This window comes from Lontra canadensis, unplaced genomic scaffold, assembly GCF_010015895.1.
Source record: "Lontra canadensis isolate GAN:19392208 unplaced genomic scaffold, GSC_riverotter_1.0 scaffold19, whole genome shotgun sequence".
In the NCBI taxonomy this organism is placed as follows: Eukaryota; Metazoa; Chordata; class Mammalia; order Carnivora; family Mustelidae; genus Lontra; species Lontra canadensis.
The window spans coordinates 1,522,653-1,594,741 of record NW_022631013.1 but is presented as its reverse complement, the minus strand read 5'-3'; the positions used below and the strand labels follow the sequence as shown (position 1 = coordinate 1,594,741).

At 39.0% G+C, this 72,089-nt stretch overlaps 1 long non-coding RNA gene across 1 annotated transcript; it reads left to right on the top strand.

The window, feature by feature from the left end:
• The first annotated feature begins 13,958 nt into the window (after nt 1-13,958).
• On the top strand, nt 13,959-59,054 carry LOC116869280. The gene is made up of 6 exons (XR_004383018.1): nt 13,959-14,126; nt 24,471-24,559; nt 27,368-27,570; nt 35,820-36,075; nt 46,190-46,321; nt 59,027-59,054. It is a non-coding gene; the product is annotated as an uncharacterized LOC116869280 (long non-coding RNA).
• The last annotated feature ends 13,035 nt before the right edge of the window (nt 59,055-72,089 follow it).

Sequence of the window (72,089 nt, the reverse complement as noted above, 5' to 3'; positions counted from 1 at the left end):
ATCCCACAGGATATCATCAGAGGGGTCAGATCCATCCTTGGACCAGCCTAATAACCCCCTTTGACAGCACCATCTTTGTGAAAGATAGTCTGTCTCTATCACGTATATCTTGAAGGACTGGAGAAGACACTAATCTGCTCAGATTTGACATCTTTGGACTTATCAGACCCTCCTTGAACCTGTTTACATTTTCAGTGTTACCAGCATTTATGAAATAGTTCCACTTGCCTTCTTTTATTTTTCCTTATAACTATCGGCTTTCATGTCAAACTTGGCTGGTATCACTTTAACAGTTCTTTTGAGACTCCGAGTTAAATAGATGAAACACGGGCAAACCAGACTTTCCTAAGAATATCCTTTTGCCCAGTATCTGGGTTAATTGTGGGACTTATGCTGTAACAGACGTCCACTGCTGCCTCCAAGTTCACTCAACATGTACTTGATCCTATAAAAATATTGTCATTTTAGCTCTTTCACAGAGAAAAAGCAGCATAGAAGTTCAAACAAAATACATTTTAAAGTAGATGGAAGCAGACTGAGGGGTTAGTTCTGTCGTTTGAATACTTAATGGATGTAGGTAGGCTCAGAGCCAGCTGGGTCCATCTCTGCCACCAATGAATTCTGCTGAGTGGACCAAGGTCTCTGGTGAATCAGCGTCAGGATGGGCACTGGTATTGGCATTTACCTCTGGGGTCCATGATCTGTGGCTAACAAACCCCTCTCCTGATCAACACACTCTCGACATGTTAAAACATTCCATTGAGTTGTATAGTCATAGTCAAGTCATGTTTTACTTGATATTTAGGGCCAGTGTTCCACTGTTGGATCACTTTTACAGCTCTACCAGTTTTTAAAATGTCGAAAAGCTTTCTTCCTAGTGGGTCGTCACTGCTCTGAGTCTTTTTTGTGACAGACTTGAGCTGCATCCTGTGTTGGCCGCTTCCAGCACCATGACTGTGGGCACTTGAATCTCCTTGGGTCTTAGTGCATTCGTTTCAAAATGGGGATAATTCCTAGGGCATTTGTGAGAAGCAAATGAGGTAAACATAGATGCAAAATACATTATGCCAGATTGATAGCTAAAACCAAAACCACGAAATAAGCAGATTACTCTTTAAATTTCATATCCTAGGCAGTGTGAAGATGTGGCTGAGCAGGTGCTCCCAGCCAGTGGCATTTTTATATTGTGATATTTTTCTGTTAGTTTCGGTGATGGCCTTTTTTTTTTTTTTTAAATGCATTACCATACTGACTGAGGGCCTTCATGTGTTATGAAGGTCATGTCCCAGGAGAAAGGAAATGAGATCCAGTGATTTCCTTTACCACTTCGAGGAAGAAATGGCCACGGAGAATGGACTTTTTATTCCTATTCTGTGGCCTGGGACACCACTTCCTTGAAAATTGTCCTAGGCTTCCTCAGTTTCCCAAATGCGGCTGAATCCTTGCCAGTTCCACGGAGACACCCAGTAAGGCAGGTGTGAGTTGACCAAGTTTCCCTCTGTGCAAGCTCTCCCCCCAGTCACGAAGCCCTTCCCCATTCCCACAGGCTGTCTTCTGTGGCTGTCTCTGGAACTCAGCAGGGGGAAGCGATGCCCTTTTAATAGTGAAGGTTGCATCATGTGGTCTTCTGAGTGCCTCTTGAACAATAAAGCTCATTTCCTCTACTTTCATGTGTAGAATATATGATTCTTATCTTTAAAGTCCAGGTGACAGGTAAGAGTAGCCTCAAAGGCCGGTACAGGTTGCTTGGTAGAGGCTGCCCATTTATTGTGCTCTCTTTGGATTCTAAGGCTACAATTAAATCCGTGATAGATTAACAGTATCTGTAATGGGTACAGGAAGGGATAAGCACAGTGTACCTATAATGCAGTTTCCTACCGTATTTTATAGTCTCTTTGATTCTTGTTCAGATGGAAACTTTTTTTTTTAAGGTACAAAATGGCAGACTGAATGAATTGGAGGAGTTTTTCTTAAGAAAGTGATAGAATACAAACTAAAGAGATTGCCATTCCTAAATGGAATATTTTATGATTCCAGATTAGAGGGTATATTGTCGTATGTGCAAGAGGAGTTTTCTGGTGCTTATGTCGACAAGCAATGGAAAGAAAAATATGTGTTTAAATGTACATAATCAGTATGCCCTAGTTTTTCTCTATCCGCTTAAGTAGGGTATATATATGTGTAAAATTTTCAGTTTTTTTTTTTTAAACTTTCCTTGGGGGTGTTTACATGGTGTTCTCTCCCACAATGGGATGCATTAATTTCTTCCTTTCCTTGCGTAAGCTGATGTGCTGGGAAGCCACTTAATGGTATCTTGCTGCTATAGGCACTCATGGGAGAAGTTGGATGTTGGTAGCAAGGATGTCATTTCCTGATGCTCCAAAAGTGTAAGTCTTCCAGGACCGGTGGAAATGCTCTTCAGCAGGGAGATGGCCCCCACCTTCTGTCTGTGTCATATTTTGTATCCTGGGCATTAAGGCAACACCGAACTTAATGAACCCACAACTTCTGCTTCTGCATGTCGACCCTATCATACGGGAGACTGATCACCCAGGGGACTGGGTGAGGTCTAGATGCCAGGCTAGGCTTCTGTCTTTTGGGTGTGCCCACCGTATTTCTTGCAAAACTATTTGTGCAAATTTCCAGTTGATGGGTCTGTCTCCAAGGGACATTAGCACAGAGTTCTTTGATGTTTTAGATTATAAATATTTTGTGATTTCAGGTTTTCTTTACAATTCCTCACAGCCATTTCACTTTCAAGTAAAATGTGGTTTTTACATAGCATACTGGAGTATCTGGACTAGCTGGGGTGTGGAGGAAAGGTTTGACATTTAGATCAGTCTTCTTTCAGATTTCATTATATTCCCTTTTGTTAATTTGTACCATTTGTTAATTTTTTATTCATTCATGTATTCAACATTTATTGAGCTGCTCTGATGTCCCAGAGAATAATATTGAGTCCTGAACTGATAAATATGAATACTACAATCTTTGCCTTCAGAAGGCTTTCACAATTTTGCAGAGAGTGGGAGATAAACGTGAACCTGAAATTCTGTCGATGAGTGAAAAAAATGAAACATGAAAGCATTTATGTCTAGAGAATAGCCCTAGGGAGGAAAAGATTAATCTCAGGCAGATGAGGGGGAATAAATGACTTTAACTTTGCCACCCAGCCCTGGACACCAGTCTCTCTGGGCTGGTGTTGACTTCACCCAGCTCACAGAGGCATCATTAGCAAGCACTGGACTGCCAGTGTGGTTTAAAAGCTAAAACAAATTTAACAACAGCCTGAGCTGGAGGAAATCTTAACTGAAAACTGCAAAGGAATAGCTGCCTTGGCATAAGCTGTGGAATCTTGAAAGGGAGCAGGTTTTGAGGCCAAGATTTATGTTCAACAGCTAATGCTTTAGAGACAGAGTTATATGTAGAAAAGCTGACTCTGTGATTGTCCCTTATGGATGCAAATAAGAGGCACATCTGTAATCCATGCTTTTTTAAATTTATTTTGTTTCGATCCTGACCTATTCTAAAAGGTGAGCATCAGGCTAGTCCAGAGTACCAAAGGTCTGTCTGCTCACCCCGTTGCAGGATGAAATATGGGAAGAGAGGAACAAGGACCATGAAAGTCGGTATGGAGTAATTTGTTAAATAACTGAGTGAGCATGCCAGTCAGAAGCTGCTGGATGAGCGTGCAGCATCAATTAGAGACAAAGGAAATCGCTCACTTTTCTCTGCATCGAGTGGGCCCTTGGAGGCTCAGAAGTAGCTGGTCTAGAAAAAGCAGAGAAAGCAGAAGAAGGAGTGGGGGTAGATGAGACAACTCAGCCTCCTGGAAGTCTGAGGGGCGGTAAAGAAAGAGACCCCTCAGTCACGCTGGGAAAGCACACAAGACCTGAGCTGAGGGTGGAAAGAAAGGCCCTCGGTCCCCAGGGAACTTGACAGAGCGAATCTGACAGCCAGACTGAGTGACCAGCCTCACCATCTGCTCCTACACGTCTTCCCCCAACAATGGGGACTTCTGCAGACCTTCTGCCCCCACCCCTCCCCCACCTGCAGCATGCATTTAAATGAGGCCCTGCAACTGGGGGTGGGGGAGTCACTCCCATTGTGATCTCTTACACCAAGGGAGCCAGCCTAGAGCCCAGAATGGGAGGCCTGAGGGGAGAGGTTAAAATCTCAGCTGCCCGGAGAGATGATTACGGAGCTGCTCCCAAATTAAGCTGCTTCACTGCTGGTACTTGGGCATGTGTTGGGATAATTGTGCTTGAATACTTAATGCTTGATTGACTTGGCTGTTTTGTGTTTGACCATATTTTGAAATGCGATCTCACTGTTGGGGTAGGCAATTAGCATCGAGCCCACGGGGTTGGAAAGAGTGAAACTGAGTTGCTTCTATGGTGATTTCTGCTTCTTTCCTGGATTCAGCACAGAAAGCTGAGTGTTCTGCTGGGGCTCATTTGCCTATATTTGGATCATCTGGAATTTTTGATCTTAAAGAGGAAGTCTCTTAATCCTTAACTTCAATGTGGCTGCCAACTTTGATCTTGCGCCTTTAGTTACAGCCCAGTTTTGCTTCCATTCCAAGTGACCTTTGTTCCAGTTCAGCAGTGGGAGAATAGAATAGGAGAGGAGAGGTCAGGGCTCAGGAAAGGGGGATTCTTGCCGGCTATTAGAAAGGCGAAGACAGAATGTGAGTGATAAGTTATGACACAGGATCCAGAATTTCTAGATGGCAGTCAGCTGAGTGGCTTTGGTGCCCTGTCTTGTTCAATTCAGTGGGTATATCTTAATCATCTTTGTATCCCCAGTGTACAGCACAAAGCCTGGCTTTTAGTAAGCATTCGGTATTTATATTTGTGAAACAGGTATGTTAAAGCTAGCACAGTTTTTAGGAAAACAGAAAAGGGCAATTAGCCAGTTTTAAAAAATCTGTTACCATTTTCAAATAGCAATCTTGAGCACCACTCGGGCTGTGTCTCATATTATTGGGATAAAGTGTTCCAGTTAAGAATTCTAAAAGGAAAAAAAAAAAAGAATTCTAAAAGGCAGACAGTGTATCTCACAGACTCAAGATCACTTTGGGGATATTTGAAACTACTGACTTCCTATTGTAAAGGAAGGCCAGGTTTCTATACATTTAATCCAATTAAAAGCAGCATCAGCAGATAATGATTTTTTTTTAAAAAAAGAAGAAGAAAGTTAACTATGGAATAGTCAGATAACTTGATGTGTCTCACTAATTCCACTAACTTAATTCCACTAATCCACTAACCTTTAGAGGAAGGTGTCCATTCCGTAAATGAATGCATCACAACCCATTTGTTGAGTTTTATGAGAAAAATAAGAACCAAGGACTAATTAAATGTATTACAAAACCTAAGTATCGGGTCTTTATAGGACAGCTCCCTGAGTATAGAAATTCATCGGCTAGGTCTAAGGTCAAATGTTGATATATGCATGTGGTCCCAATCTCTGTATAGCCTTGGACCTCTGAGGACTAGGTATTAGTAAAATGAAAGGAGTCACTGACTTTGGCTCAAGGGTGTGAAGTTCAAAATATCTGGGATATGCAAACTCAATTTATTTGTAAATCAACCATGAGCATCCCTCAATCAAGGCAGGACTCCTATGTTGGTCTTATTGTTGTTACTATTTTCAATTAAAAATGAAGAATGATTCTTGGGTTTGCATTTGCTCCATGTTCTTAACCCATGAAAGACTTTTTCCTGTCCTGAATGTTTAATCAACTCTTTCAGAATTAGTTATTGACACTTTTGTTTTTGTTTCCTCGTCTGTAAAATGGGGATTTTAATAATACCAACTTCGTGGAATTGTTGTGAAGACTAAATAATGTATGGGAAATGCTTACATTGTGTCTGTGGCCTAGTGTTTACATATATTTGCAATAATAATATTTGCAATTATTTAATTGGAGCACCTTCTTGTTTGTCAAGGATACAGTCTCATTCATATTTCTTTTCTGTTTAAGTATGTGTGAGTCTGCTTAAGAAGACTGTAGACTTCTCCAAAAGATAGTGCAGACAAATTTATTATAGTAAATACTTTTGTAAGGTCACATAATGAAGTATAATAATTCTCAGTCACTGCCCTAAATTTGAAATTCTAATTATACAATTATCATAAATTCCTAGCAGCTGGGGAGTCTGGGTTAAGTATTAACAAGGCTAAGTATTTTAGTGCCTCACGTAAGGCAGAATAGAGTAGTGAATAAGCAAGTGGGTTTGAATCTTGTCTCTTTCAGTTATTAACCTCTTTGAGCCTTGAGATTCTTGTCTTTTAATGGAGTAATAACACCTACTGCATGAAACTGGTGAAAAGATTGAATAAGATAATATGTGTAAAGGACTTAGCAGAGCATTTGGCCTATATAGAAAGGACCCGATAAGTGAATAAGTGATGACGATGGTGTTGATGATGATGATGATGATGATAGCAGCTGTGATCATTACCTTAGGACATAGAAACTGGAAGGTGGACCTTTTTTTACTCCTAATGGGGAAACAACATTCAAGAGAAGCTTACTCGGGACAATCTGGCATCTTAGTGGATATGCTATGGTTTATTGCCAGGAAGCCAGAGGGCATGGATTGGAATTCTCAAAATGAATGCCAGGCTTCCAGTCCCTCCTGGAAGGCTCTGCGGAGCTAAGGATGGCTTTGTGGCTATAGTAGCAAAAGGTGATCTCCTATGCCTATACTCTGCCCCCAGTAATCACAGCTATAATCAGAATAAAGGCACCATTTATTGCCTTCCTTCTACATGCAAGGACTTTATTAACATTATTTTTAATCACTGTAGAAAATGCAATCTGCAAGCTAAGTAAATTATCCCAATTTATAATTGTAAAAAAAGTCATCTAGCCAGTGGATAGCAGAACCAAGGATTCCAGGGGGGTCTTCTGACTGCTAAGCCTGAGATTTCACCATTGTTTTCTGGCACACATTACCACCTTAGCGCCATCTCAAACTTTACCCTTAACAAAGGTCTCTAAAAACAGATATAAAGAAACATTTTTGAGAATATATTTTTTTTTCTCAACTTGAGTTGTGTTTCTCTTCCTCCCCTACAGAGTACAAAATTATCAGAATCCACACATATACACACTTGTGAAACTATGGTGCGAGTCACTACTCTGAGTGGTGTTACATGTAGTTTGGCTGCAAAAAAATTAAACTGCATCAGGAAATGGTTCCTAAGACCAGTATTTTTATTTTTTATTTTTATTTTTTATTTTTTTATAAAAGCAGATGCCAGCAAAAGAGTGAATCCAAAAAAAAAAAAAAAAAGTCTCCCAACCACAGATAGTAAATATGTATAATATTAGTTTAGGGTTCTAAAGAGGTTGCTCAGGGTTGGTCACACAACAGGTCAGTAATGGAATCAAATTGAAATTCACCCTTTGGATATTCTTTCCAGACCTTTTTCTTGACTCCTCAACAGCTTCTCAGGTTTGGGGTAATAGCACAAAGAACAACAGAGCAACTTTTTAAGAAAAACGGATTGTGGGGGAAAGTGGTTAACACACTCCAGGAATGTTTAACTGAAGAGGGTGTCTAATTTTTGAGCCCTTTTAGAGGTTGCCCATATCCCCAGATCTGTGTTTCATGTGCGTAAACAGTGTATTTAGCCCCAGGCCACCACTCAACCCTGAGCATCTGCTACACTGGGCATGTTGCAAGGACCAATGCAGGGGCAGGTGGAGGTGTAGCGAGATGTCCCTGGTGGCCACCCTCTTTTTCTCTCTTGGTCCTCTCATTCCTTTTGATAAACCTACTAACCCTCTGGCAGACTCTTAAATCGTGTTGGTATATTTTGTTACTGAACAGTTTTTACTGACGTGAGAACTATATTTTACAAAAGTCTATAAAAACTTACCTGCTAAGAGTAATCACCTATATTTATAAGCTCATTCCACTGTATAAAGTATCCACAAATGCATTATTTTATTTTTCTTGTTCACTGTGCCAGGTGGACCAAATATGGGGGTTATCCACATTTTACTTACCATTATAAAAACAGGGCTGGAAAAGTGTTTTAAAAGACTTGCCCAGAGTCACATTAGCTACTCCTCAGTGGAGTCACATCAAACTTAGATCTTCTGAGACCCAACAGGGCATTCATCACTGAGATGTATTTCCTCAGAGAGTATTTTCACTTCTAGAGAAGAAGCCTGAGAAGATTGAAAAGTGCTTCATGTAAAGACTCTCTGGTCATGGAATTTCAGACTTCATGGCAGAAATTAGGCAGAGACAGACTGGGGGGCGGGGGGTGTCACCTCTTGCTTCATACCAAGGAAGCCTAAAACTTTAATGAAGGAAGGTCATCGGAAGCATTCCCTCCCTAAAGTCTTATCCCACAATAAACATCTGAGAAATGTCTGTCTTTGGAAAGAACAAAATACATTTTTGTTGGTGTCAAGGTTAAACAAAAATCAATGTCAAGCCAAAAATACTCAGTATTTCTTCCACTTACCACGTTCTAGAGCCTCTTTATTAGAGGATTTAAAGTTCTGAGATAGATGTTCACCACCTGAATACATACAATAAAATTTATGGGAAATTTCATAAGCAACTAACATGAAACACTGACATTAACTACTGGTCGTATGTTGTGCATCTGTTGGTTCACAAACTCAAGAATTTCCTGGGTGAAATCTGTAACTGGCCCTGGTCCACAAAGGGCATGGAGATACTAAAGAAAAAGGCAGCCACTCCAGATTGGTAGGTGGCAGTTTTAATAAGCAAGGGAACTTACACGGAAGTCTTGTCTTCAGCAGCCACAGATCAGTAGATCTTTACATCTGCCCTCCATAATCTTACAAGTTTATATAGAGACCTTAACTGTGGTCAGTCCTTAGGGTCTCAACAATACCTTACTCTCCCTAAGGCTGTGTCCTTGGAACAGCTCCTAGTGGGGGAGTGGTGGGTGGATCGCACATTCCAAGGACAGGGGATGAGGGGTGAGGAACCTCCAGTTGTCAGGGTCCAGCTCCGAGGTCAACCAGCAGTAATGTCCTTTCAGTGACCTCTTCCAACAACATCATGTTGGCTGTGGATCCCTTAGAAGATTTGGTTGCATAACATTTCTTAGATTCTTTGGAAAATGAGGGCCAGCACTATAAATACTCTCAAGTAGTTGTGATACCGTGGACATTACGGAGTAAACAACTTGTGTACCTTGAGGAGGGAAAGGTGACATAACCATAATTGCCAGTTATATAAAGTTAATAATGTAAGAGATAACGTCGTTAATAATTGTTTTCGTTTTTCATTTGGCTCAAGAGACTTTGTAATTGCTTGTAGAAGCATTTTTATGAAGCCTGCTTTAAAATTCTTGTCAGGTAATTCTAATACAGATTACTCTCAGTGTTGGTGGCTGACGATTGTCTTTACTCATTTAAGTTGTGATTTTCCTGGTTCTTGGTATGTTGCATGGTTTTTTAATGTACCCTGGCCATTTTGTATATTATTTTATGAGACTTTGGATCCTATTTAATCTCTTTTTCTGGTAGGTAGTCTCCCTGTTGAGATGTAGCTTGAGGGCTGGATGGGTGTATATGTCTAGCTTCCTGATGGGCTCTGCCAGTACCAGAAGTAGAAGGATGACTCACACTGCTTCCTTACAGGAGTGTAGGGTGGGAGTTCAGCTCCCCATTTAGTCCTACTGACACCTTCCTGGAGAAAGCAGGGCATCAGTGTGTGCTATCTCTTTTGCCTCTCTGTGATATGGTAACATTGTATACTGTTGTCACCGGGAGGTAGAGGGGTTGTGGTGGGCAGCGGGCTGACTCACCTGCTTTTGCTGCAGAGTGGGGCAGACACTGGGCATCCTTGACTTCAATGGAAGGGAAGGGGGGATAAGTGGTGAGTGCTAACTAACCACTGTGCTAACTAACCTCCCCCCACCCCATACTTCCTCTCACCGCCGGATGGATGCCCGGTGGGCATAGAGGTTCAGCTCTCCACCAGGTCCACAGACACAGGGGTGGTGCGGTATTAGATTCACTACCCAGTAGGGATGGGAGCCTTTGCAGGTCACTGGACCTCACTGGGGAATCTGTGCGCGCCCAGTTACCGATGTGGTGGGGAGAGTAGGGTGGAGGTGGAAGATCAGCTCCCTATTCAGCCCTCCTAAAACCACGGGGGTGGGAGAAACGCAGTTTTTCTTTTCCAGTTTCCTAGAGGGAGGCAGTATTGCCAAAGAGGTTTTCTGCTGATAGGCTACTGTTTTCCTAGTCTTTTGGCTAGGGAAAAATAGGCTTTTCTTAGAGTTTTTTGGGGGTGTGTGTGTGGGGGGGTAGTTTTTGTTTTGTTTTGTTTTTGGTCTGTGCGTGTTGATGGTTGGTGGTTTCTAGTTAGGCTTCTGTGGCACCATGTCTGGGACATATGGGGGAGGGGTGGTGCCATGTGGTTCCTCAAGGCCTGAGATTCCCAGGCAGGCTGTCTTCCTCCCGCCTTTCAAGTCTTTCAGCTTGTTTGTGCTGTTAGGTTCATGAATTCTTACCTGCGGAAGAGAGGACCTCTGCCTGTGTAAAAGGGAGAACTGGGGCTACTCCATCTTAGAACTAGAGGTCCTGGAACTATTTTTAAAGAACTCTATGACATTCAGTTTGGTCACAATATTTGCATGACCTTGCCATAGGAGTCCTGTGTGTATGTGGGGTGGGGGCAGCGCTCACAAATGCAAATTTGAATGACTGAAATTTTCCTTCTTCCAATACTCATTATATTTTGCCTTCCTTTCTCTCACACACACACACACACACACACACACACACACACACACACATTTTGCATTGTTGTTATCAATCTATCGTGCAAGTTTACCTGCACTTTTGCCCCAACTCCAAGGTCATTCTAAATCTTGCCCTGTGATTCCATGCCTTCAGTTGGATGTGAAAGTCAAGGGTATTAACTCGTGTCACCAAGTAATCCCAAGTATCTACCCATTATTTTACATCTGTTTGATCGTGTTGTCTGGTATTGTAATTTGTCTTAGTGGCTTTGCAGGGAGCTTTAGCTCAACTCTTGACTATTCATCTTTGTATCTGTAGCACCTGGTCTCAGTAGCTGAGACTTCACAGGTTCTCAGTGACTAGTTGTTGAATACAGTGCCCATGTAAGCACATCATCCATTCACCCCTGTCCCTCTATGGAAACCTTTCTTTGCACATCCTAATTTGCAGCTTCTTAATGTATTTGAGAGTGAAAAGTATGGCCTGTGTGATGTTAAATTGTCCCACTGTGTAACCTTGGGTAGTTCAATACTTTAGTTATCTCTTGCTGTGTAATAATTGCAGTGTAATAAGCTTAGTAGCTTAAAACAACAACGATTTTGCAATTTGAGTAGGGCTTGATGGAGACAGCTCATCTCTGTTCCATGTGCCATTGGCTGGAGTGTTTTGACTTACTCGGGAGAATATACTTCCAAGATGGTGCAGTCACATAACTAGCAAGTGAATGCTGACTGTTTGCAGGGAACTCAACCGAAACTGCTAACCAGAGGTCTTGATTGTTCCCCATGTGGTTACTTCAGCTTCCTTATAACATGGTGGCTGGATTTCAAAAGGTAGACGCTGCCAGTCCTAATTAGTCCGTGGTTTGAACGGTTCATAATATTTCTTTCTTTGCATTTGATTGGACAAATCAGTCTTAGACCCAGCATAGAGTCAAGGGGGAGGGAATAGAAACTCTACTACTCTATAGGAGGTGTAGCTTTCATGTAGAGGGAGGAGCTGAATTATTTGGGGCCATCTTTGGAGAATATCTTTAATTCTCAGCCTTCATCTTTATGTGTAGAATGTCAAATGGGCATAAGAAAACATACATCAGAGAGTTGCTATGAAAATTATAAGAGAAAATGTATGTGTCAAGTTTAGAATGATTACCAGCACATAGTAAGTAGTGAATACGTTTTAGTTACTTGAGCTGATTTTTCTTGATAGGAGAATGGAGAATTGCAACAAAACAGTAAGGTAGCGAAGAGCATACCTTTCCTCCATGGTAATTATGACCTCTTCTCATAAGGTCCAGTTAGACGATTTTAATGTTTCCTTGACAACTTCAATTAATGCATTCTCTTTCATCTGCTGCTTCCTTTTAAACAACTTATAGAGATTAAAAAAGAGAGAGACCTCAAATCAGTAGCCATCAAGTGAAAGGAATAACCCACAGTTTTGTTGTCTAATGACTTTTGGTGTCTTTGTTGGAACCCTTTTTATTTTTACACTCACCTGTGGGTATTTTTGTTCTTGATATCATTTTTCATTTCCTCTACATGGCACTTTGAAAAAGTAGTCCTCTTGAGATGTAATGAAGGATACTGGAATGACAAGCCCTGGGAAGCTACTCTTGGTCCTCTCTTTGGAAGCACTCATGTACAGAGTTAATCCTTCAGAAAAGTTATACATCATCAGAGGTCATAAGCTGGATAAAATCCTAAGTATAACCAGATCACTTCCAAGTCAAGTCATCTCTGCATTTTAACAATTCCAGCAAAGTAAATTCTTGTTACTACAGGTAGGGATTAATGCGATGTGCTAATATAATTACATAAATTCATTATTTTAGCAGTTGAAATGTTCTCCAGGTCAAAGTGCCTGGTGCCTTTTGTAACTATCTTGATTTTATATAAAAAGAGCTATCAAGTTTGTGCTAGGTTCTTTTTTTTTTTTTTAAAAGATTTTATTTATTTATCTGACAGACAGATCACAAGTAGGCAGAGAGGCAGGCAGAGAGAGGAAGGGAAGCAGGCCCCCTGCCGAGCAGACAGCCCAATGTGGGGCTCTATCAGAGGACCCTGGGATGACGACCTGAGCTGAAGGCAGAGGCTTTAACCCACTGAGCCACCCGGGTGCCCCTGTGCTAGGTTCTAATAGCACTGCTAATCTCATTCTTTTGATTCTGTATGTGTCCATACCTGTAATTTTTCCAAGTGATTAAGATCACAAGTTATTCCTTCTACAGTTGACATATGTGATTATTCATCTCTTTAGTTCTTTTAACAGCCACAGTTTATTAATGATCATTTACTATGCAGTAATAAACTCTATCATTTAGTCCTTCCGGAATTTTCTGATCCTTGATTACAGTGTAACATATTGCCTGATTAATTGCTCATCATTGGTATTTTCAGCTTCTGTGTACACTAGTTAAGGTTATTTCTTCCCTTTTTGGCTTTACTATTCCCTGAAGACTTTCATTGTCAACAGCTTATTAGTTGTCTTCAACTTCTCTCACTTCCTTCTTGTATTCCCTAATAGCACAGAACGTACACTGACTCCTTGCAAATGGTTACCATTTACTCTTGTTCCAGTCTAGCATAGTGGTTCTTAGATTTTCATGTGCCTTAGGAGCACCTGGAGGGCTTGTTAAAACACAGATTGCTGTATTCCTTTCCCAGAGTAGGTCTGGTATGGCCAGAGATTTTGTTTTTCTAACAAGTTAACAAGTTCCCAGGGCTGCCCATGCTGCCTGTCCAGGACCAAGCTTTGAGAACCACTAGCATAGCAGGTTAGCCTGGTGGTTATGAGCCTAGGTTCTAGGTTCAGCTGATATGGGTTCAGACCATAGCTCTGCCACTTAACTTTCCCAACCATGTGACCTTGGGAAAGCAAAGGTTTTATAGCTTAAACTTTAGTTTCTACATTAGTAAAATCAGAAGAGGGCCAAATTCTAGACTCCTTGTAAGGATGAGATGAATTAATCCATATAAAGCACTTAGTATAGCACAAAGATGTCAATGCTCAATAAATGTAAGTATTGGTATTTTTTTTAAGTGTGAGGAATTAATGTTCAAGCTTAATTATCAAAGTTAAGAAAATCTGCCTCTTTTCACAAACTGGCCATTTTTCTTTGGCTCTTGATTTTCTATACTGCTGAGTTAGAAATGCTTTTTTTTATTTTCTTTTTTTTTTTTTTTTTTTTTTTTAAGATTGGCCATGTGGACAAAAAGATGCAGTAGAGAGATCATGAGATTTGGAATCAGGAAAACGCCTGGGTTCTAGTCTAGACTCTGCTATTCCTGGCTTTGTGACTCACAGCAATTTGCTTCATCTCTCCGATCCAAGTTTCCTGTAAATATCTTCTAAAGTAGTGACATAAATGGTAAGGATTGTTATATGGTTCAAATGAGCTAGAGTATTTGGTAGAATTTTTTTTTTATTTTAATGTTCCATACAAGTAGTTGTTATTGTTATTTTTGTTGAGCATAAGCGTCTAGAGCAGTGTTTTATTCACTTATTCATTACTGTTGTGAGAAATCATGCTTCTGTGGAGGGACAATTATGGGGAAAAAAACTTTTCCATTAGCATTATTTTGAGGTGGTAGAACCTCTAACCAGTAATTGCTGAACACTTGCTTAGATGTGTGGATGTGTTATTTTCTTTCCTCCCCCTCCCCCCAAGATTTATTTATTTATTTATTTAGCAGAGAGAGAGAGAGAGACACGCAGTGAGAGAGGGAACACAGCTGGGGGGTGGTGGAAGAGGGAAAAGCGGGTTTTCTGCTAAGCAGGGAGCCTGATGTGGGGGCTTGATCCCAGGAGCCAGGGATCACGACTTGAGCTGAAGGCAGACGTTTAACAACTGAGCCACCCAGGCTCCCCTGGATGTGTTATTTTCTATTCATGATCTAATTAGATGTCCTTCTTACTGACTGAAATGCTGGCTCATCTTCCAGACTTTTTACCTGGAGGGAATTAACATCCAAATGACCATATTTTAAAATGATGCTGAGGGAAAGAGAAACAATTATGTTATATCTGATAATGATTGGAAAAAAAGCACACTTAAGAAAACTTTGTTCTCATAGTATGAGTTGCCGAGTTTTTATAGTAGATTTTATACAAAAATCAGGGACTTCTTTTTAGTTGATATTACAGGATTCTTTCAGAAGAGGAAAGAAGTTCCATTTAATCAAAAGTCTTAAATGTATGAAGATACCAAAATGAACCACTCATGTTTTATGCTTTTGATGCATTTTTCTCTTGAAAGAAGCAGAATGACATACAAAAAGTCACTACCTATGTCCCAAAGAAGGCTGAGTCGGAGAGCTGAGGGAGAGAGATTGTTTCTGGCTGGGGGATCAGCACCCTCCTGTTCTCAGGCCACATGCTGAGCCACAGTAAGCTGGTGGTGTGTCTGAGTATCATAAGGAGCCTGAAAAGGACTCTGAACCCAATTTATTGACCTTCACAAAGGATTATATTTAAACCATCTCATACAGATGAGACTCTATCCTCCATTGGGGGAAGAAATCCTTCCTTTGAAGGAGATTCCATAACCTTCCTTATTAACTCATTTCAGTATTTACCATCCTTTGCTTCCTGCAGAGAAACCTATTTCAGCTGCCACAGGAACATCAGGATTTATCCATTCTGGATTTGCTGAACAAAGACATCTTTATGTAGCCAACCATCATCATATCTCCGGGGCCCCCATGTCACTGCTTCATCAGTAGATTACACAATTAAATAGTTCTGGGAGTCAGGATATCATCATGAGCAAGACCACTGAGAGTCAGGCAGTTCTGGATTAGAGTCTTGGCTCCTTCCCTCTCTTGTTCCTATAACCTTGGGAAAAGTTACATAAAACCTGTGAGCCTCAGTTTTCTTACCCATGCAATGAGGGTTATAAACATATAACATACCTACCTCTTAGGGGTGTTGTGAAGGGGGAAATGAATGTTTTAAGTCAAGCTACATGAAATCATTAATATATGACCATTTAGACCAACAAAATAGCAATTTTACATGGTTCATACTAATAAATGACTTAGCAAAAGGACCTGAATTCTAACAAAGATTTAACATTAATAACAATTTTTAGAAACAAGAGAAAAAACTTTAATATATTATCATTAACATAATACATTTAATGTTAATATAGTATATAGGTAACATGTTATAATAACATCATCATCATCATCATTATTATTATTATATTATCATCATTATTGTGATGGTGTGCAGTATCCAGTCTAGGTGCTGGAGGATATTCCTGCAAACAAGCCATTACGCAATGGTGAGAACACTGATTTTTGGAGCTGTGTGTGATGCCATAAACATGTGGAAGGTAGAATGTCCAGGCCAGTCTGCAGAGGTCAGGGAATGTGCCTGAAAGGCAGTAGTGTTTGAACTGGGTTTTCTAGGGTCAGTTGGAGACTTCTGGATAGACAAACTGATGGAGGAATATCAAGCAGAGGAAGGAGAATGAGCCTAACCCACAGAGGTAGGAAGGGATATGGGACCTTTGGTGGCCTGCAGTGATTCTGTGCAGCAAGAACATAAACTTGGACTTGGGTATGGAAGGAATTGAGAGTAGAGAGGAGAAAGGAATGGCTTGAAAGAAAGGTAGTTTTTTTGTTTGTTTGTTTTTGTTTTTTAAAGATTTTTATTTGAGAGAGAGAGGGAAAACAGAGGGAGAATGAGAAGGAGAGGTAGAAGAAGCAGGCTCCCTGCTGAGCAGGGAGGCGCCTGTGGGACTTGATTCCAGGACCCTGGGATCATGACCTCAGGCAAAGGCAGACACTTAACTGACTGAGCCACCCAGGCACCATAAGAAAGGTAGGTTTTACTGGGGAAGTGCCATGACTGGCTTTTTGGGTTTGGAAGGTTCTTCTGGAGGTTTTGTAGAGCATGACGGGCCTGGAGCAAGTGTGGACACAGAGGGATGTGGAGCGAAGCTACTGAGAACCAATGTCAGCTGAACGCAGGGCAATAGCAGCGTACTTGAGAGCAGTTGATGGAAATGACAGATTTATGGTTTCAAAGTCCTAGTGATGGCTGGGCTCAGACAAGAGGTTGATGTACGTGGACTCATGGGTATGTGGCTTGGGCCCTGGTGGATGGTCCACTGTTCCCTGAGGTACAGGAGATTGGAGGAATGGGAAGAGGAAGCTGGGGCATGCAGACAGGGTGAGAGAGCCGAGGAAATAATGAGTTGGGTTTGGGCAACCTTGCTGTGGTCTAAGTGTTTGTGTCTCCCCAAAATTCATATGCTGAAGCCCTAATCCCCATGTGATGGTACTTAGAAGTGGGGGCTTTGGGCAGGGAATCGAGTGTAGATGAGGCCACGAATATAGAGCCCTCGTGATGTGATTGTACCCCTCCAAGGAAGAGGATACCAGATCTGCCCCTCTGCCTGTGAGGACCCCGCAAGGAGACATTGCATGCAAGAGGACCTCACGTCTCTAGAACCATAAGAAACGTGTGTGTTTAGAGCTAGACGTGGCAACATTTATAGAGGGGCAAACACAGCTTCTGCCCTCCTTTTGTTATGGAGAGAAATAAGGGGTCTGCTTTTCTGACCACCAAGATAAGAATGTATGGGAATCATCTCTGCTTTTCCAGGTGAGAATAGTTCTGGCCGTTGTCAAGTGGTTGAAAGTGTTTTGTAATGACTTTGTACAGCTTCGATTTTAGAATATTCCCTGCCTTTGGGAGAATCTCCTGAGTCAGGCTTATTAAGAGCCTAAGGGGCTTGAGCAGATCTGGGAGAATTAGCCATGGAAGACTTGCCCATTCCTAGAATTCACATTGATCAGTAATATTGGTTCTGAAAATAGCTGAGAGCTAAAAATATCTTTCAGAGAGAGAAAAATTTATAGGCCCATCAAGAAGGGAAAACGTGAGAAAAGGAAAATGCCACGTTTTTCTTGAGCTTTCTAATGGCATCAGCTAATATAAATCACGGATGGGTGTGGGAATAGGAAAAAGCAAAAGGCAAGGCTGCTTAAGTCTTTTCAAAGAACAATCTCCCTGAGTCATAGTGACTGATTACTATGTGTAATGAAAGATAGGAATGTCAGTGATGATGGAGTTCCCAAGCCTGCTTAAGTGGGGGAAATGTTGGTGTTATTGATGAAGGAGAGGAATTTAGCATGCTGAGCCCAGTGTGGATGGAAGGAAAAGGACAAGCTCAGTTTGGCAAATGTTCATTTGAGGGAAGAAAACGGAACAGCCAAGCAGGAACGTTCAGCAGGAATCAAAGACAACACAGCAGGGGCTGGAGTGAGAGAACAAGGTGGAAGGTAGAGATTGGGGTGTCATTTGTATGGACATTATCCAAGGAGCAGACAGACCATTTGTAGCATAAGAAAGAACTCCACACCCAGGTTGAAATTTCAGAAATGCTCAGCATTCAGAGTTAGGGGACAGGAAGAAGAAGCAAAGGCAGTGGTGAAGGCAGAGATCAAGCAAGGAGGTAGAATGACTTATCTTGGAAGTGGGTAGAGACCATGTCAAGGTTTCAAGACAGGTGATCAATTATTCTTGAGCTTCTTTTTAAGAAATATGTTGGTAAAGGAGGAGTAATAACATGGTAGCTAGAGCTGACACCAAAATCATACTGAGATTTTCTTTCAAGGTGAAGGAGAAACACACAGGTTGGGTTGAAGTCTATGGGGAGGGAAAGTTTGAAGATGCCAGGGAGAGGAAATAAATATAACAACCGTATCTCTCAGATGGGATCTAGCTTTAGAGAAAAAAGGAGATACAGATTCCTTTGAGCTGAAAAGGACAGAGGGTTAGTAAAAATGAAGGTTAAAGTATTTTTTTTTTAAATGACAGTGTTAGCGGGGGCACCTGGGAGGCTCAGTAGTTGAAGTGCCTTAACGCTTGATTTAAGCTCAGGTCGTGATCTCAGGGTCATGGGATCGAGTCCCACATTGGGCTCCATACTGTGGGGAGTCTGCTTGAGAGTCTCTCTCTCCTTCTGCCCCTCCCCCTCAAATAAATAAATAAATCCTTAAAAAATAAATAAATGGAGATGTTAGGTTAAAAAAGGAAATCTTTGGAGTTGCTCACTAAAAATGAAATGGGGAGTTATTTATCAAGTAAGAATGCAGATCTCAGAAGAATCAAGAGATTTTGAAGTAGCTGTTGGTAGACATGTGAAGTTATCATCCCCAAAATGAGGAAAGAACTTAGAGCTCAGTGGTGAATGCTGAATTTGAGTAGCAATCACAAAATATTTGTTCACTTCCTTCCATGTGCCAGGCACATGTACTTGAAGCCAGAATTCAGGTTTACCTCTCTCATTAGCAATTCTCTGGGACCAAGGCTCAGGGATACAGAGCGTCAAGGGAGAGGATTTTTTAGAGCGGAGGAGAGGACCACACTGAAGAACACGCCAAGCAGGCAACCAGAGTATTATGCCATTCAGAAAGCACTGTTCCCGATTCTGATAGTTGTTCTTATTTCATGCTGACTGAACTTACCACCTTCAACATTCCTCAGAAATTACATCTGGGTATTCATAAACTCGAGTCAGGAAGAAGGAATAGTTCTCAGAAAGGGGGAAGAGAATTCTTGGAAAAATAAATACATGGATAATTTTTATGTTTTTTTAGAGATTTTATTTATTCATTCATGAAAGACAGAGTGAGAGAGAGGCAGAGACAGGGAGAAGCAGGCTCTCCTCTGAGCAGGGAGCCCGATGGGGAACTCCATCTCAGGAGCCCAGGATCACGACCTGAGCTGAAGGCAGAGCCACTCGGGCGCCCTAAGTGAATAAATTTTAATAGGTAGCTTTGATCTCCTCAGCAGTTTTATTATGATTTACTAGGTATGGGTTTCTTTGCATTTATCCAAAACATTCATGAATCGCAGAATGGTTAAGTAAGTTGTACATGGTGGTTACACAGTGGGATACTATACAGCAAGGAAAATGAACCCATTGTAGTTATACACAATGTAGTATAATTTGTATACATTGTGTGTATACACAACAGCATGGATGAAGCTCACAAACAATGTTGAGGGAAGGGCACCTGCATGGCTTAGTCAGTTGGGCCACTGCCTTCGGCTCAGGTCATGGTCCCAGAGTCCCGGGATCGAGTTCCGCATTGGGCTCCCAGCTCTGTGGAGAGTCTGCTTCTCCCTCTGACCTTCTCCCCTCTCATGCTCTCTCTCACTTTCTCTCTCTCTCAAATAAATAAATAAAATCTTAAAAAAAAAAAAAAAAAAGGAATGTTGAGGGAAAGAAGACTTACACAGAAGAATTTATACAAATTTTCTTTTTCATTTATTAGAAAGTTAAGCTGTGTTGTTAGAAGTCAGGGAAGCTTCACTTTTGACTTAGGCGAGAGAGTACCGGGGGCTGGTAATGTTCTGTATTTTATCGAGGTGGTTTCCCTTGGGTGTGTGTCCTTGTGCTAATTCATTAAGCCGTATACTTCTAAGTTGTGTGCTTTCTTTGGTGTTTTACACTTAAATAAAAAGCTTTTCCTACAAAAATGCTTGTTACCGATGGGAAAGAAAAAGAAACCCATTTGAGTTTAGTTTGAAGAAAGCAAGTTGAACATCTATTGAATATCACCGGTATGACAGTCCATCCCTTATGTTACAGACTAAGAAACCAATATCTAGATCTATTAAATACCTGATTCTGGGTCTCAGAATTAGTAAAAGAGTTAGAATTGAAGGCTGTTCTTGAATTCCAAATCAAAACCCAGAGCTTTCCACCAGTCCATCATAGTATAAACATAATATGCATAAACTCTTCTAGCTCTGGGACCAAAGACTGCTTTCATCCATTCATTCATGTGACATCTCTTATGAGCCAGCCTTTGTGCTAGGCTTGGGGGTCTGGTGGCTTTTGCCCTGCAGCCCAGTGAGGACTGTAATGCAAGATATAAACAGACGCTGAGGAACACATGTAGGGAGCTACGAGATCCTAGGTGGATCCAGGTGCCATCCTAGGGGTGTATCTGTATGCATACTAGATACTCCGAGAGGCATATGTTTGGTGGTGAGGTGGGTGAACTGGTGTAATACTTTGGAATTACAATTTTGGAACTGAAACCTTGGGCCTACCACTTAACTGCTAGGCAGTACGACCAAGCTAGATGACTTTAGGTTGGTCACATAATCTCTCTGTGCTTCAGTTCTCTCAGCTGTCTAATGGGGTTCAGTTACGGGAGTTGGTATATATAAATGCTTAGGAAGGTGCTGGGCACAGACAACGTGTACCAAGGAGGAAAGGGAGCTCAGTGGGGAAAGTCTGCCCTAGCGGATAGGAGTGTTTTATTATTGACATTGTTTGGAATTGCCAACATATGGTAGTCAGAAAAAGCAGACTCGTTTTTTGGCTTTATCATTGTTTTTAAAATCTTTATCAACCGTGCAACTCCTTATTGCTTGGATCCGAAGCAGCTCCTCCCACTATCCCACCCTCTACCGTATATTATGGAAGGCCACAGAGGAATTCCCCAGAACGGGGTGGGGTGGAGGCCAACTTGGGGAGGAGGCCTTCCTGACAGAGGAACCCCGCTTGCAAAGGCAAGCAAGTAAAGAGATGGTGTTCATTAGGACTATCAGTTAATACTCAAGCCAGGAAGAGGACAGGGCTTTCCTGGGGAGAGTAGTCCCATCATTGGAAAGGAAAGAAAATCATTGTGAATCTTTGACAGGTGTCATTGAAGGCCACTCACAATTTCACATGAGATCCTTCTGCCTTCAGTTCAACATTTCCTCACTCCTTGGCATTGTACATGGTTGCCTTTCGAGAGTCAAGGATGGCTTGAAGATATTCGCCTTTGAGAGTGTAATTCTGCCAACAAGCTATTTCTGTGCAGTGCTTCTTCTCATACCAATGTGAGAGCCTACTTTGATGATAAGAATAATCAACTGCTTTGTCTTCTAGAGGGTTCTTAATGCCAACAGTCCACACTTCTCTCAGAGTGCAATTAAATAAAGGGAGGGACAAAGCCCAGTTAAATAATTCATAAAAGCACAACCACAGAAAGAAACTGAGCTTGGTTTTTTCGTCAGTCAGTTACTGGGCCACTACCAAGGTAAGGGACTCCCTAACGCTGAGACTGTCACACCGTCATAGGAGTCCACATCAGAAATATAAGACATCTTACTGAAGAGTCCCAGGAGGACTGGCTTCATCTGCTTGGGCTGCTATCACAAAATACCAAGGACTGTAATAAATAAGGAATCACTTCATACGTGCTAAAATGGCTGTGATCAGTTAGAGAAGAAATAAATACTAGGGAGAATGTGGAGACAAGGCCTTGTGCACTGTTGGCGAGGATGTAAATTGGTGTGGCCACTATGGAAAACAGTAGAGACATTTCTCAAGAAATTAAAATGAGACCTACCGCGTGATCCGGCAATTCCACTTCTGGGTATACATCCAACGGAAATGAAAACAGGATTTAGAAGAGATACCTGCACTCCAGGTTGTCTGCAGCATTATTCATTATAGCCAAAATAGGGAAACAGCCCAATATATGAAAATATTATGTAACCATGAGAAAGAAGTACCTTCTGCCATTTGTGAGAATGTGGATGGACCTTGAAGGCAGTATGCTAAATGAAATAAATTGGAGAGGTAAAGACAAATACTGTGTGATATCACTTCTATGTGGAAGCTTAAAAAAAGCTAAACTTAAAGAAACAGACACTAGAATTGTATAAACCAGGGACTGGGGTGGGGGAAAAGGGGAGATGTTGGTCAAAAAAGTACAAACTTCCAGTTATATGATGAATAAGTTCTGGAATCTAAGGTACAGTGTAGTGATTATAGGTGATAATACTCTATTATTTACTTGAAAGTTGCTAAAATAGTAGATCTTAAATATTCTCACGACAAAAAAGAAATGATAATTAGGTGACATGATGCAGGTGTTAGTGAACGCTATGGTGGTAATTATTTTGCAATATAGAAGCATATCAAATCAACACATCATACACCACAAACTTACACAATGCTGGATGTCAATTATATCTCAGTAAAGGTGGAAAAAGATGTAGGATTTTGATAAAATTGGTTATTATTTTGACATATTGATACGAGAAGTTGCAAAGAGCACTGTTATTCCAAATAACTGGTACAGAGCTCCCGAATCAGCCGGAGCTTTTCATAACATCTAGTACATCTGGAAAGGAAGCACACTTCCATTTGCATAATGTCATCTCTTTCTTTCTGAAAAGCACCCCTGTTCTCCAGGGATATTATTGGAGGTGGGATATTATTGCATATCCTATATTGGAGGTGGGCTATTACTGCAGTGGGGGCTACTATTTGAGGATATCATGAAATCTTGGCAAGCGTGAGAAGAGCTTTTTGTCTTTAAGAGGTTGTGTCAAAATACCTTTTCTGGTCTGGGCTTTGACCATTGTCTTGCCATCTTCTGTGGTCCTGGCAGGCACTGTGATGCGTCCCCACCTTCCTGAGGCTTTATGAGTCCAACAGCTCTCAGTCCTTATCTGTGTTACCTCCGTCCCCAGGGAGGCCACAACAGTGTTTTGTTTTTGTGGTAGAGATTCTTAGAACACTTAATCTTTGGAACAACCCCAACACCATGGGTATTACTAAGACCGGTTTTCACACTGAAGGAACAGACTCAAACGTTAACACAACTTGGCCTGGGTCTTGCTGCCAGGAAATGATGGACTTGGGATTTAAACCTCCATCAATCAGCTACCAAAGCTTATACATGCTGTTAGGTGGCAGCATTCAGCAGTATCCCTACTTGAACTATTGAGTTCTCTGTTTCTAATCTGTTATTGATTAGCTTAAATTGTTGGAAACCTATTTCAGATACTGAACTAAAATCTGTTTCTTTTTATTTCTGTATAAAATTGCCCTATAAGAGCTATCCAGAATGTCCACTTTTTTTTTTCCTCCTGACAGTCACTTTCAAATTCTTGAACGAAGCTCTCAAATATAGTTAGGGACGGATTCATAAAGAGGTGGAGCCTGAAGAAGAGCCATAGCATTTGAATTGATGGAAATGAAAGAAACAGACATTATAGGTAATCAAATGAGATAACAATAGAATGATTTGTTGAGGGCTTATTGTGTCCAGTATTATGCTAGTCGCTGGCTATATGTTATCCCAAGTCATCCTCAGGCTGATTGTGTAGAAGGTGGATGCTATAGTGATTTTATAGATGCCTGCTTCTCCCTCTCCCTGCTTCTCCCCTCCTGCTTGTTCTCTCTCTCTCTCTCTCTCTTTCTTTAAACATAAATAAAATCTTTAAAAAAAAGAGAGAGAGAGATGTGTGGTAATCCACTTCACCCAGTGACAGAGATTTGGAACTGGACATATGTGATTCCAAAAGATATGTTTTCCTCACTAGCCTCGGCCTGGGTCTTGGCTATGTACATTAAATTACAAAAACAGTGTAATCTGTTTATAAGTCTGAGTTCAGTGGAGTACAAGCCTGGGAAGGCATTCTTTTTTTTCAGTCACCACCTTAAATACGCTCTGCCAATTTGCTCCATTCTGGTCCTCTGTTAACATTTTAAGAGGATTCCATTGCATTCCATTTTAGGCCTTTTTAGTCAGGACAAAGCCCAGTTCATGTAAGTCTCAGATTCCGATCTCATTTCTTTCCTTTTGTCCAGCTGAGACCCAACATCCTAAGCCAGGTAACCTGCAGTGAAGAAGTGCTTGGTGAACTCATTTATTCTTTTCCCCTGCCTCTTTCACAGGCATTTCAGGCAGGAAGCAGAGAAATGGTGGCCAAGTGACCATTAACTGATGATGTTGGAATCATCTTTGACAGCTGCTGCTTCTCTAGGTAAATCTGATCAGCTACCGATGCTGTCAGTAAGGCCAGCATCCACCAATGGGCTGGATTTCGGGAAAGGAAGGACAAAGGGGAAGCAAAATTAAGGTTTGGATGACAGGAAAGATGACATTTATGGAGATGGTCAAGCTGGAAGAAAGTGAGGATAGGCATAATCCAAAGGGCGTGGTTCTACATGATGACTTAAATTGGAAAGAGAGTTTTCTCTCCCTTTATGGAACTGGTGTGTTCCATCTGTTCTAAAATGAACCCAACTGCTCGTGTTAACTGCTATTAGAAAATCAAGGATGTATCCCCACAATGAAAAGAAGAGAATTCTCAATAGACTTAATTAAAAACTTTTGGTGAAGATGGATTTGAAATGGTGGCCAGCTTCCTAGCCCCTGTGGGATTGTTGTCCCACTTAGTGGTTTGCTTCTCCTTGCTGTGATTTTTCGACTCCTTGGTCTCCCTTTGGCTGTCCAAATCCTACTCCCTTTGGGATAGAATGTAGTGTGCTGTCTATTATTGGAGAAATGACTGCACAATCCTAAAGCACCCCAAATTTTCTGGCTGGTTGTAGAAGATGTCACATTTGCATTCAGGTTTTTTTACATGTTTGCTGCCTACCATTTCTTACCTTTGGAACATCTCTAAAAATAACAACCTACTGAGAGCACCCATGAGGGTAACTGTGACCTGTATCCCTTTATCTTTCCATGAACAAAACTCCTCCAAGAAAGTGGTCTGTCGACATGGCATCTTCTATTTCATCTGACTTTTAGTTGTCCTGAAGATTTGACATTCTCTGTGTCTGTATAACATTTATTGGTCTATTATGAGAGAGCTTTCTTTTGAACCAGTTATAAGAAAACCCAATTTGGCAAATGGTAAGTTATGTCCCTACCTCTGCCCTGTGAGTGATTTGATGTCAGGCACCACAGGAAGTTGCAGAGGTTTGGAATGTGAGCATGAACAGAAGACACCAGGAGATTGAAGAACTTAGGAACACCTTGGGAAAGAGAAGAGGCATAAGGAGGGAGGAAAGGGCTACTGGCAAAGATGAAATTACTTTAGAAATATTTCTGCACTGGTTTCTATGCGGGAAACCTATAATACCAATCCCATTGAAAAGACTGGGTCAATAGAGTTACCTCCTGAACTCTCAATTTATAGCACCAACATTTTCTCTAACTTTGTTACAGCTGAAGGCAGGAGTCATGTTGATACAAAACACTATTACAGCTCTTCTTGAAAAGAAGAAAAAGATTTTCACAAATGCTTCCCTTCTCATTTATTGTCACTACCATTTTCCCCCAGACTACTCTCATTCTCGGCCCACATAGGAAATCAGAAGATAATCTATAATTAAATGATGATGGCTCAGAGCTTAAAGCACTTAAAAAGAGAAGGGGGGAGCACTGCATCACATCTTGACAAGGCTGGGAATGAGGGCTAGAAGATTGCCGAGGAAGCCCACAAGAGCTGTTGACCAGTGGGCCTTTGTACTTTGTGTGACCAGAGAGGACCTGTGAGACATTCTCCTTCCTCATGCCCTGGGATGGTGTTTGAGGTCAGAAAAGCTACGGGAGAGTTGAGAAAGAATGCAAAGTGGGTATACACAGAGCGCTAGTGAGTTAGGAAAACCAAGCTGAACACTTGATTTACTAGTTACCATGTTGTAATATAAACCTACTCAGCATTTCTTTCTGTTCCTAAAATGACATCCTCATAGAATATGAAAACCAAATTATATATATGCACACACATTTATCTTTTACATATATATACCTATATATTTGTGTGATACAGATATATATATATATATATTACATACACACAACCTGTGTATTGCACGCTCCACATGCACATAATTCGTAATCAGTACAGGGGTTAACATGAAACACTTCTTATAGTAATGATATTAACTATTTTTATTATAGGATATAAAGCCAGCTCTTCGGCTTACTTTAGCTTTAGTCCCACTTGCCCATATGTGATGATATGCAAATCACAAAAAGGGCCCTCCCGTTTAGCATCTTCCATTTTTTATCAAGGTTCTCTGACTGCTAGAATGTTAGAAGTTAAAAAAAAAAAAAGCATAGGTGTCAGAATCTGACAAATCAGAATTCAGATGTATGCTCTGCCACTCACGAGCCATAAAAACTGGGACAAGTTACCTTTCTGGGTCTCAGAGTCCACATCTGGATAATCGCATTATTTATTATTTCAACAACATGGCTGGGAAATTTAATGAGGTGAAAAGTATGTAACAGTGCTGAGCAGATTGCCTGGCATGTAAGATACACTAAATCAGGGGCTGGCAAACTTATGCCCAAGACCAGATAGTAAATATTTTAGGCTTTGCAGGCCTAACTACTCAAGTTAGTCATCATAGCATGAGAGCAGCCAGAGAGAATATGTAGAAGAATGAGTATGGCCGTGTTCCAATAAAACTTTATTTAAAAAAGACATGTGGGTCACTTGGGCCCTGTGATGCGTAGTTTGCAAATCCAAGCTCTGTTTCTTCCTCTTTTCCCAATTTGAGATACAGGTTTTTCATGTGTGTAATGTTGGAAATAGCACCCACCAAAACCTTAGTTTATTTATCGAGCATCTGTTGTGTACAAAGGACCGAGTAAAGTGTGATGAAGAACAGAGTGAATAAAATTTGCTTTTACCCTTCAAGGGCTTAAAGAGTAACAGAAAGTGTTTAACTTATCTAGGTTTGCTCCTCCTTCTTAGCCAGGAAATGGTTTAAGCGTATTTATCTCATGGAGTTATTCTGAGAATGAAATAAAACATCATCTTTAAGTGTAGATGCAGTAGCAGCCATCGTGGAAAATGGTCATGGGACTGAACCTTTCTGCTACGAAGAACTAGAAAGCTGGACAAAGTGTATGAATAAACTGTTTTCTCATGTTGGGCCACAGAGAGCACAGGGCTGTGATACTTGAGATCAGGAAGACACCATGTTTCACTACAGCTTTCTGCCTGAGACCACCATTCAAACTTCAGCACAAGTAAGTGAAGCCCTATTGAAAACACGTTGAGCCTAATTTTCTTTTTTTCTCAAGTATGTTTCTTTTTCAGGTAGTGGTTTCACTGGTCGGAGGCAGGAGAGAATGGAGTTTGGATGCTGAGGTTGCAGGAAGTTTACAGGTCAGGTTACTGAGGAACAGACAGAGACACACATAAGATGGCTTCAGAAAGCTGCATCAGGGTCCCTTGGAGGGTTTGGGTGACTAGAAAGCTGTGTCACAGGACTCATAGATCAAGATTCAGGAAGATTAGGCCAAAAATAGCTATTGGATAACGAACTGAACAAAATTGAGGAGGTTGCTTAGGAGAGGAAGATGGAGTTACAACCGTGCAACATGGAGGGGCCTCATGAACACCCTGGACATTCGATTGAGATCTCAGAAAATGTATATCTTAAGAGTAAGGTTACCCTAGCTCTAGAAGAAGGGCTACTCTAGAATCATCATTAAAAAGCTTAAAACCAAGCCTTGATAAGATAAAGCTGATCTCTCAATAAATTAAGTGCCTGCCAGAGCAAAACAAAATTAATTAGTCTTAAAATTGAGACTTATATAACAGCATTGAATCCACAATTGAGTATATATAATATGTTTGAAGACATGTGAGGGAGTAGGAAAATGTGGCACTTAACCAGGAGAAAAGTGAGTCAATAGCAACAAACTCAGAAATAACACAGAGCTTGAAATTAGCAGACTTGTTGCTCTTTTTCTTGGCCATACCCACCTCCCAGGCTCCCATCCCCGACCCCTAGCAACCACTAATCTTTTCCCTATGATTTTGTCATTGCAAGAATATAATAAGTGAAAGTATGCAATCGTCAGTCTTTGGGGATTGGCTTTTCTCACTCAATTCACCTAATTCCCTGGAGAATCATTCAAGCTGTTCCATGTATTGACCGTTTGTTCCTTTTATTACTGAGTAGTATTCCATGATGTGGATGTGTCATTGTTTATTTCACTGTTCATCTGCTGAAGGACCTCTGGATTATCTCTCCATTTTGGCTATTACAAATAAGTCTTCTGTGAACATTTGTGTACAGGGTTTTTTGTATGGACATAAGTTTTCATTTCTCTGGGAAAAATGCCCAACAGTACAACTGCTGGGTTCTATGGGAGTTTCATGTTTAGTTTTATAAGAAACAGTCAAATTCTTTTCCAGAGTAGCTTTATCATTTTATAATCTCACTAACATTGTATGAGTGATCCAGTTTTTCTGCATCTTTGCCAGCATTAGATGTTGTCACTATTTTTTTATTTCAGCCATTGTAATAAATTATGTGAGATGCATTTTAAACATGAGGGTGTAGATGGGTTAAAAGAGGGGGAAAAAAAATCATTGACCATAGTAAAGATGCAGTAATTGTGTCAAGGATAGGTAACGTAGAGTTCAAGGAAAAGAGTATTACGAGAGATAAAGAGGAAGATTTAATAAGGATATAAATAATGAATTATCATTCATTAAGAAGACAAAACAGTCTTAAATGTGAGTGCATCTATAACAGAGCCTCAAAACATATAAATCAAAAAGTGATAGGACTGAAGGCAAAAATAGACATATCCATTATCAGAGTTGGACATTTTAACACTTCTGCTCTCAGTAATTGATTTGACAAATAGACTGAAAGCTATAAAGATAGAGATTTAAACACTGCTATCAGCCAACTTGACCTAATAGATAATTATAGCACACTATTCAACAATTGTAGGACACATTCTTTTCAAGGGTACATGGAATATTTATCAAAGGAGACTATTTGCTGGGCAATCAAAGTGTGTTTATAAATTTAACATTATTGACATCTTATAGAGTGTATTTTCTGCCCATAAAGAATTAAGTTAGACATCAGTAACAAAATACACAGTTCTTAAATATTTGGAATAAGAAACACTTATAAATAATATATTGACCAAATAAAAAGAATTACAAAGGTAATTAAGAAATACTTCACTAAATGGTAATAAAAACAAAGTATCAAAGTTTGTGAGGTGCAAGTAAAACGTTCAGATGGAAAGTTATGATGGCAGATCTTATATTAAAGGGAAAAGTAGTTTGTGTTTGTTTTGGGTTTTGTTTTCTAAGATTTTATTTATTAGAGAGAGAAGAGCACAAGTAGGGGAAGCAGCAGAGGGAGAAGGAAAAGCAGACTCCCTGCTGAGCAGTGATCCTGGGGATCATGACCCAAGCCGAAGGCAGATGCTTAACTGACTGGCCATCCAGGTGCCCGAGAAAAATGCTTTTAAATCAACCATGTGTATTTGCACCTTAGATAGAAAAAGGCAAAGGAAACTATACCCAAAGTGCACAGAAGAAAGAAAATAATAGAAATTAATGAAACAGAAGATGAGCAGATAATAGAAAAATCAGTGAAACAAAAAATTGATTAAAAGACTAAAATTGAGAATTTATTTTTCTCAACTGGGGTTCTGCAAGAGAATTAGACTTAAAGAATATTATTGGACCGTTTTCTCTTTTCTTCTAAGTAAGTTGCATAGCCAATTCTATTTTAGATAAACAGAAAAAAAGTATTTCTTTTTATATAACAGTTGCTTTAGAGCATTAGGGCTTAATTCTTTTGTGGAATCCTAATTGAGAACAGTTGCCCCTGGCTAGTAATAAAAATTGTATTCATTTTTTTTGTTCATTTGTTTTAGAATGTTTATGTTCTTGTTTATTTTCTTATTTTAAAGAGAGAGAGCTGGGGGAGGGGCAAAGGGAGAGAAGGGACAAAATTTCAAGTGAATTCCCCACTGAGTGTAGAACCTGAAACCAGGCTCGATCCTTTGACCCTGAGATCATGACCTGAGCTGAAATCAAGAGTTGGATGCTTATCTGGCTAAACCACTCCTGCACTGATAAAAATTTTAAAAGAAAATAGAAATTGGAAATTACCAATATCAGAAATGTAGAAGGGGCCATCACTACAGATGCTATGGACATTAAAAATTAGTAAGGAAATATTGTATGCCATTAAATGAGAAAATAATAACAGTTCAACTGTGTTGAATTTAAGTAAGTAAATATATAATTTAAAACCTTCCTGTATTCCAGATGCAAGTTATTTAACTGGAAAACTTTAACTTGCATTTAAGAAAGAAATATTTCCAGTTTTACAAAAACTTGTTCAGAAAAAGGAATTAGAAATGCCACTCAACTTTATGAGGTACACATAGCTTTAATGTCATAGTCCAGTATCATTCATTAACATATGTGTGTGTGTGTGTGTGTGTACGTGTGTGTGTGTATGCAGAAATTTTGACAAAATATTAGAAATCAAATCTGGATATATATAGTCGGATAGCATATATGACAAAGTGGGATTTATCTCACAAATGAATGCAAGGTTGTTTCAACATTTTTAAATCAGTGACTTAAATCAATTTAATAAAATTAATGAAATCAAAGCAATATATCACATTAACAGATTAAAGAAGAACTATTGTGTGATTCTCTAAAATGCAGAAAAAAGCAAAATTCAACACCCATTTGTGATAAAAACTTTCAGCAATGTCGGAATAGTAGAGGGTCTCTCAGTCTAAAATATTTAATGGTGAAGGACTAATTGCTTTCCCTTTGATTCTGGAGCAAGACAAAAAAGGTTACTCCTATTACTTCTGTTAAACCTTGTGCTCAAAGTAATGGCTAGTGTAATAAAGCAAAAATTAAAAAACATATAAAAGGAAAAATGGCAATATAAATGTATACATAAAAAATTTGGGGGGATTTATCAAAAAAGATCCTAGAACCAACATTTGACTTTAGCAAGGCTACAGAATAGAGGGTTGATATAGAGAAATTAATTGCATTATATGTAATAGCAATACATAATTTGAAGATTGAATTTAAAAACCTACTGCTTGCAACAGCATCAAAATATTCAGTTACTAGATGTAAGTATGTGCAAGAACTTCTGACTGAAAACTAAAAAAGTTACTGAGCAAAACTGAAGATCTACATAAGGGAATAAATAAACTATATTCATGGATTGGAAGATTAAGTAAGTTAATGTAAATTTAATGTAAGATGTAAAATTCCCTAAATTCTTCCTAGAGATTTTCAGTGTAATCTCAAAATCCCAATGCTTTTTTTCTTCTAAAAATTGGCAAGCTGATTCTAAGATTATTTGGAAATACAAAGGACCTAGAAAAGGAAAGAAAGGAAAGGAGGGAGGGTGGAGGGGGAAAGAAGGATCTTAAAGAGGAGAAACAAGTGAAAAGGTATATACTACCTGATTTCAGAACCCATCATGAAGTTAAACTAATGAAGAAAGTGTGATGGTGGCTAACAATAGATCTTTAATGTTTATATATATTTTTATTTCTTTTTTTTTTTTGAGATTTTATTTATTTATTTGACAGGGACATACAGCAAGAGAGGGAACACAAGCAGGGGGAGTCGGAGAGGGACAAACAGGCTTCCCACAGAGCAGGGAGCCCGATGTGGGACTCGATCCCAGGGTCCGGGGATCATGACCTGAGCCAAAGGCAGAGGCTCAATGACTGAGCCACTCAGGCACCCCCTAGATCTTTCAGGTTTATGAAACAGAATAGAGAGTTTAGAAATAGACAAAACTTATAAAATCAGTATGATTTTTGACATGAGGAAAATATATAAATGGCCAATAAACACTTGAAAAATTACACATTATTAGTCATCGGGAATGCAAATTTGTATGAAAATATCATTATACTTCTGAAATGGCTTAAATTTAAAAAGGCTGACAACACTAAATGTTGGCTAGGATGTTACGCAATTAGAATTCTCTTCCATTGCTGGCAGGAGTACGAAATGGTACAACCGATTTGGAAACTGACCGTTTCTTGTAAATTGAAACGTGCCTTGACCTTATAACCAAAGAATTCCACTTCTAAGTATTTAATCAAGACAAATGAAAACATATGTCCACAAAAGACTTTTATACACATATTCATTGCTGCTCTATTAATGCCCCAAACTGAAGGAATCCAAATGGGCACCAATAAGACAATGAAAAAATTATATCCTAGCCATCAAAGGAAACTGTCCTTAACAGTTTAAAGGAGGTATTTGAAGCTTAGTGGGATGGATGCCTGCTTAGTTAGCTTTCTCTTGCTTGGGTTGAGGGGGTTTGGGCTTAGATGCACTATTGTGAGTATTCAGGAATGATGGTAAGAAAGGAAGGACATCCTAGAGTGCTGTGCGTCAGGTCCTTTGGGAGTCAGTCATCACATTCCTTGAGTTATTTTCTGTAATAGAGTTGTTTTCTTCTTTACTGGTGGGTGAATTTCTTGAGGGTAATAATGGCCTTATTCATCTTCTTATCTTTCCTCCCTGAAGTTTATCATAAAGTGAGGTAGCATTCGATGAAAAGATGCAGAAAGAGGGAGCAAATTTGCCTCTGGAGGTTTTATTATCACTTCTTCTGCTGAGATACAAAGTTTTGTTATTAAAAACAACAACAACAACAACAGTTACAAAGTGAATTTTTAAAGAACTTTCCTCTCAAGAGAAGGGGACATAAAACAAGCCCAATATAAAAATGGAAAAAAACCTTGACTAAAAGTGACATTTAAAAACCAGATTGAAAAGCTAAGAGAGAAAAAGGAGAGGGAAATCAGATACCCAAGCTTTCTGAACTTAGAAAGGAAAAAAGCAGAAGAGATAGATCAAAAAATCAAAACTCCATTAAGGGAAACAAATGGGAAGTAAAGGGAATAGAGTGTCCCTGCAAGATACAGAAGCATTTTGATTGAGCTGTTGAAACAGAGGAAGGTTGCAAGAAAACAGGGAGAGGTCGTAAAAAAATAGAGAGAGGTTACCCGAAAACGGCCCACGGTACTGGGCAGCGAAGCTGGGATTGACATTTGCTTTGTTCTCACCGTCCGCTTAATAATCTGCTGTCTAGATTATGCACCTCTTGATACTTACCCATAAACTGTGATAAGCAGCTTAGAATAATGCCTGCCTATGAAGGATCCATGCTACAACTCAGACACCTTGCATTTTTCTAGCCACTGTCATGTCCCGTCAGACTCTTTAACACTGACCTTGAGACCACATGGCTTCACTGTTGAGTGTGTTCCCTTCAAAACATGGTGTAGGGGCACCTGGGTGGCTCAGTGGGTTAAAGCCTCTGCCTTCTGCTCAGGTCATGATCCCAGGGTTCTGGGATGGAGCCCCGAATCAGGCTCTCTGCTCAGCGGGGAGTCGGCTTCCCTTCCTCTCTCTCTGCCTGCCTCTTTGCCTACTTGTGATCTCTGTCTGTCAAATAAATAAATAAAATCTTTAAAAAAAAACAAACAAACATGGTGTAAATTCTGGTGTGTTCCACATCTGAGGGGATCAGTGTGAAGTGTATTCTTTTGAGTATACAAGAATGAACAGGAAGAAGGAAAGTAAAGTAATTACTACTTTGATAGCAGAATGTATGGCCATCTTCCTTGAATATTATCTGGCATTTGAAGACCTCAAACTTTTTACTGTGGTCTGAGGGGCAAGCTGCCTCTCTTCCAGTGTCACCTTCTACAAAATCAAAATCGATTTAGATTTTATTTTTAAATATAATATTCAAAGAGAGTTGATAGTTTTGAATGAAGGATGGTACATTAACAAAATGCTTTCAGAATGAGGTTGTCCTGAATCATATATGAAACATGCAAATATTTCAACAAAGCAAAAATCACCTGAACCTGGACAAATCATTGAGGGTTTGGTTGATCTGTATACAAAACTTTGGGTGAAGAAAATCTGGAAGAAAAGAAGCAATTATTTTATGCTTTGGGAATTTGGTCATTAGTTTCTTATTTGCTGCTGTAAAAAATATATATATATATATCACAGATGTAGTGGCTTCAAAACCCACCAGCATATTATCTTATAGTTCTGTAGGTCAGAAGTCTAGCATGAGTCTCACAGGGCTAAAATCAAAGCGTCTGTAGGGCACTGCTCCTTTCTGAAGGCTGGAGGGAAGAATTCACTCCCTTACCTTTTAAGCATCTCCAGACTGCTCACACTCCTTAGGTCTTGGCCCCTTCTGCCTCCTTCTTCCAAGTGGGCAATGGTAGGTGGAGCCCTTCTCGCCTCCCATCTCTTTGACTTCCCCTTCTGTCTCCTTTGACTGCTTGTAAGAACCCTTGTGATTACATTGGGCCCACCTGGATCATCTATTTTCAAGTCAGTTGATGAGCAATCTTCATTCCAGCTGCGACCTTAATTTCCCTTGTGATGTAACATAACATACTGGGAATTAGGGTGGGGACATCTCTGGAGGATTATTATTCTGCTTGCCACTGCTGGTTTGTGATTTCTGCCTCTGACACAGCATGCTATATGATGGCAGTACCTCCTGAACTTGGACAGTCCCCGCTACATTTGCTCTAAAAATATACACGTTACAGCCCATGTACAGAATCGACCCTGGAGCCTTATAGGAAAACATTTGAAGCTATTAAAATAGGCAAAGTGTTTGTGAGCCTTGTTTTTAAACTTTTTGGGTCTTTTACACACCAAAACTAAGTTACGAAAACTTGATAATCCTGCTAAGAGACTTCCAATAAATTATTTAGTAATTATGTTTACAGTTAGTGCAAGTAAGGGTCCGGGTGCTATGTCCTGTCATCAAAGAATCTTAAGACCTTATAAAACAGTGAACCAGTCATCCATCTACCCATTCTTCCACGCTGCTAAATTCTATTGCATGTTCAGTATGGGCAAGCCCTATGCTGGGCCACAGGTGATTACGGTGGTCCCTGTACCCAGAAGCTATTACAGATGCAGATTTCATTTCTACCTGAGCTCCAGCATATCGCCAAGTGTTTCCTCCCTTCTCACTTCTCACTTCTAAAAATCATTTGCTGCTGAAATTAATAGCTCTGCATTGCCTTTGCACAACCCAATCAAGGTAGCCGGAAATCTGTTCACATATGAATTTTAGGAAGGAGACATTCTGTTTCAGCATATATGGATTTAATTTGCCACAACAGTGATTGGATATATTCTTTGAGCCCTTATGGCCACTTGAAGATACTGACTATTGCCAACAGTTCTCTGCAAGACGCCTTTGATCCATCAACTCCTAAGAAGAAAAAACAGAAAACCTATTGTTAACATGATGAACCAGCCTTGTAATAAAAGAAATTCAAGCAGCATTTTACCAAATGGTGCCCTCCATAAAAAGGGAATTTTTTTTTCTTTCTGTCACAGGCAGCAAGAAAGCATTTGTTTGAATGACCATTTCCTTCTCTTGCTTTTGTAGGGCAGCCAAAGCCATTTTAGGATGGTGAGAGACATGCCGCCAGCACATTGGAAATGCGTCTCTGGTGGACAGGAAACAGTATGAGTCACACTCGAAGTTCTCTGTTGTTCGGAAGGGGTGAAACCGCTTTGACTTCAGGAGGACTGAAGGTGTTAGGAGCTGCTTGGCATTTTGACTGTGTTTCTGAGACGAATATGTATGTACGACTGCCTGGGGAGAAACCACACACAACAGAGCCTGAAGCTACTAACACCAGGTGATATATTGCCCTTACCATTAGTCATATGGTATGCAGTGTAAACAGAGTGAAGCAATTTGCTACTTTCCTGGGTTCCATTATGTATATGTGTTTATTTAATCAGGACTAAATGATATTACGTGAAGTTCCCCTTGCCCTCCTGAGGAATCCAGATTCAACACTTTCAGCGCTGTTCAGTGCTGGAGAGCAAAGAAAGTGTAACCATAGTGATGGAATGGAAATGATTTTCTTTGTTCAGAGGCTTCAATATCCAACAGACATTACAGTTTTCAAGGTCAAAAATATATTAGGATGAGATAAAAATTAAAGAAAAATGTGCTGGCTTAGCTACAAAAGCTAATTTAGTTTATGCATTATAAATTATGTTAAAATGACTAAAATGAGATTTCTCAGCAAGAACTAAATGTGTGGTTTCACAAAACTAATTTCCAAAGATGAACATGATTACAGAATTTAGCTTTAAAAGCTTTTCAGGCCATCAGAAAAAACAGCAAAGCTATCAATTATCAGACTTTAGTGGTGCCTCTGTCAGAAATATAATGGTATTTTTAGCATTCTGCTCAGCGTTTACTAAATTAAGAATGTCTACAAACAAATCAATTAATTGGGACATTATTTAATTAAGTAAAACATGTGATCTGCCAAAGAACCTTAACCAGACGATTATAACAAACATCCCAGTAGCCTTCTCTTATTGAGGGAGATAGCAGGCCAGCAGTAAAAAGATGGAAACTACAGGAAATGAAATGTTGATCAAACAAGCAAACATAGCCTCATGCTTTTCTGATTCATACTGCATACTTATGTAATTTTAAAAAGTGCTTGTTTTGAAAATCTGTGATTTCCTCTGAGAAGGTCACTGCTATCTGTCACTCATTCCATTGCTATTAGGTGGATGTGTGCAATATGTGAGGTGGATATATTTTTTTTGGTAGCAATGCATATATAAACATAAAATAATCTATATTCTCGTACATGGCACACTTAGTGTCTGGGTGCCAGGAAGTTACTGGGTTCCTGTTTTTTGCTTTCCGTAAACAGTTCAGATCCAGTGAAAGGTTATTTTGGACCCCACTATCAGCCAGACACTTTCCCACCAACCATCCCATTCTACCTTTCAGCAGTTCTGTGAGTTAGGTATCAAGACCTCAGTTTTAAAGATTTTATTTATTTATTTGACAGACAGAGATCACAAGTAGGCAGAAAGGCAGGCAGAGAGAGAGGAGGAAGCAGGCTCCCTGCCGAGCAGAGAGCCCGATGCCGGGGCTCCATCCCAGGACCCTGGGATCATGACCTGAGCCTTTAAGGCAGAGGCTTTAACCCACTGAGCCACCCAGGCGCCCCTCAAGACCTCAGTTTTAAAAGGGAGTCTGAGGTTCCAGGAGGTGAAGTACTTTCCCAGTACTCAAACACCTGGTAATTTCAGAGCTAGGATTTAGATCCATGATACTGATACTGAGTCCTGAACACTTCCCATTATTCCAGTATGGACTAACCCGGATTGAAATGCGGTTGCACAAGCAGATGCCACCATGTTGGCCAGCAGAGTCCTTAAAATAATACTGTCTCCAAAGAGAGTAAGCAGTGATTTGGTTGGGGAAGGAGTAGGTGAGCCGTGGGTTACTGTTTGGGCAAATCAGAGTATCTAATTGCCTAATTCCATGAGGCAACATGGGAAAGGTAAGACTGCCCGTTCACCTACAAACAACCCAGAGTACTGTTCTATCGTTACTTGAAGTAATTGCAAGTATGGACCAAGAGGAAGTTAAATGAAGTAAGTTGGAGAGCAGCGACGTGATACCAGGAGCAGATGTGCAAATAGCGATGTTGTGACCTGTTAGAAATTTTAAGGTCGAATTCCTCCCTTTTTGTTGGTGAACATTATCTTCTGGCACATATCAGAATAATGAGCTTGCATATTGGGGAATATTCTCATGAACTCTATCAAACACTTTAAAATAATTTTCAGAACTCATTTGATCTGAGCCAGTATTATTGGTCCTACCCAGGTGATTGTCCCCATTCAGGCCACTTGGTCTTCTGGTGCCCTTTGTTCTTTCTTTGTTCCCTTTTCTCCTCTCAGATCCGGGTGTGTCCCTGTTATGATTATGCATCTGAGCTTTCTTCTCCTGCTGGGTTTATCTTTCTGAAAATTTCTCGCACAAGACACATGAATGTAAGTCTGCAGATGAGGGACACCTGATAATCTGCGAGTGATCAGGAAACCAGGAGAACATGAAAGTGCTTTCAAATTCTTGTCTCCCCTAAATATTAATTTTTAAGTCAAAGCTTTGTTACCTGTTAGTCTCCGCATTTTTATTACTAAGTAATAGATTAAACTTTTAATGAAATGCCATGTGAGAAATTGACAACTTTCCACTCAGTGCCAAGAATAAAAGAACTTACTATGTCTGTCATCAAACTGGAGAGAAAGCACCTTATTGCTTAGCCCATCCCTGATGACTGAGGTGGGTATTGGCTGTCCTGGCTGGAGCTGTAGGAAGGAGCCCAGACGGACTTCACTCTCTGCTCAGGAGAGACAGTGTGTGACCAAAATGCTTTGCTCTAATTAGGGTAATTTTGTATGCGATGGGGAGAAACAACCCCTTAAATATCAGTGTGGGATTCAATAGCAAAATATGTCTAGACATTTGAAGCCTTCCATACTGAAAGAAGTTATTGAAAAATGATTCATTTTTACATCCTCCACCTGCTGCCTGATTCTTCATAATATTGATTTGTGAGAGAAAGAACTTTCCCAAATGATAGTACTGAGATGGGTTGCTAATAAGATACATAATTTTAAGCACTCAGCCATATTGAGCATCAACTATGTGTTAGATGCTGTTCAGAAAAATCAGAGTAACTGTCTTCATTGTCTCAATTCCATTTTCATAACATTTTCTTTTGTCCTTCATACATCAGAGTTAAGGATCACTTAAACATGGATGATGTTTGATTTTTTTTTTTTTTTCGGAGCAGGAAATTATAACCTTGAAAATGTGCTTTTCATGTAAGGATAGATATTTATTATTATAAAATTAAAGTTGTTTTTCTGTTATCTCACTAATCTGGATACTTTAGAGACAGTGTTTTAGATATTCTTCTGCATCCATTGGTTGTTTTTTTGTCATTGTTGTTTTTTACCTGGATTACAAGAATAAGGTCTAATAGTGTTTAAAAAAAATACTTTGTTTTTCTCATCCATCAAGGAGTCAGAATGTAGTTGGCTACTCTTGTTCATGCAGCTTGATGTCAAGGGCAGCATCTCTGTGATTTTCTTTACCTTTTCCTGATCATCACAAAATGGTTGCTGCTGCTCCAGACATCAAGCCTATATTCATGTAGAAAGTAGAAGGGCAGGTGTAGTGCTAGAGATGTATGCTTCTTTTATCCTACAGCAAAACTTTCCAGATACTCTAGCAAACTTCATCTTACACAAATTATTTGGCTAAAACTCAGGCATCTGGCCATTCCTGGCTTCAAAGAATCTGAGACAGTGAGTAGTTTGGTCTTTGGGAATGGGTCTCAGTTTACCTATCCAATAGTGCCTTACATCTCTTGCAAACCAATTTATATTTTAACGAGTAGGATTGATGCTGTGACCGAGGGAAATAAGCTGTAACTTGGAGGCTTTATTGTATCAGAAAAGAAAATGGACTTAAAATCATATCATCTGGTTTTAAATCTCAACTCTGTTGTTCCCATGTTATGATCCTAAGCAAGCTACTTATTTCTACAAGCATCAGTTTCCTCGTCTATAAAAGGAAAAAAGAATTCCTCTCTGGAGGTATGCTGAGGATGAAATGAATAAGATGTCTTGGAGTATCAAGTACAGATTTGAACAGACAGAAATTCACAAATTCACGTATTCATTATTTCTTTCATTCATATAATCAGTTGGCCAAAATAAATTGTATTTCAGAAAAGCAATCAAGAAGAGGTCACCACTGGTTGGGTTTGTGTCCTTGAGGCCAAAGATGCAGTAGTTGCTCATTTCAGGGTCTTGTTCCTGAGGTGGTGTGTGTGTGTGTGGGTTTACTTCTGCCTCTAGATGGTGATGAGGCAGGGAAGGAGGGAAGAAGAAAATGAAATTTTATTGACCATCGCCTACATGTCTCTCTTAACCTCACATTGTTTTTTACCTGATGAAGCAGATACTCCTTTTCTCCAATGTTAAACCAAGCTATTAAGCTACAAGCAGAATGGCTTTGACCTCTCATCTTTCTAAGTTGCACGTATTACACCATTTTTCCATGTTATTCAGCCTTTTATTTCCCTGGGAACCCATCATCAGTTTCTGGAGGCTGGGCGGAAACACAAAGACAGTTTTGTTAAATACTGCTCAGGGTCGCACACCAAATCTTTCCTTGCTTTCAACCTCCAACTGATATTCCACAAATAGGTTGGTACCCAATTATTTCTCTCCTGAGAGTGTATTTCTTTCCTATCTTGACTTCTTCCATCCAGTTCCTATCAGAGATAAGGATAGCCATTTCTCAAGACTAATTTGGAATCTGAACTTCAGGAACTATTGTCCTCTTCTTCAAGTGCTGCCACCTCTCTAAAGTTCACTGTGCCATCTTTGCTGGTCTCTCCAGATGTAGCCAACATGGCATATCTAGATTTGCTGTGGGTTTATTCCTCAGACCTGTGATCTGGAAACCTTGCCACATACAGGTTATAGAATACTGTCATGGACAGTCATTTCTAAATATGAACATGTGAACATAAATATGGCTTCTGGACAAGGAAATCTCTTTTGTCCTCTGCTCTTCCCTCTGTCCATCTCTTTCTTCCTCCATCCTTGATTGTCTCTGCTTTTCTCCTCCCTCTCTGCCTCTGCCTCTCCTGCGTATCTGAATAATCTGCAGGAGAGGGGCACTCTGAGAGATGAATGGTAATCTGTATGTATCACACTGATGTATTACAGACTGCAAAATGATTCCCTCCTGAAGAATGGTACATGCAATCAAACCCGTCATTAAGTTGTTGCCAGACACACTCTGATCAGCTTCTGTAAAAGATCAAAATAGGCATGATGATTAAAGCTAAATACAATTCCTGGCTTTCCTCTAGAGGGAGCTGGTGGTCAGGCTCGAGAAAACCAACTGTGAGATTGGTCAAAAACTAGTGAGAAAGCTCTAAATGTCGGCAGCATCACAAGGCTCGGTGGAGCTGAGCAATTCATCCTAAACCCGTGGAATTAAAAAAATACCAGAAACTCCCGGGAAAATACCAGACACACAACTGCTATGCACCTCATCTAGATGCTATGTGCTCATGCTACAGTGCCGACATCTTGATTTTGGTCTTGGAAATATTTAAAAATTTTATGAATTTTCAAGCACCCATTTATTTATCTACCTACCTCCCATTAAAATTTGCTGAGCTTATATTATGTACCAAATGTTGTTTCAGGTATTGGGAATGCAGAATTAAATGGGTATTGTCCCTAACCTCAAGGAACTCACAATCTAATGGAGAAAATACACGTAGAAGCCAGATAGTCACACTTAGTGCAGAAGTACTAATTTGAAGATATATATATGACATGATAGTAGGGAAGAAAGCATACATGATAGTAGGGAAGATTAGCATGAGGAATTGACCAGCCTACCTAGAGCCATCTCAGAAAACCAGCGGACAGGTTGACAAGGCAAGAAAGAGGGCCACTGTGAAACTCTTGGTTCAGGAGCTCCACAGCACCAACCATATAACCTCTTTGCCTGATAGGCAAGGCTCACTATTCCATAGTTGGCTGTCAATTCCAACTGATGGTTCCCAGAACATTTCTTGTTGTTTTATATGTTCGTGTCATTGCATACACTGTTTCTCCCACTTGATATCCTTCCTTCTTTCATTTGCCCTCCTATCCACCTGATATCTAGAATGTACCACCCTAGGATTTGGGATTGACTTCATTCTTCATTGGGCATCAGCTCAGTTGTTACCTATTCAGGGATATCTTTCCTTCGCACTTGGTGTAAAGTGGCAACTCCATCCGCATTCACCATCACATCGTTCTTTTTTTTTATTTTCATCATGGCACTTTTCTTATATTTTCGGAATCTGAATTTCTAGTTCATTTATTTCTTTCCTATATGTGTATACCTTGATTAACAAGTAAATGCCATGACACAGGGACTTGGACAGTCTCAGTCACTGCTGTATTTTATGGTCTAGAATCAAGTCTGGTGTGTAACAGGTGCTTACTAAATATTTGTTGAATTGATGAAATAAATAATGAGCAGACCAGTTTTTTCCACTAGGGTACATGCCTCTTGGGAGAAGGGCTCATCAATTTTTTCCTGCGTGTTCTACATACTTGGCATACTCTCTCACACATAGTAGATGCTCAATAAATATTTGTTGCCTGGATGAATGGGGGCCAAGGGAGTTCTTTCCATCATCAGTCAATTCAGTCATTTCCTCCCAATACAATTAAATTAAAGATTATTCGACACTACTTGGCACACAATTTATGATTCCTGCTAGAAAATCAAATCAATACATAGAGAATCATTTTGGGCAAATCTATTTTGAGGAGACTTTTTATTGTTAGTAACTTTATCAAACAGTTTCACCTTTGTATCAGAGAGAGGTCATTTAGTATCAGATTTCCTAGTGGAGGAAGCTTCACTGTTCCGACCTCCTTTCTCCAAAGGCTCAAGGGGAGAATGGGTGGTGAGGAAGTCATTTTCTCTCTAAAACAACACCAAGGTCTGAAACCTTCACTTGAATGGAAAGTAGTAAACAAATTTTGTTCTCTGGCACTATTATCTCCTCAGAAGGAAATTTTCTGACCACCCTGTTTAAAGTGGGTACCCCCTGCCACTGGCTCAGCTCCTTGTTTTTCCCCCATAATAGTATTGCTAATGTTTCATTATGACTTACCTTCTTCTCCACATACCTCCAAAGCCTGCTGTTTTGTAATCTTTGTGATGGCAGATATATATCTTCTTTCCACTCCTGCAATGCCAGCCCCTAGCACAATGTTGGGTACACAGAAGTCAATAAACATTGGTTGAAGAAGTAAGTAATGCTCGGTATAAGGCACACCCATTAGTAACATTTACCCTCAGGCCACAGTACACATATAAATGTGATAGTTTGTGATTTATGCATAATCTCCTGTGCACAGATGTAACTCCACATCTTTTTTCACTGATTTAGCAATTTGGTGTCTTGAGTCATCATAATAGCAAATCATTTGGATATAAGGTACAGTTTATGAAGGAATGTAGGGATAGCATGGTTCTTTAAGACTGAATATCTCTTTGGGAAGGTGTAAGTAACAGGCTCTGAAAATTATGTATGTTGATAACTTGTGGCTTACTGTTTGGGATTTCTTGGTCACCCAAACTCGTTGTGCATTCTTCTCTCTCTTTCTCAGCATACGGTTCATGGCTCAGTAGTGTAGGCATCCTCTGAAAACTTGTTAGAAATGCAGATTCAATCCTGCTGAATTAGAATCTATATTTTAATGTGATCTTAGGTGATGTGTGGAGTACGTTCAAGTCTGAGAAGCATTCCTTGATGATTAGATTAACTTCCTGCTTTCTCCCTGTTATTGCCACTAAATTAGCTTTCCCCTCTCCAACCACTCTCTTCTGCCTCAGTGCTCATGAATAACTGAGTTTCTTAGTGTCTTAAAGGTCTTAGTTCTCTGGACAGCAGTAAGTCCTCTGTGATGCCTGTGAGGCTTCCAGGTACACAAGAACTCACCTGAATGTGCACCAGACCTTTTATGAGCCCTTACATTAGAGCTTTGGTCCCGTAAAGTATAATTAAAGAGAAAAATGGTAATACCAATAATAACACATGTGTTAATATTTCCATGATTTTTTTTTCCTCTTTTCAGAGCGCTTAATTTGTGATAATCGTTGTGTTCCCTAAAAACTCAGGGAAGGGGGTAGAATTGGTGTTATATACCTTTTTTTGCAGGTGCAGAACTTAGGCTCATTGTGATGAGTCTAGCTCCCAGACAGCATACCTGGCACATCTTTTGACTCCCATTCTCCTCACGCTGCACAAACCAAATCAAGTAAAAAATGAACAGGGGGCATGTGATGATGCCCTCATGACAAAACATAGTAGCTGTTTAAAGATTTATCAAGTCATTGGGAGGGGCCGATTCTAAGCTTTAAGGCCCCAAGAATATATCTTCATGCCTTGAGGGCTTTTCATGCTAAAATATTTTATGAAACAGAAGAAAATCAACTGAGAAAAATAAAATATCTCAAATGAGAGATACCATCAGAAAGCCCCTGAAAGCAGTGTCACCAACATCATGACAGGTTTGCTTGGGTTAAAGTCATCAGTCACTGTGTTCTGCTGTTGTCTTTGAAAATGTTCAAGGAGAGCCAACTTTGCGTTTGCATCTCTTCAGTTTATGGACTCGAATGAGTTTTAGTTCAGATGGGATTGGTTTGGAATTAGGTGTTTTATGCCAGCTTTGGAATAAATCCTCAGGTATAGTTCTAAGGTGGCTGTAGTCTTCAGTGATGAGGCCAACTATTGAGTGGAAACCAAGACATTTTAAATTCCTACTCAGAATAAGCACAAGATGAATTGTTCTTATTTTTAAAAATCTTCCCTTTCTCAAGGAGAGATCGATTGGGCACCTTTGGCATCTTATGTTTTCTTCAGAACTTTGGCTACTTTTTTGTGTCGGGATGTAATGAAGCTCTTCCCATGTATGGGAAGGGGCACATGACTGACTGCTCGGGGTGATGCAGAGATTCTCTTGGCTGTGAAAAAACAGGAGCCGAATGACAAACTGGGCCCTGGCTTAGCTGGCAGATATTCCTTACTGAGCTTTCTCTGCTCTGGATACCCTGATGCGACTACCTACAGTCTTCCTATTCCCAGGCCAGATCTTACTGCCTGCGTCGCCAAAAATCTTGCACGCTGTTCATTTCCAAGTGCTTTGGCCCCTTTTTGGGTCCCTTCCTTTGGCTCTCTCGGCAGTGTCCCTAATTTGTTCTTTAGAGTTCCAGAACTAATGAAGCATTTCTTTCCTTTCAGTTCTTTTTTAAACACTCATTTCATTTCCTTATCCATCTCCCCTTCCTTTTGCTTTCCCTCTTCTAACTCCTCCTCCTTCTTCTTTGTGACAGTCCTCTACTTCTTTTTGTTTCTCTGATCCATTTTTCATTTGAGATGAAGACCAGTCTTTTCCAGTGAAATCACAGAAGTACCAGGATATTATTTGAGACTCTGAAGCAATCACTGGAGAGCGTTATACTAGAGAGCAGCGTAGTTATATCGGTGACATCTAGAGGTTGGATACCATCTGTCTGAAACCTGGACCAGCCCACCTGTGAACCAGGTGCCTAGCACATGATCATAGAGTCCCATTGCCTCTGTTCTGTTCATGACAAGAATCCTGTACCTTCTGATCTTGTTGCTACACTGATTCAGCATTTTTACTTAGCTGCAATTGTGCAATTACCTACGCTTTATAACTTTCCCCCACTGTTTTTGATTTCACCATGATAATAGATTTCATTTCTGTGATTTTTGATAATTTGGGATTTACCGTTTAGTTCCCTTAGTTCCGTCTGTGGATAACATAGTTAGTCCTGACTCTGTGACCCAATCCTGGAGCTGCTTGATGGGGTTTTCATTCCTCCTACCTCAGCCTTCAGAAAGTTCTCATTTGACAGACCCAGGCCTTAAACTTCTGTTTCATAATTAAATACAGCCAGTAATCCATGTTCAAGAAATCCTGACTGATGGAATGAAGGACAGAGCTACCCCAGACATAATGAATCTGATTTTCTTATAAATTCTCCACCTCTTTATCTCTGTTAAATATGTATTAAAATTGATATAAATGAAGAAGGCAATAGGGAAGATATAGCTTGTTTTCTCCAATAGGTGTATTCCTAAAAGCATGTATAAATAGAAATCCTATGCAAGAATTCCTATTGATATAGCTTAGGAGATATTTAAAGAAATATCAGGATAAAACTTTTACAAAGTGTTTTAAAAAATAGTTTTTGTAGTCTATATCAGTCAGGATAGGCTGATTTATGCTGCAGTAACAAATAACTCCCTAGTCATAACAAACATATTTATTCCTTATACTTTTTGTCTAAAATAGGTCAGTCAGGAAGCTCTGGAAGTTTGATGGAAACTCATGCAATATGAGAAAGACTTGACCAGCTATGGCTAGCTTTGAAAGTGGAAGGCGGCCAGGAGCCAAGGAATGTGGGCAGCCTTAGAAGCTGAGAAGGTAAGAAAATGGATTATCCCCTTGGGCCTCTAGAAGGGAACACAGTCCTGCCAACACTTTGATTCTAGCCTAGAAAGAGCCTTTTAAGACTATAAGAACTAGAAAAGTAAATCTGTATTATTTTAAGCCATCAAGTTTGTAGTAATTTGTCACAGAAGCAACAGGAAATGAGTACACATGATAAATCTACTCAGAGCTTTTACTAGCTTTTAATGCTATTGCTATATCCTTAATTTAGTTTCAACTGCAAGGCAGAGTTTTAATCAGACTTTGTTGTTCAAAACTCTTCCTTAATTACATATTTTACAGTTTAAGTATGAGGAGTAGTCGTTTCTACACTACTAGCCCTTGAATTAGAGGACTCTCTAATTTCCTTTTTATTCTAGCTCGTAAACCAACCAGTTCATTTTTCAGCTTATCTTTACCATAAGCTTATCTCACTGTGTCATAGAGAGCTGATAGTGGTCAGCATGTTACTAACATTCTGTTTTCCAGCTCACTCTCCTAGTTGTCCTATTTTATCAGTATGGAGTATGCCTTCTACGACACTGCACATGACATTTTACCAAATATTCTGCATAACATGGATTACCATTCTTCCAGCTCCATGGACAGTTTTCTCACCACACCTTCTAATTAATGCTATATTTTTGTTATAGTGGGAGTTCATTTCTCTGTATTAATTTCTGTTGATTAGAAGCTGTATCCAGTCTACTCATGATGGAGATTATGGGAGAGGTTACTCTATGCAATAAATAATCCTAAAATCTTGGTGGCTTAAAGAAGGAAGGTTTAGTTCCCATTCACACTGTGTCTCTTCTAGGGGCTCTGCTACCTTGTACCATCTCCAGATTCTAACTCAAGGGCACAGAGAAAGAAAATCTCAAGATATATTTGTAAAGAGAACAGCAAATATTTGGTGAACAGAAACAATGACTACCCCATCTTTTCCCGACATTTGTAAATTCAGATTTATTATAGTAGGCCACAAGTATACTCAGAAATGGAAGCCATACCCTGAGAAAAGCTGACTCTGCAGAAGTATGTTTTTTTGCATATTTGCAATGGAATTGTATTTATAAATGTGATTATTCTGATTTCATATTTTTTTATTTTTTAATTAATTTATTTTTTTCTGACTTCATATTTTAAAAGCCTATTAGTTTACAAGACTATTTTAGAGTGTAAGGAATACTTAAAAAAAGACTGACATAATATCTCAACTTGACACTTCAGTATATATCCAGAAAGAAATCCAAAATACCAGCAAAGTAAAAATATGTAATTCAGTGTTATTTTATAGTGAGAAATTTGCAACACCCTATAGCCTTTTTTAAAGTACACACTATAATATTATGTGGCAATTATACAAACAATGTAAACATAAATATTAAATGCTAGAAATTGCTCCCAACCTGACATTAATTTAAGAAGTAGAATATAATACTGCACATATAGTTTGAACTTCAACTTTTATGAATATGTGCAGAGAAAAATGAGAGAAAAATATGAATACTAATAGTGGCTGTATATAAGTGATGGGATTATGGTTGGTTATGATTGATTTTTTTTCCATTTTTATTTTCCAAATTTTTTTTTAAGATTTTATTTATTTATTTGACAGAGATCACAAGTAGGCAGAGAGGCAGGCAGAGAGAGAGGGTGGGAAGCAGGCTCCCCGCTAAGCAGAGAGCCAGATATGGGGCTCGATCCCAGGACCCTGCCTTCTGCTGAAGGCAGAGGCTTAACCCACTGAGCCACCCAGGCACCCCTATTTTCCAAATTTTCTACAGTAACAACATTCACATTTATGTCCAAACCAGTAAACAAAGAACAATAAAAATGTATTCCTTTCTAAAAAGTATTTATGATGCCTTTTATCAAGGCCTGTCAGTAAAACTATTGAAATGGAGAACAAAAATTAAAACCGTGTTTGGCAGGCAAAGTTATAATCATGTCCCTCCAAAATCCCAATTACCTGGTATTTAATTAAACACTCATTGGAGTAGGCTGTGAGGATATTTTGAAGGTGGAATTAAAGTTCTGAATCCACTGACTTCTAAATGGAACAAGTATCCTGGGTTATCCTCATGGGCTCGGCATAATCACATGAGCCCTTAAAAAGAGAAGTGGCAGGGAGAAGAGTCAGAGAGATGTGGTGGTCAGAGATACTTGAAGCACGAGAAGGATGCCCACCCAGCCATCAATGGCTTCCAAGTCGGAGGAAGGGGACCATGCCTCAAGGAATGCCAGGTAAGGGATTCAGTAGCTGAGAACAGCCCCTCACAGTTAGCAAAGGAACTGGATAAGCATTAAATGGAGAAATCAGAAAAACCAAGAAGTAAGTCCATGGGAAATAAGATAATTATAAAAGTAAAATCAGCAGGATGCCTGGGTGGCTCAGTCAGTTGAGGATTGGCCTTTGGCTCAGGTCAAGATCTCAGAGTCCTGGGATCGAGTCCTGCATTGGGCTCCTTGCTCAGCGGGGAGCCTTCTTCTCTCTCTCCCTCTGCCTGCCATTTTCCCTGCTTGTGTGCTTTCCCTCTCTCTGACAAATAAAAAAAATCTTAAAAAAAAAAAAAAGTAAAATCAGCAATCAATTAGGGAATATAAAACAGTAGAATTTATTAATGATTTTGAAATCTGATCCTTTTGGGGGAGAAATCCATTTTTTAAACAGTTTAATGCATACATAGCATTTTCAGTTAAAAAAATGAGACAAAAAGACAGAGTGAATGCAAAACTCAGATCAAGTAAGCACATAAAAACAATGTCAACCATTTTCAGAGAAATTATGAATTATCAAAATGATCATAGAAGAGGTAGCAAACTTAAGTTCCTAAAAAGCCATTAACAACCAGGAGAAAAAAAAAATTGGCCACAGTTTTATGAACAAATAGAAATTCTAACTTTTAAGGACCATATAATTCCCATGTTTTTGTACTATGTTAGAAGATAGAAAAATTTTGCTGTTTGCTTATTCTTTGTCACTAATAATTCAATTTGGTAAAGGGGCTCTCTTCCCACATAAGCACACTGAACTATACATAAATTCACTCATGAATAAACACAAAGGACCTAGCTAAAACACTAGCAAATCATGTACAGATATATATAAAAGAATAATAAATTATGACCAAATGGAATTGATTATAAGAATATAAGAAATACAATGTTGTCTGAAAAAAGAAGAGTGACCCCAGAATTGTGACCCTGAAAACAAATCTGAAAATATACAAGGATTTGGTATACAATAAAGTGATAAAAGAAAACAGAAGGAGTGCATGGAGTTATTCAAGGAATAGTGACTACTAATGGTAAACTATTTGGCAAAATAGAAGTGTTGATCCTTATCTCATGATTTATGTCAAAATGAGATAAAAGTTAAATAATAAAAGAATAAGAGGAGAGAGAGGGAGTAAGAAAGATAAATGATGGATAAACAGAGAAAGTAACTGGAGGAAGGTGCAGGAAGGGATGGATATCTAGAAATAATTTAGAAATGGAGAGCCCCAGTGGCTCAGTTGGTTAAGCATCTGCCTTCTGCTCAGGTCATGATCCCAGGGTCCTGGGATCGAGCCCTGCATCAGCTCCCAGCTCGGTGGGGAGCCTGCTTCTCCCTCTCTTTCCCATTCATGTTCTTGCTCCCTATTTCTGTCTCTCTCTCTCCAATAAACATAAATCTTAAAAAAGAAAAAAAAGAACATAGAAATAACTAAAGATAATGTGGGCAGATTATTTCTCTGAGAGATAGGGAAGAACTTTCTAAGCATAAAAGCAATGGGAAAAAGCGCAAACCTATCCATTGCGTGCCTGGGTGGCCCAGTGGGTTAAATGTCTGCTTTCGATTCAGGTTATGATCTCAGGGTCCTGGGATCAAGTACTGTGTTAGGCTCCCTGTTCATCAGTGAGGCTTCTTCTCCCTCTGCTTACCACTCCCCCTGCTTGTGCGCTCTCTCTTTCTCTCTGTCAAATAAATTTAGAAATTTTTAAAAAAAAAGGAAAAAATACCCATTGATTTAATTCTATATATATTACACATATATATAAACCATCTATATAACCCATCAGTGTCCGTGTCAAGCAACAAACCATTTTTAAAAAGGTGCCACAAATAAGAGACTGGGTTAATGTCCTTGATGTATAAAATATATTCAAATGGAAAAATATATGAATTAAAGAAGAGATACAGGGGCTCCTGGGTGGCCTGGGTGGCTCAGTGGGTTAAGCCTCTGTCTTCAGCTCGGGTCATGATCTCAAGGTCCTGGGATCAAACTCCGCATCGGGCTCTCTGCTCAGCAGGGAGCCTGCTTCCCCTCCTTCTCTCTCTGCATGCCTCTCTGCCTGCTTGGGCTCTCTGTCTGTCAAATAAATAAATAAAAATCTTAAAAAAAAAAGAGAAGAGATACAATTGATAAAGTGTGTGAGGATACTCTTGGTAGCTTTTGTACTAAGCAGAAAAGCTATGGTCTAGGCAAGAATGTCCTGGAACCACAATATCAAACCTAAAACAAGAAAGAATTCATTTCATGAGCAAAACAAAAGGAAAACACTCATTACAAAATGTTTTTTTGGAGTGAAATTATGTTTATTATTTTTACTTAAAGAATTCCCAGGTGAAAAAATACAGATAAAATCTGAGTAATAAAAAGGAAGAATTTGAGATGATAGACTCTAAAAAAGCATGATTTAGATGCATTTCTAAATTATTACATAATTCTTGCATCAGTACACCTGATGTAGGTAAAGCCCAAATTATTTTGTAGGGCAATCTCTGGTTACTGGTTCAAGGTGCAGCCAGAAACCCGGAGAATCCAAGTGCCAAGAAGGCCAGAGGGGTGCTGCTGAGAGCGCTGTGCTGGCAACCCTCTCTGTTCACTTAATATCGCTGAGTTACCCCGGGCTGGTGATTTAATATCTGCATATTCATGTTTATTCATTTGAAAAACAGACAACTATGGTTGTTGAGAGAATCAAATTATATAACCCATTCAGAATGCTTAGCATGGTTCTTGACAGTTAGAAATTACTCAATAAATGATTACCATTATCATTCTAGCCACATCGGACACAATTCATCGGGTGATGTAATGTGGTCCTTTCTAAATAGTTACGGAAAAGAGGCAAAGTGAAACTAGCTGAGTGCTTTGGGACCCAGTTCGCACTATCAAATGAAGCCCTACCTTGGCTGAGTCATGTCTGTAAACCATCTTTAGTTTCTTTCCCTTTAAAATAGGGTTATTACCTGCTTTTCCTCTCTCTGAGAGCATGCTAAAGTGCTTTGGAAAGAGAGTGGAATTTACCACTACTAACAAGTTACTGCCATTTCAATGGCCAGGGTCCCTCTTCTTCTTGTTTTACTGATGCCATTTCCCACCCCGTGAAGGGAATTCATGCAGTGATCTCAGAAAAGTTTGGCTTGGTGTCTCCATCGTGTGTGGTCTAGTGCAAGGTACCGTACCAGGCTGAGGAAGATAGGCTATGAGACAAGAACCGTGCCTTCGAGCAGAAAGATTGGTTTGCTAGCAGTGTTGATAGAGAAGAAAGACCAGAGTTGGGGAGATCAATCTGGTCTTGTATTGTTGTTTGCAATAACACAGGTAGGAAATAACGAGGCTTTGCACTGGGATGGTGGCAAAGGGAAGTGGTTGAGCCCCTTGGGTCATAGTCTGAGCATGGGGGTCTGGCTGGTGAGAATTTAGCCTCCATGGCTATCCATGGCCATCTTTGCTGCTGAAGCTTAGCATGTTCTCATCCAGTCACTTCCTGTCACCTCCAAATCTTGGGACACAGATGCTGTTGACAGTGATGATGATAGTAATGATACTAATTAATATTTATGGAGTGCCAACCATGTGCCAAGCAAAAGTATTAGTTTACTCACGTTGGCTCCTCAGAGACATCTGATAAAATCGGTGCTGTTATTACCTCTGTTTTTCAGACAAGCAGAGGCAGAGAAATGTTAAATAATTTACTTAAGAATATACTGTAGTAAGTAGTGCTTCCTAGACTTAAACCTTAGGCAGTCTGACTCCAGAGTCCAAATGCTTACCCACTGTTACATAATGATAATAACCATGATGGTATTAGAACAAATATTGTGGGTTTTCCCTGTTATACCCTGTGCTGAAGGCCATACTTGAACTCTCCACTTGATTGATCAAATATTGACAGCCCGATCCCACGAATTCTTTTCAGCAAGGTATCCACTCTTGTATTGAAGAATGAAACCAGGCCAGTGCCACTGACTGCAGCTACAATTCCTTTGAGTGTATGGTCCACATCCAGGCCATGGAGCATTCAGGGGTGGAAATGGGTCTTGCAGAAAAGCACATTTCTATTCTCTAAAGTTCTGCCTGCTGCCAGAAGCACTCCAGGTCTCATTCATTGACTCCAACCAGAAGGAAGCTTGCCAGTACCTTGACCTGTATTGTGACATCCCTAAATCAAGGGAATACCCTTACGTCAGGGTGGAGAGGCTTCCAGGCCACCAGTTTGCTAAGATGAGGCCCTGGAGTGTGTCATGTAACTTACTGTTATTAGTAGTAATTCCCTCTCAAAAGCATTGTTTCTCTTCATTTTCCCTTTTCATTTTTTCCCCCTGAATTTTGGCTACCCCTCTCTTGGGCAGGTTAATGAATCTCTGTGGGCCTTAGTTTCCTCATGTATAAAATGAGGATAATAGTTGTGGGGATTAAATGAGATAGTCCATGCATTACGGTACTTACCACAGCATTTGACCCACATAGTAAGTACCCCATAAATGTGAGCTGAGACATCATCTTCATTTTCAACAGCCCCGCCCCATGGGGAAGATGTGTCATATACTCTGGCATAAGTGAAAAATACTAGTAAGTATAAAGATTTTCCCAAAGAGCTGCGTTATATTAAAAAAATACAGAGAAAGATGGGGTTCTGGTTCCCCATCTCACACTTCACAGTTACGAATAATTCAGGAATACAGGCTGGTAGGAAACTAATTAGCCTTCTGAAACATAACCTAAAATGTTACAGAAAAAATGCTGCATGTATCCATGCCAAAGGCTCAAGGGGGAGCTCTCATTATTGAGATATTAAGTCATTTCAACTTTGCCCACCCCCAACATTGTCACTTTTGTTTTAGAGAAGAAAGAAGGTTGAATCTTGTGTGGCTGGGGACTTGGAGGATGATGAAGGGACAGGGAGAGTTTTCTAGGAGACCTTCCACCACGTAGTATAAGAATGCCAATAGAAAAGAAACTCCCAGGGCCAGAAGGAACGGAAGTTGCTGGTGGTTTAGGAGCAGAATCCCAGAGCCCTCGGTACACTGATGATGAGAACGCTGATGAGGAAGGTGGTTGGAGGTAGGAGTTAGAGCCTTTGGACCCTGGCTCCCAAAGTGTGTGAAGGGGAAATCTTTGCTGGAGCAAGATAGGAAGAGCGAGAGGAAGCCACAATGGCTGTCAGTGTTTCACCTTTGAAGTCCTGGTGCCCATGGGGGGGTTCCCTTGACTGTAGAGACTGAGAAGTCCAGCGGTGGGTGGTAGCTGAGCCTGCCTAGCACCTTTAGACCCTCACATCTCCCCTGAGGTCATGCAGCCAGAGGCAGGGACAAATGCAGCTATTGAGGTAATATGGCCTCTTCCGTAACCTACTGATTCTGACCCATTTTGCTCTCTTGATTCTGAGTGCTTTCCATTCTCCGCTTTTAGCTACATTATTCTGGTCAGTTTAATGACATTTCTTTGCTCTTGGACCCAGAGCTTTGCTTTTGGCTATGGATTGGCACCTGCTCAGTTCACGTAGGCCTTTGTTCACCCCGGTTCCCAGGGGATCTGGTGACTTTGGGTGAGTTACTGCTTGATACACTCCAGGGCTTGTTCTGGCCCCGCAGGAAGGTGGAAACTGTTCTTGTATTTCAGACAGAAAACAGAGAAGGGGAGGAAGGGCATCAAGAAGTTCATGCCAGAGCACTGCTTTTCTTTAATCATTTGCTGCAAGTGGATCCCCCCTCCCCCCGCCCCCATAACAATTGCTCCAATTCTTTTCACATCTATATGGTTGGTCATCTGTATATTTGAATTACTTTAGTGGCAAAAAAAATTCAAATGAACAAATCCAATAAAGTAAAGACTTCCTAAACTGGGCTGAGAAGTATTTTGAAAAATGAATACAAATGATTTCACTATATATATATATATATTTTTTTTTTTTTTTGTTAATACATAATACGCTCAGCCTGGAATAATTTTTAGCTTCCCAGGGAACATAGAGTTTGATTAAAGAAAAATATATGCATTTATGAATCCAAAAGGAACACAAGTTAAATGTGGTAAATGCAGACATTCTTACGAAAGAGGAACAAAGAAAACAGAAGTCAAATGAGAAAATAGCCCCAGATATTAACATATGAAGAAATAAAAAAAGAGGCTTTTTCGATTCCAACTTTTCTTGAAAAGTTTTTTTGGAGTTAAGAGCAAAGGAAAAATCCTGAGCTCATTTATGTGACTTGATTACCTTTTCAAATGTAAAACAAAGAAAATCCTTGAGAGTAGAGAAGATACTGGGAAATGGGAAATGTTTCCATGCAGCATTTTCTATTTTCAAGAGAAAATCTCAGGCTTGGAAAGAAGTACGTAAGCGTGGATCAATGGCTCTGATATTTACCTTTCCTTGTGGAAAAGATTACAGCAATCTCCAATATCCGATTCGTTGTCTAGATGACACTCTGGTTGCCAGTGCTGAGACAGCAGCATGTAACCCTATGCAGGAGTGACTTTCTAAAGGAAAAAAAGGCCAAAAAACCCCTACACAACAACAACAGCAAAAAACACACCAAAACCCCCCTCTTGTACTCTAAAAAATATCCCCGGCCTTGTCCTTGTGAAAACAACATGAAGATTATTGCACAGGAGCAAAAGTGTCCCTTGACTGCACTCGAATATAAGAAATGTAGAAATTGAGCTAAAAGATTAGATTGCCTAATAAAACAATTGATAAACACAATCCAGTTGGGATATATACAAAGAATGGACTATGACAAGCCTAGAAGATTGTTTAATATAATGTCAAAAGCTACCAATATAAAAGATTCCAATTTACTCCTGTCTCCAGATGCTGGAAAAGCTTTTGACAGTTAATTGGAAGCTTTTATTTTTGACACTGAAAAGCATGGACTTGCCACAAGAATTCATTTCATGGGCAGAAACATTATCTGATCATCCAAAGGCCAAAATTAAGGCTAATGTGTATAATTGGAGACCTTTTCTTCCTTCCTCCCTTTCTTTTTTTTCTTCTGTTTTTGACAAGGAAGCAGCCATAGGCCATCCACATTTTCCTCTATTATTTGGTTCATCAATAGAATCTCTGGCAGGCAAGGTGAAGGAATAAAAATGGGGTACTTAAGGCCCACAATTTTATTGTGAGTAGATAATGTGGCTCAATTCTGGGTTGCATGTAGGCTTGTGAAATCCACTTCTGGGGAGTCAAGTGGGAGGCCGAATCCCCTCTCCTCGTGGAGGGGCCTATTTGGTTTAGCTCAAGAGGTATTTTCCTCTTAGGAACAAGATCTTTATTGCTAAATAAAGATGTGTGTTACAGACGGTTCCTTCTTTGTCCTTGGAAGCAGTAATCTCTTCCAATGTTAGCCTATTTCTCCAGTTTCTTGCCCAGTTTTTTTTTTTTTTTCTGGAATAATTTCTATGCAACAGAAGAGCAGAAATTCCAGTAATCACCATATATTTTTGTAATTTTCTTTTTCTTTCCTAATCAAATATATAAAAATTTAGATTATCTGATGAAGAAATAGGTACATGAGAACTATGCATGTTTGTATAGAAACAAAAGATACAGATGTTTGACAAATCACAAAGGAAGTACGGTAGAGAATTCCTATAAAGCTAGTTGCATCTAACTGTAAAAAATAGTGGGAGGTATGGGGTATTGTGCATATTATCCTCACTTTTTAAACAGGTTTGTTGAGCTATAATTCATATATAATACAATTTGCTTATTTAAAGTGGACACTCCAAAAAAATAAAGTGTACAACCCAATGGTTATGGTATAATAGCATTGTGAAACTGTCAGTATAACCACTTGTAGAATATTTTATCATCTCTAAGAGAAATCCCATGTGCAATAATAGTCACTCCGTACTTCTTCCCAACTGTGAAAGCCCTAGGCAAACACTAATCCACTTTGTGTTTCTATGTATTTGCTCCTTCTGGACGTGTCATATACATGGAATCATACACTATATGGCTTTCTGTGTCTGGCTTCTATTCTTTAGCATAACGTTTTCAAGATTCTTGTCTGTTGTAACATAAATCATAACTTCATTTTTATGGATGAATAACTTTTAATTGTATGAATATTCCACAGTTCAGCCATTCATCAGTTGAGAGACATTTGAGTTTCCACCTTTTGACTATTATGAATAATGCTACTCTGAACATTTATGTGTAAGTTCTTATGTGAACATGTTTCCATTTCTCTAGGATTTATACCCAAGAGTACAATTCTTAGGTCATTTGGAAACTCTGTTTAACCAGACTATTTTTCAAAAAGACTGTACAATGTTCAGTTTCTACCAGCAGAGTATGAGGGTTATGCTTTTTTCAGATCCTCATCAATGCTTGTATTTATCCCTATGATTATAGCCGTCCTAGTGGGTGTGACATGATATTTCATTGTGGTTTTGGTTTGCATTAATATCAAGGCTAATGAAGTTAAGCATCTTTTTAGTGGCTTATTGGGCATTTATATATCTGTTTGAGAAATGTCTATTCTTACCTTTGCCCATTTTTAAGTTTGATTGTCTCCTTACCACTGAGTTTTAAGAGTCCTTTATATATTCTAGATACAAGTCTCTTATCATATATATGATTTACATATCAAATTCCCCATTCTATGGGTTATGGATTGTCTTTCCATTTTCTTCATAATATTCTTTAACCCACAGAAGTTTTTGATTTTCATGAAGTCCAATTTACCAGTGTTGTTTGTGCATTAGGATGTATCTCAGAAACCAGTGCCAAATCCAAAAGCATGAGGAGATAAGCACCTATGTTTCTTTTAAGAGTCTGTAGTTTAACTCATATTTAGGTCTTGATTCATTTTGAGTTAATTTTGGATTGGGGTCCAGCCTCGTTCTTCTGCATGTGGCTATCCAGTTGCCCCAGTGCCATTTGTTGAAAAGACTATTATTTTCCTGTTGTATGGTCCTGGCACTCCTGTCAAAAACCAGTTGACCATAGGTATATGAGTTTATCTGTGGGCTCTTGATTCTATTCCATTGATCTGTGTGCCCATTTTTATGTCAGTACCACACTGTCTTGAAACCTGTAGTTTTGTAGTGCATTTTGAAATCAGGAATATGAGTCTTCCAACTTTTGTTGGTTCATCCAGGTGAATCTTAGGATCAGCTTGTCAATTTCTGCAAAGAAGTTAGCTGAGCTTTTGATACTAACTCTATAGATCAAAGATCTAAGGAATGTGCCATCTGAACAATATTAGATCTTCTGATCCATGAACCTGGGATGTCTTTACTTTACATGGACCTTTAATCTCTTCCAACAACATTTTGTAGTTTTGCAGAACATAATTTTAGCCCTTGATTTATTAAATTATTCCTAAGATTGATTGGTTGATTTGAGAAGGGAAGGGCAGAAGGAGAGGAAGGGAGAGAATCTGACTCTGCCCTGAGCTCAGAACCAGTTATGGGGCTTGATTTCATGTTCCTAGGATTGTGACCTGAATTGAAACCAAGAGTCAGATGCTAACAAATCCAGCCACCCTTTCCCTCCTCCCACCCTTCCAGCAACCAACTGAGCTACCCAGGCACCCCAGTATTTTATTATTTTTAATTCTGTTGTAAGTGGAATTGTTTTCTCAAGTTCATTTTCAAATTCTTTATTGTAAGTGTATAGAAATAGGACTGATTTTCCTATATTGGTTTTTTTTTTTTTGTTTTTTTTTTTTTGGTAACCTTGCTAATTAATTATTTCTGGAAGATTTTTACTGACTTAGAGACTTAGGATTTTCCTATGTACAAGATTGTTGTCTACAATCAGTCATAGCTTTGCTTGTTCTTTCCAGTTTGGATATTCTTGCCTGATTGCCCTAGTCAGGACATCCAGTACAATGCTGAATGAAAGGGGTGAGCTCAGACATCCTTGTCTTTTTCTTGATCTTAGGGAGAAAGCATTTGTCATTCATTATTGTTTTTTAATTTAATTTTATTTTATTTTCATTATTAAGTATGAAGATTGTGAGGTTTTTTTTTTTTGTAGATGCTCTTCTATCAATAGAAGGAAGATCCCTTCCGTTTGTACTTTGTTGAATGTTTTTATTATGAAAAGATTTTATATTTTGCCATATTTTTTGTGTGTGTCTATTGAGATGATTTTGTGGGTCTGTGCTTTATTCTCTTGATATGTTATGTTACACTGATTTTTGAATGTTAATGCTACCTCCCATTCCTGAGCTTAATGTCACTTGGTCATGATTTATATTCCTTTATGCATATTGCTAGATACAGTCTTTTCAGTATTTTGAGCATTTTTGCATTTAATTCATAAGAGATACTGGTCTACAGTTTTCTTATCTTGTGGTATCTTTGTCTAATTTTGGACTACAAATCTTTCCATTTAATCTAAGCTATTTAATTTTTTGGTATATAGTTGCTTATAATGTTCTTACATAAACCTTTTTTTTTTTTTTTTAAGATTTATTTATTTGAGAAGAAGAGAGCACATGAGCGAGCCTGCATGAGCAGGGAGAGGAGCGGAGGAAGAGGGAGAGACTCCTCAGACAGACTCCCTATGGAGCTTGAAGCCCAGTGTAGGGCTTGATCCCAGGACCCTGAGATCACGAGCTCAGCTGAAACCCAGAGTAAGATGCTTAACAGACTGAGCTACTACCTAGGTGCCCTGTTACATAAACCTTTTTATTTCTGTAACATCAGTGGAAAGTTTCTTCTTTCATTCTTAATTTTAGTAGTTTGAGGTTTTTTTTCTTTTAATCAGTTTATAGGTTTGTCGGTTGTTGATCTTTTTAATCTTTTCAAAATATATACACTTCTAGTTTGACTGATTTCTCTGTTTTACTGTTCTTCATTTCATTAGCTTATATCCTATTTTTTAAAAATAATTTCTTTCTGGTTGCTTTATGTTTAGTTTACCCTTTTTCTAGCGTCTGAAATTGAAAGGTTTTACCCTTGAGTTGTGCATTTGGTGACTTCTTTTTATATTTTGACATTGACTTTTTAAATTACACAAGTAACAACAACATTTTCCTTGAAGGAAAACAAAATATTATAGACATACCATCTTACTCTAGGCCCCTAATCTTTTTCATGTCCACCTGCTTCTTCTAACCCCATTACACCAAAATGTTTGCATCCATTTACATACGTGTTATTGTATGTACATGTATTTGGGAATGTATTTGTTTATATTAATATTATTATTTGGTAAATGTTTTGGGGCAGTTTGGTTCTACTTCTCAATATTGTAACTATGATCCATATTATATCTAATCAAAGAAGTTTACTTTTACTATTGCATATTTTTATAGGTAAATTGGCTATTTGCTTATCTGTAAATTACCTATTTTTTCCTTTAAACTCTAAGTCTGTTGGTTTATTTTATTTTATAGATGTTATTTATATGATTACTAGTCTTTTTTCTGTTACACAAGATGCAAGTATTTCTTCTGGTGAATTACTTATTTTTAATTTGTTTGTGGTGTTCTCACTCTTCAGAAGATTTTAGTTTGGATGTTGCCAGGTTTGTTAGCTTTTTCTTTCATGAGTTTTTCCTTTGTGTTTGCCTTTTAAAGGCCTATCATATCCTAAAAGATTAAATATTCTTCAATATTTACTTTAAATATTTTGTAATTTTCTTTATTTATGTAATTTATTTGAAACTGGCTTTTGTGAATTCTGTAAAGTGAAAATCTAGCTTTACTCTTATATAAATAGCCAATTACTTTCATAATTATATTGAATATTTATCTTTCTCTTACCAATTTGAAGTGTTAAATCTTACAGTACTAAAAGGGTTTGAATATATTTTAAATATGTATTCTCATATATCCATGGGTTGGGTTTTGGATCTTTACTTAGTTATTTTTAATAAATAACCAAAATGGCAATATTCAAATTACAATAGTTATATACTATGTCTTGATAATTTGCAAGGAAAACATCATCCTTTGATTATTTTTTTTCTTTTTAAACATTTTTTTCAATTTTTAAATTTTTTTATTAACATATAATGTATTATTTGCTTCAGGGGTACAGGTCTGTGAATCATCAGTCTTACACAATTCACAGCTCTCACCATAGCACGTGCCCTCCCCAATGTCCATAAGCCAGCCACCCTATCCCTCCCCACCCCCCCAGCAACTCTCAGTTTGCTTCGTGAGATTATGAGTCTCTTATGGTTTATCTTTGCGGCCCCCCCCCGGTCCCATCTTGTTCTGATTTTTCCTTCCCTACCCCCCACTACCCTTACTTCTCCAGTTCCTTATATCAGAGAGATCATATGATAATTGTCTTTCTCTACTTGACTTATTTCGCTTAACATGATACCCTCTACTTCCATCCACATTGTTGCACATGGCAAGATTGAGGGGTTTTTTGGATGGCTGCATGGTATTCCATTATATGTATATACCACATCTTCTTTATCCATTCATCTGTTCACGGACATCTAGGTTCTTTCCATAGTTGGCTCTTGTTGACATTGCTGCTTTAAACATTCGGGTGCACATGACCCTTCAGATCATGACATTCGTATCTTTAGGGTAAACACCAAGTAGTACAGTTGCTTGGTCATAGGGTAGCACTATTTTCAACTTTTTGAGCAACCTCCATACTCTTTACCATAGTGACTGGACCAACTTGCATTCCCATCAGCAGTGTAGGAGGGTTCCTCTTTCTCTGCATCCTCAGCAACATCTGTCATTTCCTGACTGGTTAATTTTAGCCATTATGACTGGTGTGAGGTGGTATCTCACTGTGGTTTTGATTTCTATTTCCTTGATGCTGAGTGATGTTGAGCACTTTTTCATGTGTCTGTTGGCCATCTGGATGTCTTTTTTGCAAAAAATATCTGTTCGTGTCTTCTGCCCATTTCTTGATTGGATTATTTGTTCTTTGGGTGTTGACTTTAATAGGTTCCTTATAAATTTTGGAGACGAGCCCTTTATCTGATATGCCATTTGCAAATATCTTCTCCCATTCTCTTGGTTGTCTTTTGGTTTTGTTGAGTATTTCCTTTGCTGTGCAAAAGGTTTTGATCTTGATGAAGTCCCAATAGTTCATTTTGGCCCTTGCTTCCCTTACCTTTTGTGATGTTTCTAGGAAGAAGTTGCTGTGACTGAGGTCAAAGAGGTTGCTACTTGTATTCTTCTCAAGGATTTTGATGGATTCCTGTCTCACATTGTGGTCTTTCATCCATTTTGAGTCTGTTTCTGTGTGGGGTATAAGGAAATGGTCTAGTTTCATTCTTCTGTATGTAGCCATCCAATTTTCCCACCATTTGTTAAAGAGACTGTCTTTTTTCCATTGGACATTCTTTCCTGCTTTGTCGAAGGTTAGTTGACCGTAGAGTTAAGGGTCTATTTCTGGGCTCTTTATTCTGTCCCAATGATGCTTTTGTCTATTTTTGTGCCAGTACCATACTGTCTTGATGATGACAGCTTTGTAATAGAGCTTGAAGTCTGCAATGGTGATGCCACCAACTTTGGCTTTCTTTTTCAACATTCCTCTGGCTATTTGGCATCTTTTCTGGTTCCATATAAATGTTAGGATTATTTGTTCCATTTCTTTGAAAAACATTGATGGTATTTTGATAGGGATTGCATTAAATGTGTAGATTGCTTTAGGTAGCATAGACATATTCACAATATTTGTTTTTCCAATCCACGAGCATGGAACATTTTTCCATTTCTTTATGTCTTCCTCAATTTCTTTCATGAATACTTTATAGTTTTCTGAGTACAGATTCTCGCCTCTTTGGTTAGGTTTATCTCATAGGTATCTTATGGTTTTGGGTGCAATTGTAAATGGGGTCGACTCCTTAATTTCTCTTTCTTCTGTCTTGCTGTTGGTGTATAGAAATGCAACTGATTTCTGTGCATTGATTTTATATCCTGCCACATTCCTGAATTCCTGAGTTCTAGAGTTTTGGAGTGGAGTCTTTTGGGTTTTCCACATAAAGTATCATATCATCTGCAAAGAGTAAGAGTTTGACTTCTTTGCCGATTCGGATGCATTTAATTTCTTTTTGTTGTCTGATTGCTGAGGCTAGGACTTCTAGTACTATGTTGAATAGCAATGGTGAAAGTGGACATCCCTACCATTTTCCTGACCTTAGGAGAAAAGCTCTCAGTTTTTCTCCATTGAGAATGATATTCACTGTGGGTTTTTCTTAGGTGACTTTGAGGATATTGAGGTATGCACCCTCTATGCCTATACTTTGAAGAGTTTTGATCAGGAAAGGATGCTATACTTTGTCAAATGCTTTTTCAGCATCTATTGAGAGTATCATATGGTTCTTGTTCTTTCTTTTATTAATGCATCGTATCACATTGATTGATTTGCAGATATTGAACCAACCTTGCTGCCCAGGAATAAATCCCACTTGGTCGTGCTGAATAATCCTTTTAATGTACTGTTGGATCCTATTGGCTAGTATTTTAGTGAGAATTTTTGCATCCATGTCCATCAAGGATATTGGTCTATAATTCTCTTTTTTGATCGGGTCTTTTTCTGGTTTGGGGATCAAGGTAATGCTGGCTTCATCAAATGAGTTTAGAATTTTTCCTTCCATTTCTATTTTTTGGAACAGTTTCTGGAGAATAGGTGTTAATTCTTCTTCAGATGTTTGGTAGAATTCCCTGGGATGCTGTCTGGCTCTGGACTCTTGTTTGTTGAGAGATTTTTGATGACTGCTTCAATCTTCCTGGTTATGGGTCTGTTCAGGTTTTCTATGTATTCCTGGTTCAGTTTTGGTAGCTTATACGTCTCTAGAAATGCATCTATTTCTTCCAGATTGTCAAATTTGCTGGTGTATGGTTGCTCATAATATGTTCTTATAACTGTTTGTATGTCTTTGGTGTTGGTTGTGATTTCTCCACTTTCATTCATGACTTTCTCTTTTCTTTTTGGTAAATCTGGCCAGGATTTATCAATCTTATTAATTCTTTTAAAGAATCAGCTCCTAGTTTCATTGATTTGTTCTACTATTCTTTTAGTTTCTATTTCATTGATTTCTGCTCTGATCTTTATTATTTCTCTTCTCCTGCTGGGTTTAGGCTTTCTTTGACATTCTTTCTCCAGCTCCTTTAGGTGTAGGGTTAGGTTGTGTATTTGAGACCTTTCTTGTTTCTTCAGAAAGGCATGGATTGCTATATACTTTCCTCTCAGGACTGTCTTTGCTGTGTCCCAAAGATTTTGAGCAGTTGTATTTTCATTTTCATTTGTTTCCATGAATTCTTTTTAATTCCTCTTTAAATTCGTGGTTGACCCATTCATTCTTTAGTAGGATGCTCCTTACACTCCATATACTTGAGTTCTTTCCAACTTTCCTCTTATGATTGAGTTCTAGTTTCAAAGTACTATGGTCTGAAAATATGCAGGGAATGATCCCATTCTTTTGGTACTGGTTGAGACCTGATTTATGACCCAGGATGTGACCTATTCTGGAGAATATTCCATGTGCACTAGAGAAGAATGTGTATTCTGTTGCTTTGGGATGGAATGTTCTGAATATATCTGTGATGTCCATCTGATCCAATGTGTCATTTAAGGCCTTTATTTCCTTATTGATCTTTTGCTTGGATGATCTGTCCATTTCAGTGAGGGGGGTGTTAAAATCCCTTGCTATTATTGTATTATTGTTGATGTGTTTCTTTGATTTTGTAATTATTTAGTTTATATAGTTGGCTATATAAATAGCCATGTTAGGAGCATAGATATTTAAAATTGTTAGACCTTCTTGTTGGACAGACCCTTTGAGTATGATAGAGTGTCCTTCCTAATCTCTTATTATAGTCTTTGACTGAAAATTTAATTTATCTCGTACAAGGATTGCCACCCCAGCTTTCTTTTGATGTCCATTAGCATGGAAAATTGTTTTCCACCCCCTCACTTTAAATCTGGAGGTGTCTCTGTGTCTGAAATTAGTTTATTGCAGACAGCATATGGATGGTTCTTTTTTTTTTTTTTATCCATTCAGATACCCTGTATCTTTTGATTGGGGACATTTAGCACATTTACATTCACGATAACATTGAAAGATATTAATTTAGTGCCATTGTATTGCCTGTAAGGTGACTGTTACTGTATATTGTCTCTGTTCCTTTCTGGTCTGTTACTTTTAGGCTCTCTATTTGCTTAGAGTACCCCTTTCAATATTTCCTACAGAGCTGCTTTGGTGTTTGCAAATTTTTTAGTTTTTTTTTGTCCTGGAAACTTTTTATATCTCCTTCTATTTTCAATGACAGCCTAGATGGATATCGTATTCTTGGCTGTATATTTTTCTCACTTAGTTCTCTGAATATATCATGGCAGTCCTTTCTGGCCTGCCAGGTCTCTATGGATAGGTCTCCTGCCAGTCTATTATTTCTACCATTGTATGTTACAATGATGTTGAGACTTCTTGTCCCAAGCTGCTGTCAAGATTTTCTCTTTGTCACTGAGAATTGTAAGTTTAACTATTAAATGATGGGGTGTTGGCCTATTTTTATTGATTTTGAGGGGAGTGCTCTGTGCCTCCTGGGTTTTGATGCTTGTTCCCTTCACCAAATTAGGGAAATTCTTTGCTATATCATTTACTCCAGTATACCTTCTGCCCGTCTATCTTTTTCTTCTTCTGGGATCCCAATTATTCTAATATTGTTTTGTCTTATGGTATCACTTATGTCTCAAATTCTTCCCTCATGGTCCGGTAGTTATTGTCTCTTTTGCCCAACTTCTATATTCTCCATCATTTAGTCTTCTATATCACTAATTCTCTCCTCTGCCTCATTTATCTTAGCAGTAAGAACCTTTTTTTTTGATTGCACCTCCTTAATAGCTTTTTTGATTTCAACTTGGTTAAATTTTATTTCTTTTATTTCTCCAGAAAGGGATTTTAATTGCTCTAGAAAGGGATTCTCTGTATATTCCATGCTTTTTTTTTGAGCCCAGCTAATGCCTTCATAATTATCATTCTGAACTCTAGTTCTGACATCTCTAATAATGTTTGTATTGACTAGATCCCTAGCCATCAGTACTGCCTCTTGTTCTTTTTTTGTGGTGAGTTTTTCCTCCTTGTCATTTTGTCCAGATAACAATAGATGAATGAGAGAACAAAATACTAAAAGGGTAGTAACAACCCCAGAAAAATATATACTACCCAAATCCAAAGAGACTCGAAACTGGGGGGAGAAGAAAGAAGGGGGGAAAAATACATATATATAAAAGTATATATATATTTTAAGTGAAAATTTTAAAAGATTTTTTTAAAGCTGTTAATAAGATAAAATAGTTTAAAAACATTAAAATAAGAGGAAAAATTTTAAAAATAGAATAAGAAAAAAATAAAATTTAAAAATTCAACTTTGAAAGACTAAAGAATCATGAGAAAAAAGCCATGAATTCTATGTGCTCTATTCCTGTGGCTCTTAACGTTTTACAGTTCTCATTGACTGGTAAACTTGGTCTTGGCTGGATGTTCTTTTTGATCTTATGGGGGAGGGACCTGTTGCAGTGATTGTCAAGTGTTTTTGCCTGAGGCAGAATTGCACCACCCTTGCCAGGGGCCTGCTGAGCAATCTGCTTGGTTTTGCTTTCAGAAGCTTTTGTTCCCTGAAGGCTTTCCCTACAGCTTTGGAGGAGGGAAATGAAGATGGCAGCCTCCCTATCTCCAGCCCGTAGGAGTGGAGAGCTCAGGGGCCCCCTCTTCAATGGGCCCTCAGAGATAAGCAGTCAATCCCTCCCAACTCCCTGGTCTTCAGCCGCACTCCGAGCTCACCCTGCCTGTGACCAAGTGTTTTTGTCTCTGGTGCACGGCCCTGTTTAAAGTTTCCAAACCCAGCAGATTCCTGCAGCGCACTTCCTCGCGGCTCCTCCTGGAGGAGGAAGGAGGGTGTCTCTCTGAATCTGCCACTTGTGGTGTCCATACTTGAAGAGTGGTGGCCCAACTGTGCCACAGATCACCGTTTCAGGTAACCAGAACTGACTCCTCAGCTCCATCTTTGCAGCCGGCTTCTCTGCTCTGATTCCTGGACGCTCTGCCACACTCAGGCAGCCCCGGTCTTTCTGTGACCCTGGAGTCCTGAGACCTGTCCCCGCAAGGGCTCCATCCCTGCTTAGCCTGTGGAGCGATGTCCCTAAGTGTAGCAGACTTCTAAAAGTTAAGATTTTGTGCTCTGCTGCTCCATCGCTTGCCAGGAGCTGGCCCCTCCCCCCAGGTCTATCTTCCCTTTTTTTGCCTCAGATTCACTTCTCCACATGTCCCATTTTCTAGAAAGTGGTCACTTTTCTGTTCCTAGAATTGCTGCTCTTCTTCTCTTCTATCTCCTGTGGCGTTTGTAGGTGTTCAGAATGGTTTGATAACTATCTAGCTGAATTCCTGGGACCAGATGAAATTATGTGTCCTACTCCTCCACCATCTTACTCCTCCCCTCTCTTTTTAAAATTTTTGACATTTTTATAAATTTTATTTTCCATATGAATTTTAGAATAGACATATGAAATTATACCTGAAAAATCTTATTGAGATATGATTATAATTTGCATGAATTTGAAGATTAATTTGTACAAATTTGACAACTAGACACTGTTGAGTCTTCCTACCCAGGAATGTGACGTATTTCAATATTCAAGTTTTATTTTATTTTTATTTTTTATTTATTTAAAATATTTTATTTATTTATTTGACAGAGAGAGGGAGACAGGGAATACAAGCAGGGGGAGTGGGAGAGGGAGAAGAAGGCTTCCTGCTCAGCAGGGAGCCCAATGCAGGGCTTGATCCCAGAACTCTGGGATCATGACCTGAGCCGAAGGCAGAGGCTTAACCGACTGAGCCACCCAGGCACTCCTCAAGTTTTTTTTTTTTTTAATATCATTTAATAACATCTCACCTTTTTCATGATAATGTAAGTATTTCTAATTTTTTATTCCTAAATGTTTTATGATTTTTATTTTTATATGAATGGGTTTCTTTCCTACTACATTTTGTTATTTAATCAATGTGTTACCTACTTGGTTTTTGGATACTGATTTTGATACTGTCTCTTCTCTTAGTTATCTAATTTTTAAAATATATCAGTTTAACTGATATTTATAAAGACAGTCATTTTCTCTCAGCAATGAGTTTTGTCTCTTGTCTACTAAATATTCTTTTATATCTTTTTCTTTCCTTACAGTACAGTTTCTAACTGTATCTGTAATAGCAGGGAATGTTTTATCCCTGATTTTAAAACAAATGCTTCACTGGTTTACCCTTATACTATATTTGCTATAGATTTTTGATGGATAGTCTTTGTCCTTTGTCAGATTAAAATTTTACATACACAACATATGCAGCTATGTTCACAGACTATTATTTAGTGTGATTCTTTTTTCCTAAGAACTGGGGTTTTAGTGATTTTTTAGTCCCCTCCTCCTATTGCAATTTATTTTTACTTATTTTTTTTACTATCTTTTTAAGATTTTATTTATTTGACAGAGAGAGAGAGCAGAAGGAAAGCTACAGGCAGGGTCCCCACTGAGCAGAGAGCCTGATGCAGGGCTAGATCCCAGGACCCTGCGATCGTGACCTGAGCCGAAGGCAGACGCTTAACACACTGAACCATCCAGGCGCTCCCCACTCATTGCAGTTTAAAGAGGTTTTAATACTTTTGCAAAGTAAAATGCTTTTTTGAGGAGAAAAGTAACATGTAAAATGTACATTATTCCTCCCAAGCTAGCAGAAGAGGACCAAAGTTTCAGTAGTATAGTCAGTCCTTTTTTTTTTTTTTAAGATTTATTTATTTATTTTAGAGAGAGACAGAGGGTGAGCAGGGGGAGGAGCAGAGAGAGAGAAAGAGAATCCTGAAGCAGACTCCCTGCTGAGTGCAGAGCCTGATATCATGACCTGAGCCGAAATGAAAAGTGGAACGCCTAACTGACGAGCCACCCAGGTGCCCCAGAATAGTCAGTCTTCAACTATCTGTTTTATAATAAGGTTTCCCAAAGTTTGTTTCTTAAGATGTCATTTATTATTCCTTGTAGAAAGTTTTTTGGTCCATTAAATTTGGAAAATGCATAAGAGAAAGCTAAGTATGACTTTTTTTAATGTAAGATTTCTTGGAACCTTTAATATACATGTGTGAATAGGGAAGCTCCAAGAGGAGAAGGTAGAATCTAGCATATCTTCCAGGAGCCCTTCGTAAGCAATGTGTCCGTGAACTCTGTTGTTCAGTGGACTTCTTGTCATTTCTGCTCTCATAGTCAGGGTTTTATGTGCCTGGTTGGGCACAGTTTCTTTCAGAAGTTTACTGAGTTAGACTAACTTGTATCAATTGTTCTCTTTATAGCACTTTACACTTAACTTGTCTTAGAAAGCAAACCAATTAAGCCAAAAATTAATCAACTCTCTTCTGCCCTCTGGAGTATTGGACTAGGTGAAATGAACAGGGGAGGATGGACTGGTGTTCACAGTGTTGAAGAATTAGTGTGGTCTTCAAGGAGTTTCCAGTCTAATAAGATCTGTATCACGTGTCTTCCTTTTGACCCAAGGGAATAATAAAACCACTGTTATGAGTCATCTTATCAGCTAAAGACACACACACAGATGAGTTGATGTCATGAGTCCAAAGTCATGCAACGTGGAATATCAGTTGGGAACAGAACAGATTCATCTGACTACACTTATCAGCACCTTATTTAATTGATGTGACTTCCTCTCCTACATAGTAGATATAATGATTAACTCTGTTGGAGTGGGAAAAGTGAGTGAGTGGGAGCTAAGCATTTTGGAATATCAAAATAATTTAATTGGATCCCAAATGAATTAAGATGTGTGGGAGTCCAAATTATATCCCAAATACCAAGTTTGCATAAAGCCAATTTAAAAATAATTTAAATTAACGAAATAGAACAATTGTCTCATGCTAATTCAAAGAATACAAAAAATTACAATGAAGGTACTGAAAAAAATTTTATTCACCTCACACCATAATTATTAAACTTGTATTTCAACAAGGAACCTTGAAATTAAAATCAACTTGAAGTATGAAAAAAATGAGTTGTCTATATCTACTTTGAAATATATGTAGTATAAGTATTACTGAACAGAGAATAAAGTGTTGGTTTTGTTCATTTTGATGACCAGTATGCTTTTGAAGTACTTTTTTTTCCAAGCAGTAGGTATGTACACATAGAATTCTGTAGGGACCATCTATCTACAAAATTGTGGGTTGGCACCTTCTATTTATTAAATTTAAATGCAGAAAGAGAATGTCCAGTTTTCTTTATATTTTCTCTCTCCCTATTTCTGCTTCTCTCCCAACCTTTAAAGCTCTCTGGTGCCTTCTAGGAGCTCAGTAAGCCATTCTTTTGCTCTGACTTCCACCCTCTTCTCTTATTTGATCCATCCAGTGTGACTTTTTACTCCTCCCAAGGGAGCTGGTACTCAGAGTGTGACATTGAGTATATCAGCATGGATGCTGTTCTACAGATTCTCCATGGCAAAAACTGAGTTTGGGGATGCATAGAACTGAAGCCACCATATGATTGCAATCTTTATCTGGAAGGGAAAGGGGAGAACCAGGAGAGAGCAAAACGATGTGTTGGTTTCTCTCATGATTCCTAGGTGTCTTACTTGGGCAGTTAGATAGGGTTTTCTTTTAGTGCAGGATTTCAAGGCTTAGTTGCTCTAGAATTCTCTAACTAAGAGTTTAATTTACCTCTGGGAAGGTGAAAGTATCCAGGTACCTTTCCAATTCTTGAAGCTGCAATGGACTTGCCTGTCCCTTCTTCAGCCATTGATTGCCACCCAGGTATTCAGGATTTGGGCTTCCAAAAGGAAGTCCATTGCAGAGATTGATTGGTGAGAGACAGTTAAAACAATGACCAACTTCTTCCCATTATTTTTGGGGGCAAATGTTAGGGTTAATGAGTGAACAAGCAAATGGATAAGGATGACATTTTGTGATACTTAGCTCCAGAGAGTGGATGTACTCGCTTCTGAAAAACTTAAGCTCTTGATTAAGGAGTCAGGCAGAGTACCTCCCTTTTTTGCTCAGCCTTTTCTCTTTTCCCTCAGTGGGTCTGAAGAATGATTTGCTTGGCTTAAATAAAAGCAGTATTACTTATATTTGTTTATGTTAAATGTGACTTTTATGCCCAATGAACTTACAACACTGTAATAATTATTCATCTCATTAAGTATGAGTTGGATTAGCTTTGTTACAAATTACATGTGATAATGGTGCTGAGTTTTATTTAAATGAAGTTAATGGTGTTTCTCATCAATGTAATTATTTGACTTTAAGTTTTAAAATTTTAAGGAAATTTCTAAAGTTGGTAATAAAATTGTTGCATGCTGAATACAATTATGACTAAAGTATGAATTCATTTATTCATCCATTCACTTATTCATGCATTCAGTTAACATTTTATTCAATGACTAATACTGTATTAGGAGAATGAAAGCCATGGCTCCATCGTCTAGGAATTCACCATTTAGGATGGCAGATAAGTGAGCAGACAATTGTCTTTAACATGATGTGACAGGTTAGCAGATAAGGATATATGAGGGGCCCCTTACCCACACTGAGGGGCAAGACTAGGGAGCAATCAGGGAGACTAACTGAAGTAGATTATACTGGCACCAAGTCTTAGGTAACATGTCATATTTTATGAGGTAGAGACATGGAGAAAGGCGAGATGCAAGCAAGGGAATGATAGCATCAGAAGCGTAGAAGCAGGAAAGGGCATGATATATTTAGAGAACTCCAGATATTATTGTGACTATACACTCAGGTGTGGTAGGGCATGTTTAGTGTGATTGCAGACTAGTGTATGGTGAGGGATGAGGAGATGGTGTTAGAGAGAGGCAGCGGTCAGATTGTAAGGGACTTCAGCCTTCTCTTCCTTAGAGGAGAAGAACAGTTCATATACATGTATTTCAGTCTCTTGACCAGGTGCTAGTCAGTTAGGTAATGCTTTCCCATTGCAGTAAACACTTACTGTCCTCCCACTATATGTCTAGAATTGCACTCTGCTCTGTGATAAATATGTCTGCTTTCCAGATGAAATTATTACCCGAGCTTGGTTTTTCACCTGTAATACAAAATTTAGGAAAAACTAACTGGTAAAGTATAAAACATCCTTTTCCTAATTACATGTTTTATACTTTTAAGCAAAATCTATTGATGAATCAATTGAAATACATCTGCGGGCTTTATTGAAACTCATCAGTGTCTTGTGTTGAGTTCTTGTTGTTCTGCTTTTTAATGAATTGGCCAAAGCATAGATTCTCCAAAATGCAGATGGAAAGATGGAAGACCTTAAATCACAGTGGTGTTCAAGTTATGGAGTCCCTAAGATCGATAGTCATAAATTAGAGGGGAAAATGACCTTTCTGTACTGCCATGTGATAGGGAGGAAGCAGTACCTTGACTGACAAGTTCCATGCACTTTCTTCTGCTACCACAGTTCTTTTCATTTTGCCTTGATGATCTTTATGCCCCTGGACACCAGGGAGGTGATTTGCTGGCCTCGAGGATTAGAGAAATCTCATCCTAGCT